Source organism: Erythranthe guttata, chromosome 2 (genome assembly GCF_056151865.1).
Source record: "Erythranthe guttata isolate IM_541 chromosome 2, IM_541, whole genome shotgun sequence".
Lineage (NCBI taxonomy): Eukaryota > Viridiplantae > Streptophyta > Magnoliopsida > Lamiales > Phrymaceae > Erythranthe > Erythranthe guttata.
The window spans coordinates 11,827,613-11,899,701 of record NC_142534.1 but is presented as its reverse complement, the minus strand read 5'-3'; the positions used below and the strand labels follow the sequence as shown (position 1 = coordinate 11,899,701).

Genomic DNA, 72,089 nt, shown 5'->3' with positions numbered 1-72,089 from the left:
ATTACTGCATTAGATATAACATACAAGTCATGATAAAGTTCTTGTTTTTTCCTCTTTTTTTAACTTTTCATTTTAAAATGTTTTGATTTTTTGTTTACTTTGTGTCTTCTGATCTTCTTTCCCAAAAACCAAAAAAAATAAAAACGAAAAATGAAATAATAGTTAAAAGGAGGAAGTTGTCAAGATCACAAGCATCTGTTTGGCCAAGCTGGTTTTGCTCTTTTCTGTTAAACCGTTTTCAGAATAGCCCGACGCAAAGAGGACGACGACAAGTCCAGCTGCAGACACTATAGCAGGTTTCGTTCAACTTTAACAAAGGAAACTGCACAACCATCTTCTCAAGTAATAATTTATTTTTTGGCCAAATGGTTCATAATTTTATAATTTTTAATTTTTTTCTATATATTTCAAATTTGGTTTCTTGGTTAATTTTTTGAGCTCATAAGTTTTTTCACAATGATCTTAGTTTCTAGTTTAGTTTACTTCTTCGGTTACACCATAAGGGAATCCCTTTGTACACCTACTTTGCACATGTTTAGTTAATTTATTAGTGACATTCATAATTTGTTACCGAATTAACTATTTTATGGAAATTTGAGTTATAAAAACCCCATGTAAAATCGAAGCCTTCCGTCTTGCTTTGGAATTTTGCAATTTATCCGATTTAGGTTATGAGGGCCATCCGTTCACTTGGTCCAACAACCGAATATCTCCTTACACGGTTCGTTGTCGTTTGGATAGAGTATGTGCTAATGGCGAGTGGCGCAGTCTTTTTCCCCATTCCCGAGTGAATCGTCTTAATCAACAAGGGTCTAACCACGCACCCATTCTCCTCTCGATTAATGAGAACCCTCCACCTGTCAGATACAAGTTGAAGCGTCCCTTTCGCTTTGAAGCTATGTGGTTTCAAAAGACCGAATGTGAGGAGATTATCCGACAAAGATGGGATGATCCTGGTTACTCAAATACGATAGAGGAGTTACTTAGTAAGAATGCCGATTGCCAAGTAGCCTTGAGACGTTGGAGTAAAAAAATCAGTTCAGCTTCCGAGACAGCGAATCAAATACGTTCAACAAAAACTCCATGATCCCCGTAATTAGTCCAAACCGAGGCTGTAATGGGTGAGATTAAAAATTTGAAAGTTGAACTTGAAAGATTGTACGCGGATAACGATGTCTATTGGCGTCAACGCAGTAGAGTGCAGTGGATTCGAGAGGGAGACAAGAATACCAAATTCTTCCATGCCAAAGCTACTAACCGTAATAAACGCAATTATGTCCATCGTATTAGAGACAATAAGGGGTGTGGAAAGACAAAATGGAGGATATTGAGATGGTCGTGTCAGAATATTTCGAGCGGATTTTTGCAACCACAAATCCAAGAGCCGAAGAGATTAATTGGAGCACTTAGGAGGGAGAGTTTCCGCGGAGGCCTACCATACCCTTTCCAACCCTTTCACTTCGGAGGAGGTAACTCGAGCCATCTCCCAGATGGCTCCCCTTAAATCTCCGGGTCCCGATGGTTTGCCTGTTTTATTCTACACCAAATATTGGCACATTTTAGGTTATAATATTATTTCTTGTGTGCTCGATTTCCTCAATAATAAGAATCTCCCACCTACTCTTAATTCCACATATATCGTGCTTATTCCTAAAGTAAAAAAACCCTGAGAAAATGACTGAATTTCGCCCTATTAGCTTGTGTAATGTCATATACAAATTTGGCTCTAAAACTATTGCTAATCGGCTTTAACCCTTCTTAGACGATCTGATTTCCCCTACTCAATCCGCTTTCGTCCTGAAACGGCTTATTACTGATAATGTCCTAGTTGCATATGAGATTAATCACTACATTAAATCTAGGACTAGAGGCAAAACTCACTATATAGCTATCAAACTTGACATTAGTAAAGCTTACGATCGGATTGAATGACATTTTTTGAAGAAAGTTTTACGTCGTTTAGGGTTACCCATTTCTCTGGTAGAACTAATTATGGTGTGTGTTTCCACTGTCTCATATGAGTTTTTGTTCAATGGTTGGCAGTTTGGGGCTTTACAACCTCAGAGAGGCCTTAGGCAAGGCGACCCTCTATCACCTTATCTCTAGATTTGCTCTCCGGAGGCGCTAATTGCAATGTTACAAAGGGCGAGTAGTGGTGGTGGTATAGGTGGTATTCAAATAGCGCCATCGGCCCCAATGGTATCTAATTTATGCTTCGCCGACGATATTCTTATATTTTGTAGAGCTGCCGAGACTCAACTCTTCTGAGGGAGATCTTAAACAAATATGCGCATATATCGGGACAAGAGATTAATCATGAGAAGTCTAAAATATCATTTAGCCCATCAACACCACCGGCTACACGGGAAGCAATTCAGAGAACTTTAGGATTTGAGGTGGTCGATAAGCATGAGAAGTACTTGGGCATGCCGGCAGCGTTGGGCAAGACGAGGTGGGAAATCTTTAGCTTTCTTCGAGAACATTTTTGGGAAAGGATTAATGGGTGGGGTGAAAAATACCTCTCGAAAGCGGGGAAAGAGGTTCTCATTAAGGCGGTTCTCCAGGCCATCCCTGCTTATATGATGGGTTGTTTTTTGCTCCCATCAGGTCTTCTCCGGGAGATTGAGTCGGCAATCCAAGCATACTGGTGGGCAAATGGATCGAAGCGTCAAATGTCATGGATTGCATGGAAAAAGTTGTGCAAGTCGAAGGATCTTGGCGGTCTAGGGTTTAGAGATATGAGGTGCTTTAACTTGGCCATGCTTGCTAAACAAGCTTGGAGAATCATGACGGAACCCGAGCTTCTTCTATCTCGAATATTACAAGCAAGATACTTCCCGCGTGGCTCTTTATTCTCGGCAGATTTGGGTTATCGACCCTCGGCAACATGGAGGAGCATATGGTCCCGATTAATAAAATTAAAAAATTTTTTTTTTTACAAAGTAATCCAGTATAATTGATTGAACGTATAACAGAAATACACAATTTCAAATTATAACAAAATTATTGTATATTTATTAAATAGTACAATATAAAAAATAAAATATATTTTTTTTAATTTTTTTTATTGAATGGATATTCGAATATTTCAAAATATTGAAAATTAAAAAAAAAACAATTATATTCCTTTATTTTGATATTTGAATATTAAAAAAATATTTTAATCTGAAAATTATTTAAATATTCGTATAAAAAATTGAGTATACTGATTTTTTTTAAAAAGACTACCAATAAATATATTTTGATATATGAAACTATAAATAAGATAATTTTTCGAATTTATATTATATTAAATTTGTAAATAATATATAAACATGTGGTAAATGTTTAAACGAGTGTACAAATGTTAAATAGGAAATAATTTAAATACATACCAAATTAAAAATGACAACTAATCAATTGAGAAATCCACCTCATCAATTAAACTCCAACTAAGCAATTTTGATGAATGGCATAGACATTTGCCACATGTCATTCATATAGGGCATAAATCCTCTTTTTATATTATATATAGATGATATTAATAATCCATTTAACATTATTTATTATAATCATTTTACACTGTTTGTTTATGTTATATTTATTTCTTGCAAGTAAGTTCACAAATATTTGTCTTGTTTCACTGGTTTGGATTGACATTCATGTGTAAGAGAACCTGAGTCCGAATCCCATTCAAAGCACACGACTCGCCCCATGGCCATGTCTAGCATACGCTTGGCATAGGTAAGTTGATGAGTATATTCCTCACCTAGTTCATTCAAACTTTGTTCTTTTTTTTTTTTTTTTTTTTAACTTTTAATTTTGGAATAAAATTTGTGTATTCCTCACCTAGTTCATTCTGTAGATTTATATGCCTATAAATTCAATAAGTCCTAGTTGTAACAGTTTGATTAGTCGAAACAATGTTTTAGTTACAACTGTAATTCTTGTGTTAACACATATATATTCTACTAAAGCAAATAAACAGAACACCAGAATTAATGTGGTTCAGACACAATTATGCCCTACATCCACGTGGACCTGCAAACACGATTTCAGTGGTTCAGATTTATAGTGTACATTAATAGGACTTAATAAAAACACTAAAGATTCCCTATTTATGTAATATGCCCTTCTTGTACACAACTCGAACTCAGTGTATCTTCCAACAGCAGCTCCACACCGCGTGCCTAGAACTCCCTTCAGGCCTGAATTCCCTTCAGTAACGCGGTTGATCTCCCTTGAGATCTATACAACAGATCTGTATATGTTGATACATGCAACGATGGCACAGTTCTGTTCAGCAGAACGTTTCAGCGATTCTTCAAAGCTATGGAGTAATTCTTCTCCCAAAAAAGTGTCACGGTCTTTGTGAGGGGATGAGCCTTATATAGACGTGAAGCCGGCCTCCAAAGACCTACCTTACAAAGGAATCGAATAGCTAGGAAACAGAATTCTAATCAATATCTAATTCTGATCTAGATAACTATAAAAGATTCCTAACTAGAGTAGAGTACAATGAAATAAATCTAAGTCCTAAAGTATTACAAATGTAGGACTCTAAATTTCCAAAATAAACATGGTAACAAATCTTTGCCAATCTTTACTTCCCAAGTGTGACGGATTTCTTTATCGGTAAAAATCTGGCGCCAACAATCTCCCCTTTTGGCATAGATTTGGTCATAATCCATGTTTAACAAGAACTCCCCCTGCAGGCAAGACTAAACTATCTGAAGAAAAAAATTGACTCCCCCTGCATCACATACTGTTAGCACAATAGAAGTTGCTACACAGAATTGTAGAAACATAAAAATTTCCTGCAGTAAGAAGTGTTAGCATCACATCAGTGAAACAAATAAGCGAGTGATAGTACATCACTGCAACACAAAAATTTAACTCAAAAATAGTTATCAATGCATATAAGGATATAACCAATCAAAAAGTCTAAGATGCAAAAAGGAAAAATACTATATATTACAGACCAAAAGTAATAGCAGATAGTTCAAGATGAAAGACTAATAGAATGCAAATTAAAAATAAATCTCTGCTTTAATAGCTAAAGCCAGAGAACAGATATTGAATTTATGGTCATGAGTGATGCACCATAAAAATTAAGCTTGGGTGGGATTGAGAGTGGCATTGTGGGTAGTAGGAAACCAATTGGAAGTGCCTATTTTAAACAGGACCGAATACAACTGAGTCAGCTTAGAAACATGGAAAGCAGATTTCGGACCAGGCCATTTTTTCAACACTTTGGTTGTGAGTGTCTTTTGAAACAGAGGGTTTGGAAGACACATCATTTGGACATTTATAAAAGTCATTTATCAAGGAAGGAGTTACAGAATAGAAAGAACCCCTCACAAACACCTTTCCATACCCACGAGACCCCACAACAGAAAAAATGATCAGAGAGATTGACATAAAATTTTAACAATAACAGATCGTTCATAGGGTTGTGCACTCACAATAGTACCTAACAAACCTTGGGATTTTAGAAGACGGAAAATCCCAGACAGAGGTAAAACAACCCTAGATAGAACACGCTCAGGAGAACACACACGCTTACTCATACCACCCCAATTTTCTTTAGCAAGGGCAGAATAAAAGAGGGAGGAGAAACAGTTACCGGCGGAGGGTTGAGAGCCCACAGACGAATCAGAAGATTCAGAACGAAGAGGGTCATCTTCAGGAATGGGTTCAGAAGAAGAGGAGTGATGACCCTCAGACTCGGAGTAGGGAATTGAGACAGATGGACCTTCGAGTTTTCGATTAGAGCGACGAAGTTGAGCAGGGAACACAACGTCGCGGGTGGCAGTCTCCGGATCTGAGGGCAGATCCAAATCATCTTGTGGAGTTTCAGAAGGGCTATCACCTTCAAGATCAGCCACACATGCATCATAATGATTAGGCACATCACTTGTCTTGAGGCTAGGCGATGGTGACGCCACGGGAGTACAGCTGGGATCCAAATCTGTAGCTACTGGAACAGGAGGAACCTCCGCAACAATGGAGCGTACTTTCTTAGTGGATTTTCTGGACTTCTTCACAGCAGGCGACGCAGAGGGGGTGTGGCGTCGTTTCTTGGAACCCTCAGCAGAACGATTCTTGCCCATAGTGAACAGTGAACACATAGAGAAAAGAGAAGGAGAACGGCGGTAGAAAAGAGAAGACGAAAGAGAGGAGTTGATAACGAAGTGAGAGGAAGAAACCCTAGAAAGGGCAGATATTTAAAGCACAAGAACCGAGAAAAGAGGCAAAAAAGAGAGGACTCTTCAAATATCCGATAATTTCAAATCAAAAGAAGATCCCACAAAATCCATGACCAATAACAAAAGAGATATTCTCCACACAGAACATCAGAAAATTGAGGAGGCAGCTGACATGGCCATAGCCACGTGGCCAGAGACAACTAGGTAACCAAAAATATTCACAATGGCCATATTTGAAAAAAAAAAATTAAAAAAAAATCAAAAACAACCTTTTAAAAGAAAAAAAAGTCACATCTTTTAAGGAAAAGAAATTCAAGAAGATGACAAGATCAAAAGTCGAGGGCTTGGTTTTCATGGATTAATTTGATGATCTTAAAGAAAATTACAATAGAAGGCCACCGAGCAAGCTCTTGGATGCACGATATAACTATAACCCCATAACCATACTCAAGAAACCATAAATTAGGTATTTTTAATAGGGTTATGAATGCGTATGCGATTAGCACAACAATTCGGTCGTGGACTTCAAGGAGAATTTCGCTAATATATGCTTGAATATCATCCCAACTAATTTTTTTTTTTGATATGATGTTCAAGAAAAAATTAGGAGGGCAATCTTATTAAGAATCCACATAAATTTTAAATAGAAGTCAGGAATGTATATGCGGTAACATAATTCTTCCAATCGAGGTATGATCTTTGAGATGAATGGGGTCATAGACATTGATCACTCCCGATAGAGGGGCAGCACACTTCTATCATGGCTTAATGTGGAAACAATAAATTAATTCATAAAAACTAAAACACAACAATTAGTCAAAATGAAACTCCCATCATTACTATTCCAAAAAAAAAATGATGTCACATTTGCAGGTGACACATATAATGTCCGATTAATAATTCAAGTGCAATCCGGACATAAACACTAATTGCACTATCATAGAAAACTTAGTTTTGCACATGGCAAATTCCAAGCGTTTTAGGCAAAGAATCAAACCAAAGGAAATCAAGAGGCTTTGTGAAAATATCAGCTAGTTGATTGTCTGTGGACACATAGTCTATAGTCACACGTTTATGCTCAACTAATTGCCTAATGAAATGGTGTCGAAGATCTATGTGTTTGGTTCGAGAATGCTGGACAGGGTTTTTTGAGATATTTATAGCACTTTCATTATCACAGAAGATATGCATGAGTTTTTCATGAAAACCATAGTCATGTAACATATGTTGCATCCAAAGAAGTTGAGTGCAGCAACTACCTGCATCTATATGTAAGACTCAGCAGTTGAAAAGAGATGTAGTTTTGTTTCTTACTGTACCAAGATACTAAGTTGTTACCCATGTAGAAACATCCTCCTATAGTACTTTTTCTGTCATCCACATCTCCTGCCCAGTCAGCATCACTGTATCCTGCAAGGCAAGTGTTAGTATCTTTTGAGTACCATATCCCTAGTTCTAGTGTTCCATTCACATATCGTATAATGCGCTTGACTGCACTTAAGTGACTTTCTTTGGGATTGGATTGGTACCTAGCACATACTCCTACACTGAAACAAATGTCAGGTCTACTTGCAGTAAGATAAAGTAAACTTCCAATCATACTCATGTATAATGTGGGATCAACGTATGTGCTATCACAGTCTCGTCCCAACTTTTCAGCAGAACTCATTGGAGTTTTTAGAGGCTTCGCATTATCTAACCCAAATTTACTTACCAGATTCTTAGCACATTTGCTTTGTGTGATGAAAATTCCTTCATTCATCTGCTTTACCTACAAACCAAGAAAATATGTTAGCTCTCCAACCATACTCATTTCAAATTCTTTTGACATTTGAGAGATTAATTCATCTTTCTTGTGCTCAGAAGTGGATCCGAAGACAATATCATCCATATAGATTTGGGCCAATAGGATTTCGTTTTTAAAGTTTTTGACAAATAACGTTTTATCTACCCCACCTCTTATGTATCCATTTTCAACTAAAAAGGTCGTAAGTCGCTCATACCAAGCCCGAGGAGCTTGTTTAAGAACGTATAAAGCCTTTTTAAGTTTATAAACATGCTGAGGTTTGAGAGGGTCTTGAAATCCCTTTGGTTGCTCGACATACACTTCTTCATTTAAAAGACCATTTAAAAACGCACTCTTAACATCCATTTGAAAAAGTTTAAACTTTAAAACACAAGCTACTGAGAGTAAAAGTCGTATTGACTCAAGACGAGCTACCGGAACGAATGTTTCATCAAAATCTACTCCTTCAATTTGGGTGTATCATTGAGCAACTAGACGAGCTTTGTTGCGAGTTATATTTGTTGGGGATCGTGCATGTATACGCAGCGGAATTTAAAATTTTTATATCGAACTAGTTTCGATTACATGCAATACTAATCACATAGTCAACGTACCTTAACGCTTCCGCCATACATATGGTAATTTTCGATTTAATTGAAAAATACATAAAACCGAAAAATCACGAAACATGCTTATTCATCATTCAATAAGATCGAAACATGTAATCACGTATTACTCATGCTTGCAAATTAATAATCATACAAACATGTTCGAATCGAATTACGAAAGTTCCGATTTGATTACCTCTTGTAGCGTGAGATTTCGACGAATCGAAATCCTAGAACGAGTCACGTACAAGCTGCTAATTACCAATCCACGGGGCTGCACCTCACGGCTGGACCGAGCTGATCCAGCAAGCAACGAGCGGCGACGAACGGCAGCAGCAGCGGCGGCGCGTGGCAGCGGCAGCGGCGGCGCGTGAGCGGCGGTGCGGCGCGTGAGCGGCGGTGCGGCGCGTGCGGTGGTGCACGGATTCGTCGGGGCAGCAGCTCCTCTCCAATTAGGTTTCACCTCGTATTTTCGACCCACTCGAACTATAGCACTAGATATAAACGAGTTAGATAACAACACGAATAAAACGAAGGAGAAAGAGGAGAAAACCGGCGGTGTTTCCGGCGGTGGTCGGCGGTGGCGCGGCGGAGATGCAACGGCCGAGAGGTGTTGAGCGGCTAGGGTTTTTGTGCTGAAAAATCTGATCTCAAAACTCCTTTTGAGGTCTATTTATACCTAGGGTTTTCAACCCTAGCGGGCTTAAGTCATTGGGCTTGACCCACTGATGCATTAAGCCCATCCCCTTGTCGGCCTCGTTTCTAACAAACGATCGTCCACAAAATTATAACAAAATTATATTTGTGACGAGCTCAAAGTCCTCGTCGATACGAGTGCCTCTTTGAAATTTCCAATTTCCAAAATTGGAAACTTCCACTTCAGTGGACTTGCTAAATCGGGAAGCTTCCCAATTTAGAAAGTTCACTAAATTCCGCATGTCTCTCTTTCTCTACGTTTATTCCAATTCGTAATTCACAATTGCGAATCTTGGATTCAATCATATCGACATCCAATCGTTCAAAGATTAACACATTAATCTATGCTTGTTGTTATCAAGGATCTATATTACACGAGAAGTGTGACCCTCAATGGTTCAGGTGTATGCTAGCCGTGGGCTCACAACTCTTTGTGATTCGAACAACACATTGTTCTTATACGAACTCCTCCCAAGAGTCCCGATTAGAGTAAAACTCATTTTACCTAATCCCGATCAAATCGGTGCCCAACGAATCAAGATTGGCGTCTAGCAACTACGCATCATGATTCCCTAGATACAAATGAAGTGCCTGCAAGAACCTTATGATATAGTTAGCGTACAGTACGATCCCTTCGTAGCACATGTCCCGATTGAACTAGAGGCATTGGTTCACCGAGACCTCTTATAAAGTTCAATAACCGTGCGCACGTTCTAGGTATTATAAATCCGTTCGTGTGCGACTTAGGGAAACACATTTCCCTAATCACCCCACTATCAACTCTGGCCAGAGATTCCATGGATTATAAACCGTCAGAACACACAGGACATCCATGACTACTCAAGCGCTCGAATCCCCTACTACAATGCACAGACTTCACACTAGATTTCGGATTGCACGAACGTTGGCCCTTGGAGCGGTCCGCGGTGGGACTCAGGGACAGGTCACGATACAATCGGTCCTCTAGTGAAGTCACGGTGATGTCTGGGTCTTAAGGACTAATGGTGTACAACTATATCTTAGAAACCTATTACTCGATGAATGAGAACCACTTATAGATTTCTAGGGCGAGGGAGTTCAGTGAACTCATCTAATATGAGCACCCACTCAAGTATGCCGATGTCACAACACCGATGACTGATGAGACGCAGTACACATACACTAAGTGCTAGTCTCAAAAGGGAAAGGCCGGTATCCTCATTATTGGCGTAACCCATCGACTAGGAACAAGGTTTAACAGTTACATTACATTGCTGAGTTATCTCACGATTCTACTAGATCAACTCACAGTAATAGAGTAACTCGTTAGGACTATATCTATGCTGCTTGCATGGGATAACAGATATAGAATGCCAAATAAGATATTTTATTATTACGAACGAAAAACGATTGTTTTATTATAAAGAAAAGAGAAAGACCACAGCCACAAGTTGGCTTGCCGGTCACCTACTCTAACAATCTCCCACTTGACCTAAAGCCAACTACTCATAAATCTAAGTCCCATCGACTCTCGATGTTTCTCGTGGACTGATCCTGACAATGGCTTGGTGAAGGGATCTGCAATATTGTCCTCCGAGGTGACTCTGTCCAGCTTGACTTCACCTCTCTCTATGATCTCTCGGATCACATGGTATTTTCTCAACACGTGCTTCGACTTCTGATGAGCTCTTGGTTCCTTAGCTTGCGCTACGGCTCCGTTGTTATCGCAGTACAGCCGTACTGGATCGCTAGCGTTCGGAAATACACCCAACTCTTGGATGAATTTCCTAATCCATGACCCTTCCTTTGAAGCATCTGATGCTGCAATATATTCAGCCTCGGTGGTGGAATCAGCCGTCGTGCCTTGTTTGGAACTCTTCCAACACACGGCACCCCCGTTGACTTTGAATATATACCCCGAGTTTGACTTCGAGTCATCCACGTCCGATTGAAAACTAGAATCCGTGAAGCCTTCTAATTTCAACTCGGTATCCCCATAGACCAAAAACAAATCTCGAGTTCTTCGCAAGTACTTGAGAATGTCTTTCACAGCCTTCCAATGGGCTGGGCCGGGGTCGGACTGATATCTGCTTGTGACGCTCACAGCATACGCAATATCAGGTCGTGTACATAGCATGCCATACATTATTCTTCCTATAGCGGATGCATAAGGTGTCCTTTTCATCTCCTCGATTTCCATTTGCGTTTGAGGACGCATGGATTTCGAGAGACGAACCCCATGGGACATTGGCAAGAATCCCTTCTTGGATTCTTCCATGCTAAACCGTTTGAGAACGGTGTCTATGTACATGGATTGGGACAAGCCAAGCAATCTCCTCGATCTATCTCTATAGATCCGTATTCCCAATACGTAGGATGCTTCTCCCAAATCCTTCATCGAGAAACGTGTGGATAACCATACTTTAGTTGACTGCAACATCCCTACATCATTCCCAATGAGTAGTATGTCATCAACATAAAGTACAAGGAAAGTCACTGCACTCCCACTAACCTTCTTGTAGACACAAGGTTCCTCCGGGTTTTTCACAAATTCAAACTCTTTGATAGTTGTGTCAAACCTTTTGTTCCAACTACGGGATGCTTGTTTCAATCCATAAATGGATCGCTGGAGTTTGCAAACCTTTTGCTCATCTCCAGAAGATATGAAGCCTTCCGGCTGCGCCATGTAAATTTCTTCCTCAATGTCCCCATTAAGGAAAGCGGTCTTCACATCCATTTGCCATATCTCGTAGTCATACCACGCAGAGATGGCCAGCAAAATCCTAATGGACTTAAGCATAGCAACTGGAGAGAAGGTTTCCTCATAGTCAACTCCTTGCTTTTGAGTATAACCCTTCGCTACCAATCTAGCCTTGTAGGTCGATACCTTTCCATCTACTCCAATTTTCTTCTTATAGATCCACTTGCAGCCTATGGGAACGATTCCCTCGGGTGGATCTACCAAGGTCCATACCTTGTTGGAGTACATAGAGTCCATTTCGGATTTCATGGCATTTAGCCAATGTCCCTTGTCTGTATCCGATACAGCTTCGTTGAAAGTTCTAGGATCACATCCTTGGTCAACTTCATCAACGAGGAATAACCTATCGGGCGCTCTCCGAACTCTTTCGGATCTACGCAGCGACGGTTCAGGAGGTATGTTAGTGGTTTGTTGAATTGGTTCATTATCTGATTGTTGTGCTTGAACTTCAGATTGTGGTTCTCGAACTTCTTCGAGATCAACTACACTGCCCTTTCTATCCGATAGAAATTCCTTCTCAAGGAACACGGCATTTCTCGAGACGAACACCTTTGCCTCGGAAACATAGTAGAATTCGTACCCCATGGAATCCTCGGGATACCCCACAAAATAGCATAGGTCGGATTTTCCATCCAACTTGTCTCCCACTAGCCGCTTCACGTAAGCGGGACAACCCCATATCCTAATATGTTTAAACGTGGGTTTCTTGGAGTGCCAAAGTTCATAAGGTGTGGAGTTAACTGCTTTGGTATTAACCCTATTCAGCAAATACACGGCAGTTAGGAGTGCATGACCCCACAGGTATGCCGGTAGCTCGGTGAACCCCATCATAGATCGAACCATGTCTAACAGTGTTCGATTCCGACGTTCGGAAACTCCATTAAGTTGAGGAGTTCCAGGAGGAGTCCATTGAGACAGAATCCCATTCTCTTTAAGATAGTCTATAAACTCAGTACTTAAGTATTCGCCACCACGATCGGATCGCAGTTTCTTAACACGTCTACCGAGTTGGTTTTCTACTTGGTGTCTAAAATCTTTGAACTTTTCAAAAGTTTCAGACTTATACTTCATTAAGTACACGAAACCATACCTAGAATAATCATCGGTAAAGGTAACGAAGTAGTTAAAACCACCCCTAGCACTAACGCTTAGTGGACCACACACGTCTGAATGGATCAAATCCAAAAGACCCTCGGCCCGTTCCATCTTCCCTTTGAAGGGAGTCTTGGTCATCTTTCCTTTAAGGCAGGATTCACAAGTTTGAAGTGATTTAACGTCCTCCAAGGAGAACATTCCTTCACTAACAAACTTGTTCATCCTTCTCAAGGAAATGTGACCAAGTCGAGCGTGCCAAAGTTGTGCGGGGTTAAGACTTATATCTTTTCGTTTTGCTGATATAATGTTAATAGGTATTTCACTTGGATTCAGTTCATATAAGTTGTTTATAAGTTGTCCCTTACAAATCATATTTTGTTCCTTTTGTATAATGCAAATCGAATTTCCAAAAACAAAAGTAAAACCTTCATTATCCAAAACAGGAATTGAAATAAGGTTTCGAATAAGTGACGGAACAAATAAACAATTGTTTAAAACAATGGAAAAACTAGAATCCAAAACAGAAAGATAAATTGTCCCAATGGCTTCAGCAGCAACCCTTGCTCCGTTGCCCATTCTTAGGTAGGTCTCACCCACATTAAGCTTCCTACTTCTTGTCATGAGCTGCAAATCATTACAAAGATGTGAGCCACAACCAGTATCCAATACCCAAGCAGAAGATTTAATGGACAAGTTAACTTCAATTAAATACGTACCCTTTTCAGAACGTTTCTGATCGAGGTAAGCCTTGCAGTTGCGTCGCCAATGGCCCTTCTTTCCACAATGATGGCAAGCGTCATCAACTTGCTTGGTGACCTTGTCATTCTTCACTCCGCTCGACTCGCCCTTCTCAAGTTTCTTGCTCGGGCCGAAACTCCTTTCTTTCCTTTTCTTCTGGAAAGAACCTTTCTTCACAGAAGGAGCAACTAGGAGAACAGATTTCTCCTTCTTGATTGTGGACTCATAGCTGACCAACATGTTCAACAACTCATCCAATGGTGGATCGAGCTTGTTCATGTTGAAGTTCACTATGAACGATTCATAAGAACTAGGAAGGGACAGTAGGATCAAATCCACCGAGAGCTCGGCCGGGAGGGTGACATCAAGGTTCACCAGCTTCTCAAGGAGAGTGATCATCTTGAGACCGTGCTCGTGGACCGAAGCCCCTTCACGCAGCCTCATGGTGATCAACTCCTTGGTAGCTGAGTACCTCGATGCCCTAGTATTCTCACTGTACATGCTTTCAAGATGATGCTTGATATCATAAGCATGCACGTGAGACTCATACTTCCTCGCGAGCTCTGGCACCATGGATGCTAGCATGTAGCACCTCGCATGGAGGTCGTCCTTCTTCCATGCCTCGAAAGTGGTAGTCTCGTCAGCAGTAGCAGTCGCAGGAAGAGCAGCGGGGGGACGTTCATTGAGCACATAGAGACGCTCCTCGACTTGGAGCACAAGTTTCAGATTGCGAAGCCAATCCAAATAGTTTGGACCGGTGAGTTTGTTTTGGTCGAGGATTGAGGAAAGGGGATGTTTGGACATTGTTGCTGAGAAAATTTTAAGAAGACAATAATTAGAGTTTAGTTCGTAATAATCGTTACAATTAAAATTTTGGACTTGTATGTTTTAATTGTTCTCCCACTAATTTTATCGAATTCCACCACCCTCTAGCAGACAATCGAGAAAACTTGTTTTTCTTTAATGGGCTTTAGGTCCAATAGCGCAAATGTAACCCGTAGTTAATCTATCCCGATTACATAAGCCTAAAGGTAGAGTACTATCAATCACATCACTATGTGACCCTAAAGATCGATTTACCTCACACTTGATAATGACCTAAGTTAATCTAGCGAATATCAAAATCTTCGTGTGTCAAGTCTAGCCTACCAATATGAGATGTCATAGATCCAACTATATCAAACTAATGCAATCCCTAGTTAATCTAGCCGACCACATTAATCCAACATAATTTTATCTATGACCGTATCTCCATCTAATGTCAATTAAATTACAGCTTATCCCACAATAGCACTCCCCGCTAACACGGCTTACTGCACTATCATGAGAGGCTACACATAATTTAATTGTTGGTAGAAGGAAAGAAAAAATTCAACAATTTGGTTTTTCTTTATAGCTTGATAATTATTCTTAATAAAGAATGAGGGATTTTATTTATTAAATCTTATTAGCTCATCGGAAGTTTTAGGTTATGATCGTTTGTGATTCCTACAACTATGTTCTCTAGGTATGTGGAAACGCATATTGATCCTAAGAGAGACATACGATCATCATCGTACTTAATCACAATTATTCATCTCATGAATTAATTAATAAATACGATTAATTGCAAATATAATTAACGGACTTCTTTCATTCATAAATCATTCAAATAAGAATGAAGTCCATTAATTATTTGCCATCTAATTTGTGTTCCATTAATTAAACTAATTTAACGATTAAATTAAATAATTAATCCAACACTATCCTTTGAATTCAAATTAAATTAATGGATCAATTATCTAATTGGGTTTAATTGATAAATAATTTCAAAAATTAAAAATCAATTAATTTTAATATTAATTCTCAGAAAATCAAATAATTTTTTTTTTTTTTTTTTTTTTTTTTTTTTTTTTGTTTGCGCTGACCGGACCGGTCGGACCGGTCCGACCGGACCGGTTCGGTCAGCTGGAAAAACAGCAGAAAAACGAATTTTAAAAATTTTATATTTTCTGAAATATTCAAAATATTAATTAATATTAAACCACCCAATTTGATAACACCAAAAATTCAACAATTCAACAAATTGAAGCATGCTTTCGAAAACGATAAACACGTTGACAAATAAACGATTAACCCGTGGCTCTGATACCACTGTTGGGGATCGTGCATGTATACGCAGCGGAATTTAAAAATTTTATATCGAACTAGTTTCGATTACATGCAATACTAATCACATAGTCAACGTACCTTAACGCTTCCGCCATACATATGGTAATTTTCGATTTAATTGAAAAATACATAAAACCGAAAAATCACGAAACATGCTTATTCATCATTCAATAAGATCGAAACATGTAATCACGTATTACTCATGCTTGCAAATTAATAATCATACAAACATGTTCGAATCGAATTACGAAAGTTCCGATTTGATTACCTCTTGTAGCGTGAGATTTCGACGAATCGAAATCCTAGAACGAGTCACGTACAAGCTGCTAATTACCAATCCACGGGGCTGCACCTCACGGCTGGACCGAGCTGATCCAGCAAGCAACGAGCGGCGACGAACGGCAGCAGCAGCGGCGGCGCGTGGCAGCGGCAGCGGCGGCGCGTGAGCGGCGGTGCGGCGCGTGCGGTGGTGCACGGATTCGTCGGGGCAGCAGCTCCTCTCCAATTAGGTTTCACCTCGTATTTTCGACCCACTCGAACTATAGCACTAGATATAAACGAGTTAGATAACAACACGAATAAAACGAAGGAGAAAGAGGAGAAAACCGGCGGTGTTTCCGGCGGTGGTCGGCGGTGGCGCGGCGGAGATGCAACGGCCGAGAGGTGTTGAGCGGCTAGGGTTTTTGTGCTGAAAAATCTGATCTCAAAACTCCTTTTGAGGTCTATTTATACCTAGGGTTTTCAACCCTAGCGGGCTTAAGTCATTGGGCTTGACCCACTGATGCATTAAGCCCATCCCCTTGTCGGCCTCGTTTCTAACAAACGATCGTCCACAAAATTATAACAAAATTATATTTGTGACGAGCCCAAAGTCCTCGTCGATACGAGTGCCTCTTCGAAATTTCCAATTTCCAAAATTGGAAACTTCCACTTCAGTGGACTTGCTAAATCGGGAAGCTTCCCAATTTAGAAAGTTCACTAAATTCCGCATGTCTCTCTTTCTCTACGTTTATTCCAATTCGTAATTCACAATTGCGAATCTTGGATTCAATCATATCGACATCCAATCGTTCAAAGATTAACACATTAATCTATGCTTGTTGTTATCAAGGATCTATATTACACGAGAAGTGTGACCCTCAATGGTTCAGGTGTATGCTAGCCGTGGGCTCACAACTCTTTGTGATTCGAACAACACATTGTTCTTATACGAACTCCTCCCAAGAGTCCCGATTAGAGTAAAACTCATTTTACCTAATCCCGATCAAATCGGTGCCCAACGAATCAAGATTGGCGTCTAGCAACTACGCATCATGATTCCCTAGATACAAATGAAGTGCCTGCAAGAACCTTATGATATAGTTAGCGTACAGTACGATCCCTTCGTAGCACATGTCCCGATTGAACTAGAGGCATTGGTTCACCGAGACCTCTTATAAAGTTCAATAACCGTGCGCACGTTCTAGGTATTATAAATCCGTTCGTGTGCGACTTAGGGAAACACATTTCCCTAATCACCCCACTATCAACTCTGGCCAGAGATTCCATGGATTATAAACCGTCAGAACACACAGGACATCCATGACTACTCAAGCGCTCGAATCCCCTACTACAATGCACAGACTTCACACTAGATTTCGGATTGCACGAACGTTGGCCCTTGGAGCGGTCCGCGGTGGGACTCAGGGACAGGTCACGATACAATCGGTCCTCTAGTGAAGTCACGGTGATGTCTGGGTCTTAAGGACTAATGGTGTACAACTATATCTTAGAAACCTATTACTCGATGAATGAGAACCACTTATAGATTTCTAGGGCGAGGGAGTTCAGTGAACTCATCTAATATGAGCACCCACTCAAGTATGCCGATGTCACAACACCGATGACTGATGAGACGCAGTACACATACACTAAGTGCTAGTCTCAAAAGGGAAAGGCCGGTATCCTCATTATTGGCGTAACCCATCGACTAGGAACAAGGTTTAACAGTTACATTACATTGCTGAGTTATCTCACGATTCTACTAGATCAACTCACAGTAATAGAGTAACTCGTTAGGACTATATCTATGCTGCTTGCATGGGATAACAGATATAGAATGCCAAATAAGATATTTTATTATTACGAACGAAAAACGATTGTTTTATTATAAAGAAAAGAGAAAGACCACAGCCACAAGTTGGCTTGCCGGTCACCTACTCTAACAATATTACCATGTTCGTCCGTTTTGTTTTTGATCACCCATTTAGTATCTATAACGTTTACCTGGTCGGGTCGTGGAACAAGTTCCCACACTTCATGTCGAGTGAACTGTTCAAGTTCCTCTTGCATAGCCTGTACCCAATACTCATCAAGAATCACTTCTTTGATGTTTTTTGGTTCTATAGTAGAAGTATAGCAACCATACCTGACCATTTCTTGGTAATCAACTTTGGGCTTATTTCGAGTTTTCATACCTTCATCAATTTCTCCTATCACCTGTTCAGAAGGATGATTTTTTACAACTCGTTTTGATGGCATTTTTCCTTCTTATGTGCTTTCCTTTACCGCTGTCACATCTTCTGTGCTGACTTCTGGAGTTTGAACTGGTACAACGGTTTTTCTAGGGCTAGAGTCTTCATCATCCATTCCTGCAGATAAGACTTAATTAAAGCTTACATTTATGGATTCCATGACAGTCATTGTACGATCATTATAAACACGATAAGCCCTGCTGTTCAGAGAGTAACCAAGAAATGTACCTTTATCTCCTCTTGCAGAGAACTTACCGAGTTGTTCTCTATTATTCAAGATGTAGCATTCACACTGGAAGATATGAAAGTAACTTAAGTTGGGTTTCTTACATTTACATACTTCATATGGAGTTTTCTTGGTACCTGGTCTGAGATGTACACGGTTTATGGTGTAACAGGCAGTGCTCATAGCTTCAGCCCAGAACTTTGTGGCCACTCTTGCTGAGATAAGCATTACGCGAGTCATTTCCTGGAGAGTTTTGTTCTTTCTTTCTACCACACCATTCTGCTGTGGTGTCTTTGGTGCTGAGAATTCATGTGAGATACCATGTTTATCACAAAATTTTGTGAATGAAGAGTTTTCAAATTCTCTTCCATGATCGCTTCAAATTCTTCCAATATTGCTGAACTTTTCAATTCGCAATTTTTTTGCACAGAGTTATGAACTCATAAAAGGTCTCTGACTTTTCCCTGATGAAACGTACCCAAGTGAACCTTGAGAAATCATCAACTCAAACTAACACATACCTTTTTTCCACCAATGCTCTCGGTCTGCATTGGCCCCATTGGATCCATGTGAATGAGTTCCAAGGTCCTGCTAGTCCCTGCATGATCTGTGTTCTTGTGAGATGCCCGTACTTGTTTCCCCAATGGACAATCACCACATGACTCTGGTGTGTTAGACTTTAGTTGTGATACTCCTTTCACACAGCCTGCATTAACAAGACGGATTAGATCATGAAAATTTAGGTGACCTAGTTTACGATGCCAGAGATCAGTGAGATCAGAGAAAGTGTGATGACATTGATCGGATTTATCAATCTGATCAATTTTGTAGAAATTATCCGATGGCGTGTATCCAGTTAGAACACAATTTTTGCTTTCATCAAATACTTCACACTTACGCTTTGTGAACAATACTGAGTCGTATAGGTCACACAGTTGACTTACACTCAGAAGATTTGATTTCAATCCTACCACATACAGAACATTGTTCAGGTTTGGTAATCCTCCAACACTCAAGTCCCCTTTTCCTTTTACATAAGCTTTATTTCCATCTCCAAAAGTGACCTGTCCACTAGACATGTTATGCAAATTTGACAAGAAATTCCTTTCACCTGTCATGTGTTTGGAGCATCCACTGTCAAAATACCAAGAGTTAGTAGCACATGCATTTAAAGATAAAATAACTGACCAGCAGTTAGTACTATCTTTTGTCATTCATTTTTTATAAGAGTTTTTTCTTTGGGAGTAAATATCCCACGCAGCGGAATTGGATAGATGTATGCTAACTGTTTATTTATCAGTTTCCATCTTTTAAAGCATTTAGGCCTGACATGCCCCACTTTGTGACAAAAGTGACAGATAGAAATAAACTTAGTTGGATGGGTTTGGGTAGTCACATGCAGAGATATGGGATTGACGAATCTAATTTTCTGGTTTGAACAAGTGTTAGCATTAGATTGTCCACCAGTATACCCTAGACCAATTCTCTTGGGATTAGAAGGATGAGCATTTATGATTTTATCTAATCTATTTGAGGGAAGAAATGCAGTGCGATTTAACTTACTGACAGAAGCCTCAAACAATGTAGCAACAGGTGGTGAAATATCTTGGTGATCATCCTCAGCATGTATTTTTGGAAAAAGATTTTTCCTGATTTTTTTTGCTCTTTCACCATCATAGTCCTGCCAATACTTCAAAAGATCTTTGAGATTGTCAATGTCTCTCTTTGCGAAGTCCTGTTCCGCTTCAAAGACTTCAATCTCCATCTCAAGTTCATCGATTTTGTCATTCAGCTTTGTTATAACGACTTTGTTCTCTTCCTCTCGTTCTTTGATTCTTTCTTTCAAGAGTTTATTTTCATTACTGACTTCATGACATTGCTTCAGGAGATCATCCAATTGTTGTTGTATTTGTTGGATAGAATCTTCACCTTCATCTTCTGATTCGTCATCCCCTGTGGACAAAAAGGATATATTTAATTGTTCGTGATTCTCATTTTTCTGTGTGACATACCTGAGATGTGGTGGTTCTGTGCATATGGTGTCTTTGAGTGTGTCTTCAGTGATTCTCCATGTTCCACAGAAATCATTGTTTGTATCATCGTCACTAGCTTCACTCTCATCATCAGAATCCGAGTTGTCATCACTCCAGGTTGTGGCAAGTGATTTTCCTTGTTTTTTCAGACTGTTAGCACATTCTGCCTGGATATGACCATAACCATGACACTCTCTACATCGAACTCCCTTCTTGACTTCTGGCTTATCTGTAGAAGTCCTGGGTTTTTTCTCAGAGTTTGTAGGATGTCCATTTCTTTTCATGAACTTTCCGAAGTTTTTTGCTATTAAGGACATGGATTTTGTGAGCTTGACTTCAAGTATTGTCATAGGAACAGTAGACACATATGTTGTTGTGTCCGATACAGTTTGCAGAGCAATTTTTCTCTCATTATCCATTCTGCTGATGTTCAACTTGTTTTCAAAAGTTTGTAGATTTCCAATTAGATCTTCAAGTCGCAATGAGTCCACATCACTGGCTTCTTCTATAGCATCGATCTTTTATGCAAATTGATCTGGCATGGATCTGAGTACTTTTCGTACACGTTTAACTTCAGGATAGGTTTCACCGAGGCCATGAGCTTCATTTGATATGTCACATAATTTGGAGTTAAATTCGCTCACGGTCTCATTTCTTCCATTCGTAGATCCTCAAAACGGGTGGCAAGCATTTGAAGTTTGGATAGTCTAACTGAAGCAGTTCCCTCGTAAGTTGTTTGGAGTTTTTCCCATGCTTCTTTAGCACACTCACACGCAGAGATTATCTTGAATTGATTGATATCAATTCCATTGAATATAGGATTCAAGGCTTTGGAATTCATATTTGATGCAATTTGTTCGGCTTTGCTCCAGTCTTTCTCATGCTTCTCAGTTTCAATCCCTTTTTCATCTGTGGCAACAGGTCATTTCCACCCAATCAACACTGTTCGCCAAGCGTCTCCATGCATTGATTTTATGAACATCTTCATCTTAGTCTTCCAATAGGAGAACTCATAGTACCTATGAATGATAAATGGCAAATAAATCAAATTCTCAAAATCACACACTATGTATATCTAGTGAGAGGCTCTTGATGCCAATTGTAGATTTATATGCCTATAAATTCAGTAATTCCTAGTTGTAACAGTTTGATTAGTCGAAACAATGTTTTAGTTACAACTGTAATTCTTGTGTTAACACAGATATATTCTACTAAAGCAAATAAACAGAACACGAGAATTAGTGTGGTTTAGACACAATTGTGCCCTACATCCACGTGGACCTGCAAACACGATTTCACTAGTTCAGATTTATAGTGTACATTAATAGGATTTAATAAAAACACTAAAGACTCCCTATTTATGTAATATGTTGTTCTTGTACACAACTCGAACTCCGTGTATCTTCCAACAGCAGCTCCACACCGCGTGCCTAGAACTCCCTTCAGGCCTGAACTCCCTTCAGTAACGCGGTTGATCTCCCTTGAGATCTATACAGCAGATCTGTATATGTTGACACATGCAACGATGACACACTTCTGTTCAGCAGAAAATTTCAGCGATTCTTCAAAGCTATGGAGTAATTCTTCTCCCAACAAAGTGTCACGGTCTTTGTGAGGGGAGGAGCCTTATATAGACGTGAAGTCGGCCTCCAAAGACCTACCTTACAAATTAATCGAATAGCTAGGAAACAGAATCCTAATCAATATCTAATTCTGATCTAGATAACTATAAAAGATTCCTAACTAGAGTAGAGTACAAGGAAATAAAAGTCCTAAAGTATTACAAAGGTAGGACTCTAAATTTCAAAAATAAACATGGTAACAAATCTTTGCCAATCTTTACTTCCCAAGTGTGGCTGATTTCTTTATCGGTAAAAATCTGGCGCCAACACATTCAAACTATTTTTTTTTTTTTTTACTTTTAATTTTGGAATAAAATATGTGCATTCTATGTAGCGTCACTGTACCATCATTATTTAATTGTTTAAAATTATTAATAACAATTCGACAAAAAAATATAATTGTCAAATTTAAACTAAATCCATTCTGCCATAATGCCACTATACCATCATCACAATCACCCGTTCATTACAATTAACAACAAACCAACAAAAAATACGCTAAGTTCCAAAATTAAATTTCAGTTTACTGTCAACATTATAAAAATAAATCAAAATTAGAAGCTGCAACATAAGAAATTATGCTAAAGCCTTTCTATTTGCCTTAAACTCGTGGTGAGCAAAAAAATCGAGAAATCATAAAACCGAACCGAAGATCAAAAATACCGAGCCGGTAACCAAAAATATCGGTTTGTGTATGGAGAATAAAAAAAATTACCGGACCGATTACCCGAACCGAACCGTTATACAAAACAACGTCATTTTGATATATAGTATAAATACTTACCCTAACGCGCCTCTATCCTTCGAACACCTCCACGTGACATGTTTTTTATTAGTTAATTTTGGGTTGTGACGTATTCTTTATTAGTTATTTTGGGTTGTTATTTGTTAATTTTCTCATACAAATGTAATGAAAGTCCAAATTCACTGTTAATCAAATATCATTTTATGCCGAACCGATATGATAGACGAAACCGAAATCGAAAATAAACCGAATTGATACCGAAACCATTAATCGAAAACCGAAAAAACAATAAACACCAAACCGAAAAAAATCGACATGTTCTATTTTTAAAATGTGAAAAATCAATATTATCGGTACGTGTTTAATTTATTGCAAAAATCGAGCCGTACCGACCCGCGCATGCCCCTACCTCAAACTCCTAAATCTCAAGTTTGACCCACTTACAAACAACCGGGGGCAAAATTTTTTTTATGTTGTGGTTTTTTAATCAAGTAATTAAAATAGTGTCGTTTTGTAGGTGGTAACTAAATTGGAGTTGAGCGCCACCCCCACGGCGGCACCGGCATGAGGCGCCACCTCCAATAGCGCCTTCTGTCTAATTTTTAAATATTTATATTTTAATATTTTAATATTTGAACGGTCTAGATGGCCCAACCGAAAATTTGATCCGACGGCCAGAAGCGGAGCCAACCACCTCGGAGACCGTGCCTTGACCGGAGACGCCACCGACACTGGCGCCTCGTGAAGACGCCACCGACACTGGCGTCTTCTTTCTCTCTCCTCTAACAGGCTTCTTCCCCAGCTCAGCACCTCTCTCCTTTCTTCTCTCTTTGTTAAAAATAAAAAAACAAAAAGAAAAGTTGCTTGTAAAATTCAAAAAAAATATATATATATATAATTACCACACCTCCGGCGACCCCCTCCGTTGGCGCCGCCGCCGACTCGTCTCCCCATTCTCCCCGCCGCCGCCTCCCCCGCTGCTGCCTCCCCCGTCGCCGCCTCCTCCGCCGCCGGTGCTCTTCACCCAAAATATTTTTTTATTATTGTAAATAATTGAAAAAAAATTATTATTATAATTTTTTATTATGTCCAATTTTTTTAATTAATTATTATAAATATATGTGGTTAGTGTTTTTTTATGAAGCATGTGGGTAGTTAGTTAGTTAGTTAGTAGTTTATTTATTTTATACAAGGTATTAGTACTATTTATATTTTATAAGCAAGGGCAAATTTGTTTTTTGGTGTTGTTTTGTAAAACAGTAACTAAAATGGTGTTGTAAAACATAAGGGGAAGTGTGCTTAATTACATTATTATTTTTTAACTAATGTGCCTCATTATTAATTAATCTTGATTGATGAGTTAATTATCTCCTTAATCTTTTGAAGATTGATGGCGCCTAAAAATAATGTTAAAGTGTACGTGTACTTTGGAGGTCACATAATTCCTGATGATTGGGTAGTGCAATATAGTAGTGCCCACAAAACAACATTCTGAATTAAACGTGACTTGTCATTTGCACAGTTTCTGTCAAAGTTGTATCAACGTCTAAATGTCGATGTTAATCAGTTTGGTCTAAAAGTGTGTTGCAAACTTACATTTATAATGGAGAAATAATGAAAGTGATGATTACCGAGATGACAACAGATGAAGATTTACAAATGTATATCGATCCGGACGAAGGGAATGAGGCAATCGAAGTATTTGTTGAGATTGAACCGAAGTACATTGATAGTGCCCCACTAGAAGTGAGCGTAGAGGCATTTGATTTGAATGAACCATACTTCTCACAACCACAGATGACTCCGGATTTTCTGGTGGCGACACAAGGCATCCCTAACTATTGTGAGACTAGTGGAGCGAGAGAGACGCCGACAATGAAGATGGAGACGCCGAACAGTCCTGTATGCACTGGGGCTTTACTTAGGAAATATGTGGAACAAGGCGGCACTGTTGAGTTGGATACGAGGAAAACTAATCTAGGTGGTGCGCTTACTCTGTTACAGGTAATACGATTTTTAATACTTTTAAAATTTAAATTAATAGTTTATTATACTTGCGGTTTTTGATATTTTTTATGTTTAATACTTATTGTTGGGCATGGTCGAGGATACCTTTACTCGCTCCACCAATACTACCAGTAGTAAAAGATGATTCCCGTTGGCTTGCATATCATCACCCTCCTTCTGGTGCACGGTAAACATCTTAGTACTAATAATTTATTTATATGAAGGTTAATATATTGACTTAGGAAATTTTTGTATGATATTATAGTTGGATCAGACCTACTAGCTACACTCGGTCCTCGCGAAACAATATACGTGTTTATCGTACGACGCTCGAACGGATGCTCTGGGATCAGGTTATTATAAGTTAACTGCAATTACGTTAATGTTTGTGGTCTATTTAACAATATATTAAAAAAAAAAAAATTCTAGTTTACATGGATGCCTTATAGTGAACTAGATCATGAGTTTGGCGCTTTACTTGAGCATCCTGAGATAGTGCATCCACAACTTTGGTTGTCGAGTTGTCCCCTTATATTTTACGAGAGAGTTGAGATGCATCGTCCGTATAGGGTGCTACGTCAGTTTGGGAGGGTACAACATATACCACCACATCCTACTGATCACGATATTGAGAATAAGTTGCATTCTTATGATCGTCGAGGTGCAGGGGGTAGAGATTGAGCTCGTTTTCACCGTATCTATGTTGATAGATGGCATGGCTGACTTGATTCTTCTGCTGACTATCCATTTATTGAGTTTAGTGGGCCTCAGACAAATTCAGGATACTACGAGTGGTATGAGAGGCACACACGTCGTTTGATATCACCGATTGACAATCTTGATGATATCGGTTTTCAGGTCGGAGACCCGATTTTACTGGATCTTGTGGTTAGTATTTTTCTCAAAACAACCATTACTTTTGATGTTTTTCAATTTATTTTTTCAGTTTTTTTAAGTTCTTAAACTTGTAATACCTTTTATTTCAGGGTAATCAACTTATATCCATGAGTCTTGCTGCTAGAGCAGTGTCTCGAGATGATGATCGGATATATGATCTGTATCAGGACACCGCTACACGGATGTATGTAGCTGGGACTCAACTTCTACGTAGAGATGGTGCTTCGTCCAGCTTACCTCTGATAACTGCCATACCTCCTATACCTTCTCCGCATCGAGATAGACGTACCAGAAGAAGGTCCAGCGCTGCCGAAAGAGCTACTGAATTGGAGCATGACGTGAGACAGACGAGAGAGGGGAACTATTATGCATCTACATCTCGGGTACCTCCATCTAGAGATGTGCCGGTCCATTTGCTTCTCATACGCCTTTTTATGCAGATGTTTCTGTGCATGGAGGTATGGACGATTTATCTACTACACAGGGATTTATGGATATGTTCAGTCCGTCTACATCTCAGGTACCCACATTTACAGATTTAGTTGGTCCATCTACGAATGATTACGTTCCAGATATGCCATGGTCCGATTCTCTAGCTACCCCATATCCTCCTGCTATTGATACTCGGTTCTCTTCATGGGGTCCACATTTGGAGCTCAACTTGGGATACTCAAGTCCCCAAGAGCGGAGCCGACCACAATATAATGTTTCCCATGTTCCATATCCACCGGATGACACCCAGTTTGTTGATGATGTACCAGCAGAACCTGACATTCGTCGAGATGGTAGGCCGCGCAGGACTAGACGGGCACCTGCATGTGGCACTGGTTCACATAGGCACTGACTTCATAGTGCCAATTTATTTCATTGTACACATTTTGTTTTTGCTATTGGACATATTTATTTTGTATAACTCTTTTATTTTCTAGAAATCCTTTTGTTTTTCTCGACATGCTTTTAAGATAGTACACTATTTTAATGTGTTAATTAGATAAAAATATGCAATGATTAATTTAATACTAATGGAGAAAATATATAAAATATAATAAATTGAATACTAATGAATTTAATTTGAATTTTTTTATTTTGTAAAAAAAATAAAAAATCAGAAGATAAAGTAAAATAATATATATGTTGAAGGCGCCGTTGGTGGTGGCGCCTCCTGGCGGTGCCGCCGTTGGTGGTGGCGCTCAACCCCACTTTGTTTACCACCTACAAAACAACACCATTTTAGAAAAAAAAATTCAAAACTACACTAAAAAAAAATTGCCTCCAAACAACCATACCTTTTATTCAGAAATTACAATTATACTATAATCATATTTTATTAATATAGTCGATCGATCAATAATTATCGGTCAACTAACTTTTGATCATATTAGGAACCATCAACCGACTCATCACAAATGAATTAGTTGAAACTTTTGACCCTATCCAATGGATCGATTATAAATTTATTATCGACCTAAAAACGTGGATTGATAATTTATCAATTGTTGAGTAAAAGTAAAACCAACCCAATGCGAGCCTAGTTGAAAATTGAAATAGTCATTACGATACACACATAATGAAAATGATAAACTAAAGAACTTATAATTAATAAAAATATTTAGCCTTTTTAAAAGCTAATTATAATTTAGAGAACTGAAACGCTATTCATAGAACAACTTTTACCGGCTTGCAGTGCGATTTTATTTCATTTGTAACTTTTCTTCAAAAAATTCAAAATCCTCACAAACCCTATCTAAGGCCCTTCGAATTCCTGCAGATTAAACGAGCAATTCAACAACAATTTAAGGTAAAATTCGAACTCGAAATCGTTAATCCAATGTTTTATAGTAGTATATTAAGAAATTTCGTTGAAAATCTATACGTTTTCAGTATTTCGAAGAAATTCGAAACTTTTCGTAAAACAAATTGCGATTCGTGAAACAAATACGAAATTAAAGGGCTAATTTCGTGATTATTTCCACAAAATTAGCAGGAGTGTTTGTTTCTCTTACGTTTCGTGCAAAATCTTACGAAACAAAAGCTTACATTTCGTGATATTTCTCACGAACTCAAAGCTTTTGTTTCGTAATATTTTGCACGAAAAATATGTGTTTCGGCCGTTTTCCAGTTATTTTGTGGAAAAACACACGAAATTAGTGCTTGTATTTCCTGAACACAAACACGAAATGTAAGCATTAATTTTGTGTATTTTTCCACGAAATTACTGCAAAATTTCAATTTTTTTTTAAGATTTGTTTTATTTATTATTATTATTTAGACTGACGTTAATAGTGTCTTATTTAACAGATGGCAGGCAAAGGCAAATCAAAGGCAATTATGCGAGCATTTCGTGAAGAGGTTGAGCATCAAGAGCGCGAGCGCGAGCACATGTCTATGTCTACACGACGTAGGCGAGAGGCTGAGAGAGCTGGTGAAGCCAGATCATCGGTTGCACATCCCAATATTGGGTCTTTTCGTGTTATGGAGGAGGAGGAGGAGGAGGATGTTGTGGACCCCGTTCACGAGACTGAGTTTGTAGCTCGTGGAGGTCGTGGTGGTCGAGCTCATACTCGAGTCAATCCGGATGTGCTAGATGGTCCATTTCCCGGTGGCCCGTGGGATCCGTCTTTGATTCCGAGTTTCAAGTCGCACGTAGCGGCATATATTTGGAAGGGAGAAGTAAGTTAATTACTTGTTTTAATTTTAATATTATAATTTTTGTATCTTATTTAAAAAAAAAATTATAGTTGATTAATTAATATGTTTTCTAAATAAATGATTGCAGGAACGTCCGGTGGGACGAGTGGAGTCCCGTATCAACTCCCTGAACCATTTCCACTGCGAGAAGATAGCAGCTGCCCTAGAAGACATAGATGTATCCGTAGACAAGCATTTTCTGCGGATGACCGGTTTGTATCCCCTAGCCCGATGTTATTTACCGCGCCTAGATGCTCCGCTGTTGTTTGCATTAATGGAGCGGTGGCAGCCGGAGACGAACAACTTCCATATGCCGTGGGGAGAGATGACTATCACTCTCCACGATGTCCAGATGATTCTAGGTGACAATGTGGAGGGACGGGTGGTCGCGCCTAGGTACGACGAGGTCATCGAGCGGATAAACTGTGTGTATTTGTTGCCCGAGGTATTAAACCTCGATTTTGAGGAGATTGACGAGTCATGGAAGCATGGGGACCCCACATGGAGGATGATACATGAACAGTTGTTGATGCCCGACACGCCCATGAGACGCCGAGTTCAGATATATCTGGTGTTTCTCCTCGGATCGATTTTATTCCCCGACAAGACATGTGATCGGGTGAAGCCGTGGTATATGCACATGCTCGAGGATTCAGTGCTTGATCAGGTCGACACGTATTCGTGGGGTTCGGCCTGTTTGGCCAATCTATACAGGGAGTTGAATATATGCAGCCTAGCACAGTGAGGAGCTTGGCGGGTTGCACCACCCTTCTTCAGGTAAATTGTAATATATTTTTGTACTTATTTTGTTCATAATGTTTTTAAATTTATATATTCTCTATTGTTTATTTTCCTAAATATCTGTAAATAAAATATTGCAGTGTTGGATATACGAGTATTTCTCGAGATTCCAGCCGCTGGAGCAGAGCGAGCGGTACCGCGAGTTTCAGCCTCAATGCAAGAGGTGGAACGCGCCGCCAATAGCGGGCACGCTCGAGCATATTCGATGTTTACTCGACAATATGACAGCGGATGATGTAAGCTTTTTATATTTATGTATTTATATATTTTTTTTCAATATGAATTTTTCGATTTATGTGTTTATATTTTTTTTTAAATATGAAATTTTTCGATTTTATGTAATTGTAGTTTGTTTAAATATGAATTTTTTGATTTATGTAATTATATTTTTTTCTGTTTAGATCGAGTGGCTACCGTATGGTCGGGATATACACGAGAGTATCCCTCGTACGTTGTATCATGGCACGATCCAGTACATGTGGGTCGTAGAGCTGTATATGCCTGATTGTTGCGTCCGAAAGTTCGGGTGGGTTCAGGATATTCCGCGCGACTTGATTCCATCGATGGAGCCATGTTGACGCGGTCCCAAAGGAGACATCGTACAAAGTCAACTACCCATTTCCGGGTGGTATGTGGGACTGCAGTAACAAATTCTTATCTGCGATTTAAACAAACAAGAAAAACTTGCACAAAGATAATTTTATTGAATTAAAATAAAATATTGCGGGTTACAAATTCTAATTTAATCCTCTGATTCTTCTATCAAGAACAATATAGGTTGACTTTGAATTCCGGAGTTGGGTCGTTGACTTGATCTTCTCCGTATTTGATTTTGAACTTGAATAACGTTTTTCCGAGGGCCTTGCGACTTGAATCTCGGATCGAATGCTGAACTTTGACGGGTTTTGACTTAAAGATCTTGGAGTTCTTGATGGATTTGGCCCTTCAATCTTCCTTCGATCTTGATTTGTTGAAGAACACCCTCGATTTGATGAAGAACGCCTTGAATTTGATGAAGAACGACTTGAATATTTGGTGTATATTTATACACTTAATTGTACCTTTTAATTGGAGCTTTTGATGTGTTTTTACGATAATTGGTGCTTAATATGGTTATTATTTGTATTTTAGGTGCAAATTGAAGAATTGACAACTTTTGGGGTGAAAACTGCAAATTCAGAGAAAAAGTGGGCCAAAAGTGAAAAAAGCAGAATTCTGGAGAATTAAAAGACCGCACGGCCGTGCGGATTTTAGTTAAAAATCTCACACGGCCGTCCGGGTGGACGTGAAGGCGCAGTGAAGGAATTTTAATTACACAAGGAAACCCGCCCTATTATAGTTTTGCACCCTATTTAAAGGCCACAAGCACACAATTAGATGGATCTTTTACCTTTTATCGTTATTATTAGTTTTTAATTTTTTATCTTTTCTACACGCAATCAAGGAGCAAGAGAACGAAGACGAAGACTTGACGACTCTTCATCCTAGTTTTCCTTTTTCCTTTTCTTTTCTGATTTTTATGAATTTTCGTATTTTTATTATGCTTTTCGTAACGAACATGAGTAGCTAAGTTTTTATTCTAGGATTTTATTGGAACCCTATGTGGTAACTCGAACCTATTTTTCTACTTTTATGCAAGTTTAATTCTTCGATTATTTCTTCTATCTTGATCTTATTTAGTGCATGAGCGTAGCTAACTTATGTTGCTATTTGTTATTGTTAGAATTGATTGACAGATCGTTTTAATAATTAGAACAGGGATAGAAGAGCCTTCGAGTAGTTTTTCACCGAATGCGTGTGTTGATTGCATGTATTATCGTAGACATACAGATAATACCTTAGGTAGCCGTTTACGAGACTTGTTATTTAATGCTTTATTTATACTAGGTTTGCATAGACATATAGTGAATCTTTTATGAATAATAGGTTTATAGCGCAGCGACAGCTGGTTATGAATAATTTCGTGTCTTGGGTTAATAATCGGGAATCGTAACTTGCATGATAGGAAATTAATTGGGTGAAGAATTATCGCATAGGGGGAAGATAAAATCCTAGATCCGTTTATTATTGATATTTTCTCGTTATTACTTGCTTTCTCAATTAGTTTAATTTATTTAGTTAATTAATTTGACAACCCTGCGTAGGCTGGATAAAAATCACAATTGTTAGGATTTGGTACTTAGGATTAAATAATTTGCGTATTCCCTGTGGGATCGACATCCGACTCTCACGAGTCTACTTTACTACTTGTTTGCGATACGTACACTTGCGTGTTGGTATTTAGCATCCAACAAGTTTTTGGCGCCGTTGCCGGGGAATACGGCTAAATTATTTATTTATCCTAATATTAAATTTGAGCAATTTTTCTTACTTCAGCCAATTTTTTTTATTTTATTTAATTATTTTTTTTTTATTTTGTTTTAGGTACTTTTTATGCGAAGAGGACACGACACGAGCTTGCTACCTCTTGATCCCGAAATTGAGCGAACGTTTAGGCAAGCCAGGAGAAATCAACGGTTAGCCCAAAACACTCCAGCAACGATGGAAGACGAGAATAATCGTGGGGAAGGTGACCAAAGGCAACCACCTAATGTGGCGAGAGAAATCGTCAACGAGCAAAACCAACGCCAGATAATTAATCCACCACCGCGTCAACGAGCCTTGCACGAGTACACCGTTCCGACACTCAATGGGTTCCAATCAAGCATTCAGCAGCCCCCCATTGAAGCCAACAATTTCGAGATTCGAGCGGGACTCCTCACGATGCTCCAAAACAATGGTCTATTCAGCGGACTGGCTCATGAAGATCCACATCTTCACCTGGTCAACTTTCTCGAAACGTGTGACTCGCACAAGATGAACGGAGTAACACCCGAAGCACTGCAACTCCGCCTGTTCAAGCACTCCCTACAAGGAGCAACCTGAGAATGGTTGCAAACTCGTGCACCGCACTCCATCTCGTCGTGGGCCCAGCTAGCGCAACTCTTTATGAACACATACAACTCCCCAACAAAAACTGAGAGAATCCGGCGAGAAATTCAAAACTTCATACAAGAAGCCGGTGAAGCATTATTCGAGACGTGGGAGCGGTTCAAACAGCTAGTAAGGAGGTGCCCGAATCACGGACTACAAGAGTGGCGCCAACTGCAAATATTTTACGATGGACTGCAAGACAACTCGAGGACAGTACTCGACTCTGCAGCTGGAGGTATGTTCATGAGTTTGACCTATGACGAAGCATACGAACTCTTGGAGCGAATCGCTAGAAATAAATACATGCGAGCATCGGACCGGTCGAATAGCGGAGCAATCAAGACAAGAGGAATTTTGGAGTTAGACGGAGTCACTGCAATCACGGCCCAATTGGAGAAGTTATCGAAGCAAGTAGCGGCTTTGCAGACTCAGCAAGTCCACGCAGTCCAAGTTCCCGACCAGCGCGTAGAAAAAACGGAGTCTCTGAATTATGTGCATGACACTAACCGACAACAGAGGAACCCGTACTCCAACACATATAATCCGGGATGGAAGGATCACCCTAACTTTGGGTGGGGAGGAACTCAGCAAGGACAAAGGCAAGCAACACCTCAAGGTCAACCGCCAAATCATTCACGACCAGCTCCCGGATTCCAAAATCCGCCTCAAGCTCAACCTCAAGGTGTAGATCTCGCAAATATTTTGGCGCAATTCATGACAACCACCCAAGCCTCCATCCGAAATTTGGAAACACAAATGGGTCAACTTGCAACCCAACTAACCGCGAGGCCATCGGGAGCACTGCCGTCGAATACGGAAGATCCTCGGAAGAACAACGTCGAGCAGTGCAACGCTGTGAGTTTAAGGAATGGGAGACAATTGGAGGAAGCCCCACGAAAAGAGAAGCAAAACACGGTGATCGAGAAGCCGAGCGTGATTGGGGAAAAAGAAGCGACTCACGAAGAACCACTATCATCTCTAGTGAAATCACGAGCCCCTCCAATTCCATATCCTCAGAAGCTTATGAAGAAGAAGCTCGATACCGAGTATCAAAGATTTTTGGACAAGCTGAAGGAAATCCAAAATATCCCGTTTATTGAAGCCCTTCAAAAGATGCCAAAGTGGGTGAAGTTCCTCAAAGATCTCGTGACAAAGAGGAAGAAATTGCAAGGGAAGGAGATGATCCAACTCACGGAACAATGTAGTGCAATCCTTACACGGCCTCTTCCACAAAAACTCGGCGATCCAGGTAAGTTCACTATCCCTTGTACTATAGGAGGTAAAAATTTTAGGTCGCTCATTGATTTAGGTGCTAGCATTAACCTTATGCCTTATTCGACTTATCAAAATCTTGGGTTAGGGGAAATTGAACCTACGGCTATAACTCTTCAATTAGCCGATAGATCTTTAGTTTACCCAAAAGGTATTTTAGAGAATGTGCTAGTAAAAGTGAACAAATTTATCTTCCCTGTTGATTTCGTTATACTTGACATAGATGAAGATAGGGAGATACCTCTTATTTTAGGGAGACTGTTTTTAGCCACGTCAAAAACTCTAATTGATTGTGCTAGTGGTGATCTTTCAATGACGGTGCATGATCAAACGGTCAAATTTAACGTTCTTAGCACTAATAAAAATCCAAGTGATGATAATGATTGTTATGCTATAGATCTTGTGGATTTTACAAATCATGACGATTTTGACGCTTTGATCTTAGACCCTGGGAAAGGATCTTTGAGTGCAGGAGATGGTGGCGGAAAAGATAGTCGGACGGAGCAAGTTTATTGTGCGAGCTCAATTTCAACTCCGCCGAGAGACAGTCAAAAGAGTCGGGGTGATAATCATGATGAACGTGCAAAGTGGATGTGGCCACCTAAAGAACCGAACGAGCACTATTGGGGAGAGGAATTCAATCGCCAAGTGACTTCGGTCACGATAGCTTGAACAAAGAAGCAGACAAAGTCCGGCTGAAGACTGTAAACTTAGCGCTTCTCGGGAGGCAACCCGAGCTTTCGTTTTTCTTTCTTTTATTTTATTTTTTTATTTTTTATTATTTTTGTTTTTATTTATTTAGCTTGTTAGTGTTCGTTCTTATTTTATTTCAGCTTAAAAAAAAAAAAAAAAAAAAAGTTTCAGGGGCACTAATAAGAAGTTTTTATTTTGCAGGGACCTAAATGCAATTATTCACACGGCCGTGCAAGAAAAAGGGAGGAATTTCACACGGCCGTGTGAAATTTCGGGGATGCTACTGTATAAAATCCGGAAATGGGACGGCCGTGCGGATTTTTCCCTTAAATCTCGCACGGCCGTCCAAAAATTGAAACAGCTACTGCCCAAATATGCAAAATGGCACGGCCGTGCGGATTTTAGGCCAAAATCCCGCACGGCCGTGCGAAAAAAAAAAAAAAAAAAATTAATAATAATAAAAAAAAAAAAAAAATTCGGGCATATTAAATAGGGGTTTTCCAAACCCCAATTTTCACAATTCCAATCCCCACTTCTCCCCTAATTCGAACCCTAACCCCCTCTTTTCAAAATTTTCGACTTTCTTGAACAATTTCACCGAAAATTCACCAACTACACACATATTGTTACTTATCTCGGTTGTTTGTTGCTGATTTGTGCAGGGAGGGTTCAAGAAAGGTACAAATTTCTCCAAAAATCCATTCAACCAAGAACGCCCACAAGGTGTTCGACGAATTGCCCAAGTCAAGTTTGGGGGAAATTTTGCACATCAATCCACTCTTAATCCCTTCTACACACATTCTCAAGTCATGGGGAAACGAGGACGTGACGGGGAGGGCACCTCACAAGGCGAAGGCACTTCAAGGAGCAAAGGGAAGGGCAAGAAAACCGATCAAATTCCAACAACCCGGCGATGGTCCCGACGCTTAAAAACAGGTGTTTTCTATCCTTAAACTCCGGGCGAATCACATTGAGGGCAATGTGAATTTTAAGTTTGGGGGTGGTTAACTACTTGTTTTATTTTATGTGCGCTTTATTTGTGCTTTAATTTTTTTATTATTTTGCATGCTTTAGTTTTTGTTTTAGTTGCCGTTTTTTATTATTTAAAAAAAATATATATATATATATATATATATATATATATATATATATATATATATATATATATATATATATATATATATATATATATATATATAAATAAATAAATAAATAAATAAATTTCGGTACATCGATGAACTACGATGATGGGAGATGGTCAATGTTTGATGATGAAATTGCTTGTTTTATGTTGAAAAGGAGTAGATATTTGTTTAGCTTTCGATTCAACGGAACGTAGAAGTGAATTGTTGCTAGGAATCACACCTTGTGCATTGCTTTGGTTGAATGTTTTGCATTTTAAATTTGGAATGTATTTGTGCTCAATCATGCTTTGTTCGGTTTTAAATCTCACCTTAGGACATTTATGATACGAAGTGTTGATAATAAGTGATTTGGGATATGATTTGGGCCTTCTTTGAACCGTTTGAGCCTTTCAAGCCTACCATTTTTGTCAAATTATCCTTAGAACCTTGATTTGAGCCTCGGAGAAAAGGTGTTCTTTCTTTTAGCCAATATGTAGAAGGTAGAAAAGTGGAGATTTCTGAATAATCATCCCTTGGAGGTCGGTCGAAAAATTCTTGTAAGATCTTTCTTCTTCTTCTTCGAAAAAAAAAAAAAAAATAGATATATATGTGCATCTTCATATATATATATCTAAATTCTTCGATTCGAAAAAAAAAAAGAAAAAAAAAAATAGAAGAAGAAGAATAGATTGTAAGGGAGAAATAAGGACTAGTTGTTGAATTGTGTTGAAAACTCGAGTCATTGCCTCAAGGCAAAAGTGTTGACGTGTGAATTTTGGAGAATCGAGTTTATTAAAGTCCCTAGAGGTGAATTCATTGTTTCAAACGCCTATCTTTCAAATTTTGGCGTAATCACCTCAATTCAAGAAAATTAGCCACACATTCCCATATTACCTACCTCGGACCAAAGAGCCTAACAATTGAAAGCCACAAAGCCCCAATGATCCCAATAGCTTATTGTTCAATATTAGTTGAGTAAAATAATTTGGTGAGTATTTGGAGTCAAATATATGCATGTAAGTATAAATTCTTTCTATCTTTAACTTGCAAATATTGGATACTTGAAGCAATTGTATGATTTGTGGTTTTTGGTAATAGTGAGTGACTAAGTGCCGTTGAATGTTAAGCTTGCGAATACCTATGAATTGTCATCATAATTGCAAATTTTGAAAACGCTAAGTTGACCCATCGATCTATGTAATGAGATGTATGGTTTTGTTTTGTGCTATTAATTTGATGTTACTTGAGGACAAGCAAAAGTTCAAGTTTGGGGGTGTGTTAAGTGTATATTTATACACTTAATTGTACCTTTTAATTGGAGCTTTTGATGTGTTTTTACGATAATTGGTGCTTAATATGGTTATTATTTGTATTTTAGGTGCAAATTGAAGAATTGACAACTTTTGGGGTGAAAACTGCAAATTCAGAGAAAAAGTGGGCCAAAAGTGAAAAAAGCAGAATTCTGGAGAATTAAAAGACCGCACGGCCGTGCGGATTTTAGTTAAAAATCTCACACGGCCGTCCGGGTGGACGTGAAGGCGCAGTGAAGGAATTTTAATTACACAAGGAAACCCGCCCTATTATAGTTTTGCACCCTATTTAAAGGCCACAAGCACACAATTAGATGGATCTTTTACCTTTTATCGTTATTATTAGTTTTTAATTTTTTATCTTTTCTACACGCAATCAAGGAGCAAGAGAACGAAGACGAAGACTTGACGACTCTTCATCCTAGTTTTCCTTTTTCCTTTTCTTTTCTGATTTTTATGAATTTTCGTATTTTTATTATGCTTTTCGTAACGAACATGAGTAGCTAAGTTTTTATTCTAGGATTTTATTGGAACCCTATGTGGTAACTCGAACCTATTTTTCTACTTTTATGCAAGTTTAATTCTTCGATTATTTCTTCTATCTTGATCTTATTTAGTGCATGAGCGTAGCTAACTTATGTTGCTATTTGTTATTGTTAGAATTGATTGACAGATCGTTTTAATAATTAGAACAGGGATAGAAGAGCCTTCGAGTAGTTTTTCACCGAATGCGTGTGTTGATTGCATGTATTATCGTAGACATACAGATAATACCTTAGGTAGCCGTTTACGAGACTTGTTATTTAATGCTTTATTTATACTAGGTTTGCATAGACATATAGTGAATCTTTTATGAATAATAGGTTTATAGCGCAGCGACAGCTGGTTATGAATAATTTCGTGTCTTGGGTTAATAATCGGGAATCGTAACTTGCATGATAGGAAATTAATTGGGTGAAGAATTATCGCATAGGGGGAAGATAAAATCCTAGATCCGTTTATTATTGATATTTTCTCGTTATTACTTGCTTTCTCAATTAGTTTAATTTATTTAGTTAATTAATTTGACAACCCTGCGTAGGCTGGATAAAAATCACAACTGTTAGGATTTGGTACTTAGGATTAAATAATTTGCGTATTCCCTGTGGGATCGACATCCGACTCTCACGAGTCTACTTTACTACTTGTTTGCGATACGTACACTTGCGTGTTGGTATTTAGCATCCAACAATATTGTGGAGAGAATTTTCTCCTACGGTTTTTCTTCTTTTTGAGTTGTCTCCTGAATTGTATATGGAGGGTCCCTATTTATAGTGGTAGAATAAGAGTCCTACATAAAGTCTTCTTGATGACGTGGCGCGATTTGATTGGCATTTATTAATTTGATATTTATCTCTTAACACTTGAAGGAGAAGAAACAATCCTATTGGCCAATAATTAATTGACTAATTTAATTAACCAATTAACTAATTTTATGCGTCTAGAAATGCCCCCTCGGGACTTGTTCACGGACAATGCGTCTTGGAGTGAATGAGTCTCGATAATTGTTTAACTTCAATTGCAGCGCACATATATATTTTGTAATCATGACTGAACTGAGAGAGATTCCAAGTTGCCTACGTACCCTATAAAGGGATCAAGTCATAGCGTAGTTCGAAATATATTCTTTTGAGGGATGTCGTGCATAGTTTATACTCATGTGGACAAGGAGAAATATATGCAGTTTAAGCTCGTGTTGAAGGAGCATTTGACTTGAATTTGTGGATAGTTTACGCTCGTATCAAGGAGCCTTGACTTGATTTGAATATGTTGATAGTTTATGCTCGTATCAAGGAGCCTTGATTTGGATTTAGACATACAGAAGTTTATACTCGTATCGAGGAGCATTGACTTGATTCGGATATGTAGATAGTTTATGCTCGTATCAAGGAGCCTTGACTTGATATGGATATATAGATAGTTTATGCTCGTATCGAGGAGCCTTGACTTGACTTGGATATATAGATAGTTTATGTTCGTATCAAGGAGCCTTGATTTGACTTGGATATATAGATAGTTTATGCTCGTATCAGGGAGCCTTGACTTGACTTGGATATGTAGATAGTTTATGCTCGTATCAAGGAGCCTTGATTTGACCTGGACATGTAGATAGTTTATGCTCGTATCAATGAGCCTTGATTTGATTTGGAGATATAGATAGTTTATGCTCGTATCAAGGAGCTTTGATTGGATTTGAACTTGTAGACATTTTAAACTCGTGTCAAGGAGTATTTCACTTGAATTGGACTTGTAGACCTTTTAAACTCGTGTCAAGGAGTACTGATTTGAACTTGAATTTGTAGACCTTTTAAACTCTTGTCAAGGAGTACTTGATTTGGACATGTAGACCTTTTAAACTCGTGTCAAGGAGTGCTTCATTTGATTTAGACATGTAGACCTTTTAAACTTGTGTCAAGGAGTACTGATTTGAACTTGAATTTGTAGACCTTTTAAACTCTTGCAAGGAGTGCTGATTTGATTTGACTTGTCATATTGTATAGGATATTGTTTCTTATTTGATTTGACTTGTCATATTGTATAGGATATTGTTTCTTCAAAACACTTGCCCCCATCCTCATGATCTTCTTGTTCTTCTTCGACATGTTCTTCTTTGAGCTGGTATGACTTTTGAAATGAAGGTTTGTCGACTCTATTTGCAGCTATGCTCAACTCTATATCATGCGCTCGAGTGGCTAACTCTTCAAAACTTCTAGGTTGAATTCCTTGAAGGATATACTGGAGTCCCCATTGCATTCCCTGGATGCACAGTTCAATAGCCGATGTCTCAGACAGTCGATCGTTGCAATTAAGACTCAAATTTCTCCAACGGTCGATGTAGTCGATGACAGGTTCCTTCTTCCATTTGCGAGAATTCATGAGCTCAATCATGTTGATTGCTCTTCGAGTGCTGTAAAAGCGGAGAAATTCTTCTTCTAAGTGTTTCCAACTATCAGTGGAGTTTGCCCCCAAATCAATGTACCAATCAAACGCGTTGTCTTTGAGTGATCGGACGAATTTCTTGATGAGGTGATCTCCGTACGTCCCGACATCATTGCAATTCTCAACGAAGTGTGCCACATGTTGTTTGGGGTTGCCTTTGCCATCGAATTGTTGAAACTTTGGAGGTATATAACTCATTGGCATTTTTAGATTATCAATCCTTTGTGTGTATGGCTTGACATAGGTTGATGGCGACTTCGAGCTTCCTCCAACTTGTCTTTGATAGCTCCACTGATCAGCGTCATCACTTGATCTACATGAATCAGCCCTTCGTGAGAAACTTGAAGTTCTTGAGCTGGAGCCTTTCCGTTTTCAACTGGTTGTTGCTTTGTTGATGTCTCGACTTCGTCTTGAGCCTCTACCTGATTCTCCACAGCTTGGCTACCATCGGCTTTGTCCAGCTTGCTGATCAACTTGGCAATTTGAGAATCTCGTTGTTGAACATGCTTTGCGAGTCCCTCAATGGCCTTTGTTAAACTTGCAATTTGCTCTTCCATGGTTGTAGCGTTTGCTGTCATGACGGATGCCACCTCTGAGTAGCTTGATGTTGAACGAGGCGTGGGCTGTGATATCTCTCGTTTTGAACCTTCCACGTTTGCGCTTGTGTTGACAAGAGGTGGTAAGCCTTTCTGAATGGTTTGGGGCGTTGAGCTAGTCTCGGAGGATGCTTGAAGCTTCTTAGCCATACTCCTTGTAACTAATCCCACACTTGATGAATCGAAAGTAGCAGTCTTCATTGCGAACGTAGAGCAGTTACTACAACACTTCGAGGATCTAAGAGAGAGAGAAGAGATGAGAGGTAGAGATGTCCCACCGGGCGTGCCAAAATTTGCAGTAACAAATTCTTATCTGCGATTTAAACAAACAAGAAAAACTTGCACAAAGATAATTTTATTGAATTAAAATAAAATATTGCGGGTTACAAATTCTAATTTAATCCTCTGATTCTTCTCTCAAGAACAATATATGTTGACTTTGAATTTCGGAGTTGGGTCGTTGACTTGATCTTCTCCGTATTTGATTTTGAACTTGAATAACGTTTTCCGAGGGTCTTGCGACTTGAATCTCGGATCGAACGCTGAACTTTAACGGGTTTTGACTTGAAGATCTTGGAGTTCTTGATGGATTTGGCCCTTCAATCTTCCTTCGATCTTGATTTGTTGAAGAACGCCCTCGATTTGATGAAGAACGCCTTGAATTTGATGAAGAACGACTTGAATATTGTAGAGAGAATTTTCTCCTACGATTTTTCTTCTTTTTGAGTTGTCTCCTGAATTGTATATGGAGGGTCCCTATTTATAGTGGTAGAATAAGAGTCCTACATAAAGTCTTCTTGATGACGTGGCGCGATTTGATTGACATTTATTAATTTGATATTTATCTCTTAACACTTGAAGGAGAAGAAACAATCCTATTGGCCAATAATTTATTGACTAATTTAATTAACCAATTAATTAATTTTATGCGTCTACAGGGACATGGTCCAGGCTCATGCTATTCGTGCCAACGTATACAAGACGGCACGACAACGGGGGGAAGTCGACGAGCACTACATAGTGTGGTACACCGGTCGGACTCATCTGAAGATCAACAACCCCGACGTAGGCCCGGCTCCACTGCATCGAGAGAATGTGAGGCCACCAGATCAGCCGTCTTATTACCAGATAGTACGTGCATTGTACTCGATCACCAGGAACACTGGACAGGACTGGATGCAGCAGTTTGCCGATCTACCTGCCGACCTTGGAGATATTATGCAGCCCACCGCCCGATATATTGGCATTGACCAGGACAACGACAACGACGACGACGACGACGATCATGAGGTGCAGCCGCCGAGGAGAGCGAGGCGGTAGTTTATCGATTTTTTTTGCCAGTTAAGTATTTTTATGAACTATTTAATTTTAAAGTTTATTTTTATTATTATTAGGACTATGCATTTTTATTATTGTTATGAACTATTTAATTTAATAATTTGTTTTTATTATTATTAGGAACTATTTTTTTACTAATTTTGTTTATTATTATTACGAACTATTTAATTTACTAGTTTGTTATTTTGTATTTTAATTCACTGGTTTTTTTATTTGAATGTAGAAACTACGTACAACTGAAGCAATTAAAGTACACATTTAAACATTCCAAAACAACCTTACAAACAACCTTACAAATTTAATCATTCCAAAAAACATAGGTTAAACATAAAAATGCAAAACACAACGCTACAAATTTAAATATTTCAAAACATAAATTAAACATTAAAATGCAAAATTTAAACAAATACAAATTTAAACTTAAGTTAAATTTTCAAATACACGGCAGATGGTTATGATTACCATTACTCACACTCAATCGCCATAATCCATCCTCCGTTGATTTTTTGCCAATTAACCTGAACAGACAAGAACGTTTCTTCAATAGTACGTGCCGTCCAGATTGATATCTTGCACACGTTAAAACATGATATTTTTCTGATTACATTGATTAATCAGTCGATGATTATGACTAATTGCTGTGTCTTTTGCCCACATAATTAACGCTTCTCTACTATCACACACAATACCACGTTCAAAGAAGTGACTATGATTGAGAGATTGTTCTCTTAGTTCCTGCATAAATATTTGAAAATAAAAGACAATATTTAAGGGATTTCGTATGAAATAACACGAAATGTAAGCTACAATTTCGTGTAAAAACATATGAAATAAGAGCTTCCATTTTGTAGATTTTACACGAAATGTCTAAAAACGTTGGAAATGAACAAAAACGTGTATTTTCACCTCAAAATCGAAGTCGTTGTTATCCATGTCGATAATACTTTTACTCTAACTGATATTGGTCGAAAATTTATTGAAATTGAAAAATTTCAAGAATTAAAGGTTGAGAGTGTTTTAGAGGGGGTTTGGATAAGATTTGGTAAAGAAAAAAAAAAATTATTTTGCACAGAAAGTGGTAAAAACAAACCCCTTTAGAGAATTAAAGATAATTGTGCTATTATATTTTAGTTATTTACAATAAGTTACGTCACACATAAAAAGAAAAAAGTTCAAAGGACCTATAAGCAAAAACATTTCCGTGCCTGGTTAGCGTTTTGTCCTTCTTCAAGGGCCTCCTAGTAAATACAAAAATCCTTATTTCATGTTGCTGGGCTGCAAAGTTTTCTTCCATTTAAAGATAGATTCATATTTTTACGAGTATATATAAAAAATTAAATAAATTATAGAAAAAAACTATTCATAATACATGTTCTGCAGAGCTGGTTCATTCTCCTCTTGAAATTATTAAACCTCCCAAAAAACCTAGGACTAAAATTCGATTTAAAAAAACCCTAACTTTCCTTAAAAAAACAATTGCAGTCTCTCCGTTCGTTATCCATGTAAGTACGCATTTTAATTCGGCGCTAGTGTGTTCGCTTTTTTTGTCCTGACTTCAGTTTCGTGTTTTCGGATTTTGAATTAGTTCATTTTTTTTTGAATTTTCCTGGATTTCTTGTTCTTCTTTAATGGGGTTTCGCCGGGCTGAAATTCAGATTCAATTGATATGGGGTTTTATTCTTTTGAGTAATGGGTTGGCTGTAATGGTGAAGTTCAAAATAAAATGGGAAAAGATAGAATTAGTTGATGTCCTGCTGAAAAATATAGTTCTCTAGCCTTATTTTAATTTGTTCTGTAAGTCATTGCACAAGGCTTAGTCGAACTATTACTCAATAGAGAATAAGAGCTTTGGTTTCGGCTCATCGGGATAGGGATAAGCAAACGTGATTTTCGTCGTTTGTGGATCACTCGGGTAAATGCAGTAATTCGAGTAAGGGGAGTAGTAGTTATAGTAAATTGATACATGATCTATACAAGAGAAAGTTGCTTCTTAATTGTAAAATACTGGCCCACATAGCTATATATCAAATAAAAAATTTCGAAGTGAATGTTTAGAAGTTGTAGCATTGTTATCTTTGCGGTGATGTTTCTATGTGAGAATTGCTGGCGCTGGATCAGCAATGCAAAATATCCATGTCAATAGTGCCTATTTTCCGTCCGCGTGATAGGTTTATATCCGGCAGAGGCCTAAATGATCAGTCTATGATAATTATTAGAGTAAAGGTTATGTTTATTTAACTACCAGTCGGTTAGTTATGATTGGTAGTTCAAGAATTTGAAAGTCATGAAAGGCCACTGTATTCTGTACTTCTGGTTTACTGATGTGGTTGAAGGTTCTTGATAGTCATTATGTGGAGACGGTTTTTGATGATTGCATTTGTAGTTTTTCGATTTTCTCTGAGCTAATTAAATTAAGTATCAAGATTTATGTGGCCCCTGCCTATTCTCAATGGTGGTTTCTGGTTATCAACTTGCATTTAGGGGCAGATTCAGGACAATATTATTTGTGTGAGAAAGTTCAAGTTGTTATACTATTTAATTTAGAATCATGTACAAAAAGAACTTTATATGTACAATAACTGCTCTTTGTATTTCTTTGTATGTTTAATATGTAGTGTAAGCACTTTGCATATAGCAACCTGAGGTGTTTTCATTTCTGTTTGGTTTAGGTGTTGACTTTTAACTTTATCTCCTTTAGCTAATATAAATTTCTGTAGCGATTTTATGTTCGCAATTTGTTTACTTAACTGATTTGGTTATCATCTAGCGTTAACACCAGAAAGCCATTATTTAATTGAAATGTACAATCGTAGTTTCGATGTCTCTATCATATAATCAACTGAGGCGCAGTTTATTTTAAATATGCATCTCGAGTCAGGGTGAACACTGTACCACCTATAGGGAGATACCTCTTTGGCTATTAATCTGTGCTCCTTTCTTTGATAATTTCACCGATAATTGAAGTAATAAATTACATGTTTTGATTGTTCTAGCAATGAAAACTGTTAAGGGATCAAATAGTAATTTGCAGTTTCAGAATTGTTAATATGTGCATACTGCATAGTTGTTCATGCCTTTTCAATTCCATATTTTGCAGTGCAGATCATGGCAGAACTTGATCAGATTTATGAACCTGAACAAGTTCAAGAACTTGAATATCAACCTGAACAAGCTCAAGAACTTGAATATCAACCCGAACAAGCTCAAGAACTTGAATATCAACCCGAACAAGCTCAAGAACTTGAATATCAACCCGAACTTGTGCACGAACATGAATATCAACCTGAACAAGAACTTGAACATGTAGAAGAACTTGAACAAGAACACGAACATGTGCATGAACCTGAAGAACAAAATGAACCAGAAGATGGAATTCAGGAGAATTTACATCCCGATGAAAAACAAGACCATGAAGATGACCCAGTTTCTGGCGGTAGTAAAAAATGGCCTGGTTGGCCTGGAGAAAGTATTTTCAGGATGTTGGTCCCTGCACAGAAGGTTGGTAGTATAATTGGACGTAAAGGAGAATATATAAAGAAGACCTGTGAAGAGACAAAAGCTAGGATTAAGATTCTTGATGGTCCTCCAGGAACGAGAGAGAGAGCTGTAAGTAATTTTGTTTTATGTGTGTGTTTATGTCGAGGCTACTTGTATGGATCCTTATTCGGCAACAACTTTTCAGTATGCTTTTTCTTGGAAGAAATTCACTTTAAAGTCAATTTCGTTAAACTTTAAATGATTAAAGTTTTTAGGATCCGTTTGACGAGCCTCTTGTTCGTTCACTATTTTCTTTAGTCTATACTATTTTTTTTAGATTTTAAATTTCTGGTTACTCTCTCATTTTATGTGTTCTGCAGTCATGCATTGTCTAACATCATTGAAATAACATGACATGCACATGAACTAAGATCACGAAAAACTAGAGAAAATCTTACAAAACTAGGCACTACTATATTATGCATAATATTTGTTCAATAAACTTCTATTCTTGTATTTTTCTTTGTTGCTTTTTTGGGTGGTGGAGCTAGTGTTGGTTTTTGTTGAACGACTTGCTTGTTGCCTTAACAGTTGAAATGTTTTTATTTATGCTGTCCTTCTAATTATGAGGAGACACGTCTCATTGGGGTACAAAGCCTATTTATCCAGCAGCTTAGGTCTTTTTGAATTGCTTGCGCGACAATGCACTTTATTTTTTCAGAAATTAAATAAAAAGTTTATTGTCTAAAACTTTTGAGTTGTTTTGCAATAGGTTATGGTGTCTGCTAAGGAAGAGCCAGATTCTCCTCTTCCACCAGCTGTGGATGGTCTTCTTAGGGTTCACGAACGTGTTGTGGATGGACTTGAGAATGATTCCTCTAATCCTCCATCAGCCGTAGGTGGAAAGGTCTCCACGAGACTGCTCGTACCGGCTGCTCAAGCTGGAAGTTTGATTGGGAAGCAAGGCACCACTGTCAAATCCATTCAAGAAGATTCTAATTGCATTGTTAGAGTTCTTGGATCAGGTTCTTCACTTTTCCTCTCATTCATCTGTATTTATTTACTCGTGGTACCATTTTTGTAATTTACGGAATACAGCTCTACGTGACATGTACTTGACTGCGTATAGTTGAGCGACTAATATTATCTACTGACTGCATGGGATAGAGATTCCATTTTGACTGCACACTTTGATGAATGTCGTATCCATAAAAACTTGGTCTATTTTCCTAACGAGAAAATTGGAAAACATGTTTATGCATCGTTTTGTTGAAACCTAATAGCACACTTTAGTAAAATAAAGGTTTCCAGAACTTAACAACACACCTGGACAAGTTAAGAGTCCATCATTTATTGGCAACTGTGATGTTATTTTCCGATGTTATTTTCCTTATTGTAAATTGTCAGATGTACAGTGTGTGAAATATGTTCGCCATCTATACAAATTCGTAATACTAATTTAGCTGTCTATATATATTTAATCGTTGGTAAAAACCAATGCAGAAGAGCTACCGATTTTTGCCCTTCAAGACGATAGAGTAGTAGAGGTAGTAGGTGAGCCTGCAAACCTTCACAAGGCTGTCGAATTAATCGCTTCCCATCTGAGAAAATTTCTAGTCGATCGGAGCATAGTATCTCTAATCGAAATGCAAGTAAGTTTTTACTTTCCTATTCGGGTTTTTAACTTTTACCATTTAATTAAACACCTTGGTGGAGCTTATGTCTTACTCTGTTATCAGATGCAAACGCCGCCTAACCAAAACCAACATATGGAACACATGCCTCCTCCTAACCAGCACTGGGGCCCACCGCCTCAATCTTTTCCACCACAGCATGGACATGGTCCACATGGACATGGGCATGGTGGTCCTGGATATGGAGCTAGTCCTCGTTTTATGCCGCCTCCTTCTAGGCAGTTTGATGGTTATTATCCTCCTGCTGACATGGCGCCTCCACCTGAAAATCAACCTCCTCATCAAGGTATATCTGCCTATGGAAGAGAAGCACCTATGCCTGTTCATTCATCGTCCAATCAGGCGGCTCCATCTGTAATCACTCAGGTTATCCCTTTTTTCTGACCAAACTCAGTTATCTATCTGTCTTGTGAAAGAAAATTCGGAATTATATAAGTTAATTTCAGTTCGAAAAGTATTTAAGTTATTTAGGCCTCGTTTGATTCCTAAGATTAGCCAAGATAAAATTAAATAATCCAATGAAAACCTAATTGAATTTTTACCATGGGAGGTCCAATAAATAATCTCCTAAAAGGCAAGATATGCTATTATAATAAAATAATATTTCCGGGTCAATCCGGAAAATTATTGGGCTTGCCAAACATCAAACAAAGTCCAATTATTTAGTTAACAGTGGCTAATCTCTCCAACCAAACGAGGCCTTAAAAGTATTATTCTTAAGAACCTCGGTCGTCATTCATTCAGTTAACTTAAGGAAGACACCTTTTCTCTATTTTGATCGAAACTCTTTGTCCCGTATGAAAAGCCTAATATCACAATTTTCTTATTGCATAAAAACTAGATTGATCTACCTTTCTTGTTTTGACAGTAGATCATTTTTTTTTTTATGTTTTAAGGTTAAAAGACGAGAGCTTAAAAGATCAATGTAGCTCTTTTATTCAGTTATGAGTTTTTCGTTGAGGAAACTGACGAGAGAGTGTATTATATGTATTTATTTGAATCTTGATAAACTTTTACAGATGACGCAGCAAATGCAAATTCCACTATCATATGCGGATGCGGTGATTGGTACACAAGGTGCAAGTATAAGTTACATAAGGAGAGTGAGTGGTGCTACAATTACCATACAAGAATCGAGGGGTGCTCCCGGTGAGATGACCGTTGAGATTAGTGGTACGGCTTCGCAAGCCCAAGCTGCTCAACAATTGATTCAGGTAACCTGTTAAACAAACCCTAATATAGGGATTTATTACGTGAAATTTCATGTCATTTTTCCATTTACACATTTATATTGGTTTGAAGAAAAATCAATATATGATATTGTCCAAATTTGTTTAGTTTTTTCACATGTGTAACGTGTCCCGGTGTAAAATCTGGGGTTGTGACTAATTGATATTCTATATGGGTTTCTTTTTCTTTTTTTTTTCCTAATTTGTCTCCACAATGTTTCTTCCTCCGTCTGGTTCCAGAATTGAGTTGGTTTGGACACATTGATTGTTTTATTCTTCTGATGTCCCAAAAAAAAAAAAAACGGAAACCCGAAAATTGCTGAACGAAGTTGGAGTTGCAAATATTCTTTATATATATATATATATATATATATATATATATATATATATATATTACCTAATCCTTGTGAGCAAAAGAGGGATTCATTCTCGTATCGAGGCTAATCTACAAGATTATTTCAAGAAAATCAAAATCAAATTGCCATGATAATTCCACGCATGACTCCTTTTTCTTTGTTTTGTTTTTTTTTTTTGTATTTCTTTTCGGTGTATTTTGAATATTTAAAATTGCTGTGATGTAGACATTGTAATAAAATGGGCGGAACAATCCGAAGAAGTTATTAACATCTGAGTATTTTGGACAGAATTTCATGGCTGAAGCTGCTGCAAACCAAAGCCAATCTCAGACACAGCAGCAGCAGCATGCTCCGTCAGCTGATCAAGGTTACAACAACTCTTACGGTCAGCAATCTCACGGTTCAATGTACACTTCTCCCCCTTCAAACCCTAATCACGGTGGTCAAACTGGCGGCTACGGTTCTGTTTATGGAACCAATTATGGTTATTGAGATAAAAAGGTGCCCTTTTTATTTAATTTTTTTTACTACTGTCTTCTTGCCTAGATAATATAATAACCATCCCTTTGTCAATTGGAAGTATTGCACTTTCATTTCCATATTAGATATTTGAAAAAAACAAACTTCACCGTTCGATCATATATTATTGTTGTTTTCTTGCTCGTGTTATATTTGATTTTTTTACATTCCCAAATTTTCACTCATTTATCATGCTCTATAAATATTGTTTATTTTAGCATGCACACGCACACATATAAATCTATATAGGGCAGTGTGGCTGAACCTTAGTTATTGTGACAATAGAATCTTAGATGTCAGAGATTTTGCTATAAGAAAGCTAGATATTGCTTATCATTCATTTTTTAGGTACATCATTTTAGAAAATAAAATACAGTAAAACATCGATAGATTAATAACTTCGCTTAAATAATAATTTCTCTTTGTCCCGACTCGGTGAAAATGTATGAATTATTGCTTCAATAATTTAATATTTTGCTAAATTAATAGGATTTTGCAATATTTCACTAAATTAATAGGATTTTGCTAGTCCCGACTCTATGAATTTGTAGCCGATTAATTGTTGTATGATATCAAGCCTCGACCATTTTTAGATATGTCTGGCATGTTTTCTTGGTCGAAATAGATGGATTCTGGTTATAAATAAGATCTTTGTCTGTGGTAGCTGCACCTATGAAACTTCAATTCACTTTGAAACTTTAATTACCTATATTTCAAATAAATAAATAAAAAAACAAAAAAAAAAAAAAAAAAAAAAAAACCGTGTTTCAAATACGATTCAGTTCCCTTACTAAAACTGCGAGCACTGCACTCCCTAGTTTTAATTTCACTTCATTTGACTCCCTGCTCACATGAATTGACCACTTTACCCTTCATTAACTGATTATCCTTCTCCGTTTAACTAATATCACTGTCAAACACTCCATAATCCAATTATCAATAAATTATTCTATTATCCAAACACCTCAAATCCTCGAACTTTTTTTTTTTTTCAAATTTCTCAAACCCGCTTCTCTTTTGTTTCTCCTCAATGGGTTTTTCGTGATTGTTTTCGGGAGAATAAGATAAAGTAAATGATTATTTGTGGTGGATTTTGTTAGGAAAATGATGAGACTGTGTAAAAATAGTATAAAACGAATATAGAGGGATCGTGGTGTAAAACAATAAAACTATTTAAGGATAGTTAAGAAATATTTACACTTATTATTTTAAAATTTGAAAAGAAAAAAAAAAAGGTGAAATGAGAGGATTCGAGTGTAGAAATAAATATCACCATTCTTTAAAGCATTTAATCATGTTTTATTAATTTCATTTACAAAGAAATTTGGCTTCATCCTTTATTAATTCGTCAGCCTGTACAACAACAAAATTTAATAAATTATTAGTAGATGCAGGGAAAATGGTGACAACAATAAACATATGGAAGTGCTTACTACAAAAAACATGATAGAATGAACTTCTATGCCCAAAAATACCCTTCAAAATATTACATTGAATTTCGAAAACCCGACAGTTAACTCTAACACTAACATCTTTACGGTTTCGCAGTCTTTGTCTAAATCACGCTTCAAATTTGAAATTTTTTGAAACACATCAATTAAATTCAAAACGTATGCTATCGAAAACATTTTAAATAATTTTACGTTAGAAATGAAACTGGATTGCCTACCTCTTTTAGTTCATATTCTTCAAAATCGTCAACGGAAGGCACATGCACAGATTTCTCGTTTGCAGCACGCTTGCCTTTCTTGATGGCTTTTTCATCGAGCAAAGACCGAAGCTCCTTCCTTATCAATTCATCGGCCAGCTCAACTGGCGTAGGATGAACAAAGGAGCTCTTGTCTTTGTCGGATCTCACCAAAGAATTTCTAACAAGGTCCGATGAAGCCCTTTTCTTTTTCTCGAGTAATGCTTCTTCCTCAGCCCTCTCTCTATCGATTCTGTCCGAGATATCTTCCTCCAATTTCTCACCCGGTTCTTCTTCATCGTCATCGTCACGAAATCGTTCCGTAACAACCCGGTACTCATTCTTGGGTTGCGGAACATTTTTAAATCCAGAAAGCACTTCTTTTCTCAACTCAGATCGCCTTAATTTGCCACAGCCACGCATACCAATGTCGTCATTTCCAACGAGATCACTAGCAATACCTATCTTAGCCATGGCTTCCAAATCACGGTCTCGAATTTGTGGAGCAGGTAGATTTAGTCTAGACCTTTTCCGAACCGCTTCAAGATCATTAAGCTTGCTACCTTGCAAAATAGCCGACGGAGCACAATGCCTCTGCGCTATTTTATTTCTCGCAACGTCCTTCTTCCGTAGAAGCGCTTCTTTATCAACTCTTTGTTCACCTTCGATCTCTTCAATACTAGTAGGGAACTTGAATAATTCCACAGGCCGATCTTCATCCCCGATATCGTAAAAACCTGGAGGCGGCTTCTTCTCAAAGGGTATTTCGGCATTATAATCGATCCCACTTGTCTTTCTCTTCCTTTGACGCACGTCAGCACCAGCTGCTTTTAGTTCTCTTGTTTTCTGCAAAGAAGCGAGCTTCCGAGCCTCTTCAAGCTGCTTCTCTCTGGCTTTCCGCTTCGCCTTCTTGCCTCTTGTGTTGGCTAACCTAGCTCTTGCTTCGGAAAGCATCTCCTTTTCATCCTCGTCCATATCCACAGGATCGGGACGAGCTGGTTTGGATTCAGGATTGGGGTCAATCTCTCCAGGACGCAACTTTCGAGGGTCGTAATCGTCAATATTATTACCACAGGCTGCATCGAGGAGCTTCTCGTACCTTTCTAGGCACTGAGATGAAGTACGCCCGAAAATCGACATAGTTCTCCATAGTGTGGGCATACTCTTTGCAAGATGCAACAATTTCTCGTCTTCCTCTCGAGTCCACTCAGTCTGCAAATCGAAAAGGTTCGCTAGTTATCGAAAACTTAATTCGAGGTTAACCAAAAATCCAACCAATTAAAAAATCGTGAGGGCAAATCGACAAACGATCGAACATGTACACGATCTCCCAACTCCAAATTCAACATCATAGGAAGTTACGAAGTCAATTCCATAATTTCAAATAAACAACCAAACAACTCCTTAAAATAAAACTAATTTACACAAAATCAAACTTTCGATTATATGGATAAACTTCCATCAATCTCCCAATAATTTTTTCGCGGAGTAATTTTCCAAATTTTCAAATGGAGTAGTTCAATTAGTTAAATTCACACGAGCAGAATCAAAAATTTAATAAATATCAGCAACATTAGTTAGAATCATATACATAAACAAAAAAAAAAAAAAGAAAAAAAAATTCAGAAACCCTAGAAAGGGAAGAAAAACACCTTTTTGATGGAGGGATCGAGCCACTGGTACCAACGCGCCTTGCATTGATTGGCTGATTTTCGAAGTAAAAGAGAAGAAATTCTGGGCCATTGATTCTTGCCATATTTCATCACCGCCGCTTTCAATATTTCGTCCTCCGTATTCTTCCATACCCCACCACCCTTCACCATCGTCCTCATTTTATTTGATTCTGTGATCGGACTTTACGGAATTGAGAGATATTCAAACGAGTTATGAAAAAATACTTCTCTGAGTCGGTTGCTTGAGGATCAAGTAACCTCAAATCTTAACCTAATTATTTCTCATTTGGATCTTTCTATATAGAGGTCCCCACAATTTATGTTTACTAATTAATCTAGGTTCGACTATTTTTTTCTCGCAAATAATATATTATTAGCAAAGACGAATGTAATGTAATAAATATTATGATAAAAATTACCTCCAACCTTTTAAATGTACTCAACTTATGATTTTTTTCTAACTCGATTTGACTCTGTCGCCGTTTATCTTTTTGATTTTTTATATATTTTTTTTTTTATTGTTGTGTGTCAACACGGTAATATTATTGTGTTTGATAGTAATATTAATATATTTTGTTTGAAATTTTTTAATGTATTGACATGCCCAATTTTTTATGTATTGAGAGGCCCAAAGACAGTAACATTAAAACATTATTAATTTATGTTCTAAGTTCTCTTTTTCTTTGAACAAGAACAAACGATATATTATATTAAGAACTTAAGATCATAGTACGATTACAAGGATTATATTGGATGTACTACGAGAGTACACCGAGAAAAGGTCCTGATACATATAATTTTCTAGGAAACTGGGGCAGTTATCGTACAACAAAATTTCATCCGTATCTAAGGATGTCCCTATTTTAGCTAATACATCCGCTACGTAGTTTAGTTCCCGATAGCAAAAGTTAACCACCACCTCCGAGAATTTAGATAGTGTTCTGCGAAGGTCCTCCAGAAGAGTTTGCATGCAGCTGGGAGGAGCTTCCTTCCTGTCAAGGCAAGAGAAAAGAAAAGATGAGTCGGTGTCAATAACAAGTCGATGCATATCAAGTTCTTTTGCCTTTTTTAATCCAATGTATAGTGCCCACATTTCTGCTGCATTATTAGTAGTATACCCAATATTCTTTGCAAATGCCATTATAGACATATAGAGAGAGAGTTTACAAAAAAAACTTGGATTGGGATTATCACATGATTAATGTATTACACAAATATATTTAAAAGAGAACTTACTATTTGAAATTCTCTCTCTAGCATGAACTCTCTCTCGGAAATCTCGATTGCGATTGCGGCAAACCCACCGCCTGAACCCCCACCACCACCAAACCCGCCAAAAACCAGCACACCTCAGATACAACAAACACTTTCTTCCCCTTCCCCAACGAACCATCAGGCCTGCACCACCGGAAATCACCAAATACCAAAGAACCCAACCTCATCAAATCCTAGTTCTTTATTGTCTGGTGAGAAGAATCGACTGCACGGTGTAAACTTGGAGAACACGTCGTTCAGTGAATTAAACCCACCTTCGGAAGGAAAAACTCTTGAACGACTCGAAGCACGTTTATTTCTCGACATGGTTTGAACATGTTGAGACAGACCAGGAGATGGAGGAGGATGTTACAGCCAGGGATGCTTCGGATGACTCCGTTCCTCATATCTCTTTTACTGAATTAGAACTAGATAGTTTTCAAAAACCTTGGAAAAAAAGTCTTATTCTACAAACAGTCGGCCTACGGAAAACAATCCTTGATATATATTAGTTTTAGACTTCAACGTATCTGGCGGCTTACCGATAAAATTGAAATCACTGACCTTGGCCAAGGATTCTATATTGTGAAATTTAACAAACCGGAAGAATATTTTCTTGCGTTAGCCGGAGGGCCTTGGAAGCAATGGAAGCCTAACTTTAAGAAAACTTCGTTTAAATTAGCCCGATCTACCTATTGAGTATTTCCAAACCGAGGCGCTATTTAAATTAGCCAGAGCTATTGGACGACCCATTAAAATGGATATTCACACAAATGAAATGTCTACCTCCAAAACTTTAAACAAGCCGTCTCTTACGAGATTACTTCTCCTTTTTGCACACTGTGCGGGCTTATTGGCCATCGTCTTACCCAATGTCCTCAAGAGACTAAAAGTGACTGCAACACATCTGATAAAACTTTCTCCCTCTACGCCTCAGCATTCCATCCCAAAAGACGAACCTACATGGCATATCATCGATAAACGAAAAATAAGGAAAAAACCTGCAAACCATAAAGTAGCCACAAAAACCGATAGGGACGACTCTCTATCTACTTCTCATCGGTCCAATAACGAAGAAAGAAAAATACAGCAATACCAAAACACCAACCATGGCAGAAACCCTTCAGTTACTTGGAAACCGAAAGTTACAAAAACGGGAGAACGAGCTTCCACCTGTTCATGGAAATAGATTTGATGTGCTGAACGACGATGGAGATGAATACCGTCGTGAAATCATGGAGACACAGAAAAGGACAAAACTCACCGACCGGAAGAAGTGCAGGCATGCAAGAAAAATATATTTTTTACAAATAGTTTCGACACGTGTCAAGATATAGAGAACAGTGGACACATGGCGAACAATATTACATTTAATAAAAAATTAAATCCCATTTTACCGACTAACGAGAGTACATTATCAGATAGGACAAGTGGGAATATTCTACAAGAATTTATTGCGTACAAGGATCAAACTCGGTCTGTTGTTTCCCAAGACCTAGCTGACGCAAGCAATCATGAGGAAACACTAACCCCCACTATAACGAGTTCCCATGTTAAATACACCATGCACAACGACTCTTCGTATCACCAAACTCTCCCTCCAGATTTTTCAAACACTGTCTGTGTAAAACAAGAGAAAGATGAAAATATTCGGCTTACCGAGTTGTATTTCATTCATATGGTTTTATACAGAAGAGTTACAATTTGAATAGAGTTTGACATACGTGAAACTCTCACATTTACACAGAGAAATAGGAGGAACGTTATAACTGAATAAGCTAAACTCGTTAAGACGGGGACAAGATTTAGATACGCTTAACACCCTCCCGCAAATTGATGGGGGAAGCGTAACCAGCAATTTGGAACGCAAATAATTAAAACGCACACTAGTCTGTCCTTTGGTGAAAACGTCAGCCACTTGGTCGTGAGTAGAAATATACTTGACTTGTATGTCTTTGTTCACCACTTTTTCTCTGATAAAATGATAGTCGATCTCCACATGTTTAGTGCGAGCATGGAACACAGGATTTGAAGCAAGAGCAATGGCACCAATGTTATCACACCAGATGATCGGCGGAGAAGAAAGTGAAACATCCAACTCGCGCAATAACATTCGAATCCAATATAATTCAGCAGTAGCCAATGCCATAGACCTATACTCGGCTTCTGTGCTTGATCTAGAGACAACACGTTGTTTCTTGGCGCTCCACGATATAAGGTTTTGTCCAAGAAACACACCAAAACTGCTGGTCGATCTTCTATCGTCTGGACATCCTGCCCAATCAGAATCACAAAAGGAAGACAAAGAAATAGATGAAGGAGTATAGGACAATCCATAATCAATGCTTCCTTTTAAATATCTAAGTACTCTCTTCACTGCACACCAATGGGGCTCCCGAGGTTTATGCATAAACTGACACAATTGATTTACAGCATAACTTATATCAGGACGTGAGATGGTGCAATATTGAAGAGCGCCCACAACTTGTCGATATTCAGTAGCATCTTCCAAGAGTTCGCCTTCTTCAGCGGAGAGTTTGGAACCCGATGTGGTTGGCGAAGAAAGAGGTTTGGCGCCAATCATTTTTGTTCGATGCAATAAGTCAGAGATATATGCAGACTGAGGTAAATGAAGTCCTAAATTATCCCGTGATGCTTGTATACCCAAAAAGTAGCTAATGGGCCCAAGATCCTTGACTTGAAATCTAGATTGTAATTGTTGAATAATATTAGTAATAGCCAAAGTATTTGAGCCAGTTACTAATATGTCATCAACGTAGACAAGGACAAAAATTTTATGGCCATTCATGTGCAAAGTAAAGAGAGAATAGTCAACTTTAGACTCAGAAAACCCAAATTCAATGAGCTGTTGAGAAAGCCGTCTAAACCACGCCCGTGGAGCTTGTTTGAGGCCATACAATGACTTGTGTAGTCTGCAAACAAAACTTGGTTTGGATTCGTCAATAAACCCCTATGGTTGCTCCATGTATACTTCTTCGTCTAGAATACCATGAAGGAAAGCATTTGAGACGTCCAACTGCCGAATAGGCCAATTAAATGTAACTGCCAGTGATAAAACCAATCGTATAGTAGTCGGTTTTATTACCGGTGAAAACGTATCATGATAGTCTACTCCACTTCGTTGATCGAATCCTTTCGCCACAAGTCTTGCTTTGAATCTCTCCACACTGCCATCTTGTTTTCTCTTAACTTTGTAGACCCATCTATTACGAACCACATGCTTATTACGAGGTCGAGGACACAAAGTCCATGTACCATTTTCCATTAAAGCATCAAATTCATGTCCCATAGCCGCCCTCCACGTGGGATTAGACACTGCTTGTGTAAAGCAAGTTGGTTCCTGTTCATTAAAAACACTGGACAACACATACAAAGGGTGTCTAGTCGAATAATAAGCCTTATAATCGGGAAAGTGTTTGGGTTTATTGCGGCCTGTTTTGGATCGAGTCACAATTGAAGAAGTAACGGGTTGATTTATAGGTTCGGGATGATCGTGACTCGGTGCGGGGGGCAAGACGGATATTATTGGATCAATGGTAATTGGGTGTGTTTGGGACGAACTTGCTGGCTGAGAGGGAGCAGAATGCGTTTGTAACTCAATATTAGAATTATGAGAGATCGAATCTAAAGTTTGAGTTACTGGACAATTTTGTAAAGTATTACTAGTAGTATTGGTAGTATTAAGAGCAGGCTCAATATTTAAGGTATTTAATGCAGGTGAAACTAGGTGATCGTGTGTGGGTAAGTGAGAAATGGAATCATCAGATAACAAGATATTTGGCAAAACTGGAAAAGAACTTACCGGCAAAGGAGAGTTGAGCAATGCATTCTTTGAGGAGGTTGAATTTTTAGTCACATGCTTAGCTGGAAAATGATCTTCATAAAAAATGACGTGTCTAGAAATATATACTCGACCGGTGTCTAAATCTAAGCAACGATATCCTTTCTGATTACTAGAGTATATATGAAAACACATTTTTTGCTGCGAAAAGTAAGCTTATGTGGCTGATATGGTCTTAAGAGTGGAAACGAAGAACAACCAAAGACACGTAACTCTGAATAATTTGGTGCTTTGTTAAACAACACATGAAACGGAGACATTTGTCCTAAGACTTTCGTTGGTAATCTATTGATTAAATAAACTGCGGATTGGAAGGCATCAACCCAATATCGTGTCTCTAATCCTGATTGGGCCAATAATGTTATGCTTGTTTCTTGTATGTGACGATGTTTCCTTTGGCAATTCCATTTTGTTGAGAAGTGTGAGGACATGTAAGCCTATGAAAAATGCCATGTTTCGATAAAAAATCTTTGAATTGATTGGATAAATATTCTCCACCATTGTCAGATTGTAATTGTTTAATGGAACAAGAAAAATAATTCTCAACAAGAGATTTAAATTTTATGAATGTAGCAAAAACATCTGATTTATGATAAAGAGGATATATCCAACTGAATCTTGAAAAATCGTCAACAAAGAGAACATAATAACGACAACCACTAACGGATGAAATTGGTGAAGTCCACACATCCGAGTGAACTAAGGACAAAGGTGCAACAGATTGACGAGATGACTCATGAAAAGGTAATTGTTTTGCCTTTCCCAATTGACACGAAGAACAAAATCCTAACTTACGAGAAGAACTAGATAAAGATAAAGAGTTTGAACGAATTAAAGAATCTAAAATAAATTTAGATGGGTGGCCTAGCCTAGAGTGCCAATGATCCATCGAGGTAGAAACTCCTATGGTAGCCGTTAGACACTGCAATTTATTCTGAAGACACATATTTCCAGCAATAGGATATAAACCATTTTCAACCTGCCCGTGGAGCAGCGTTTGCCCGGTCTGATTCTCCTTCACAGTGAAGACAACACCAGTTAGTACAAAATAACAATTGTTATCCAAGCAAAATTTATTTATGGATAATAAATTGGTTGAAGCATGAGGACAATGGAGAATATTTTTGAGGTTGAATTTGGTTTGTCCAATTTGTAAAGATGTTGAACCAATGCTTTTAATTAATAAACCAGAACCATTACCTACAGTCACAGTGTCTTGTCCGGTGAAAGGTTGCTGATCGGAGAGATTGTCCGCTTCGGATGTTATATGAGCATTTGCACCGCTGTCAGCAAACCATACTTGGTGCTCATATGCAGCATTTGATTCAGCCACCATTGCTGCAAGTTCTGTCGGAGGATGTCGACCTTGGTATGAAAAATCAAACCTGTGGTAGCAATCAAGAGCTGAATGGCCAACCTTGGAACATATTTGACAAGTTGGCCGATTACCAAAGGTAGATTGACCCTGATTTGTCTTTGTTGCTTGTGTGGTCTGAACATGATTGAAGGTACTGGCACTCCGTGAATTTGAAGGAGGTCGAGTTGGCTGAATGGAAGGTTTCTTCCTGTGCGTGAAGTTCGGCCTTGGTTTAGTGGCTGTAAGAGCAAAGTGATTAGAGTTTGAGGCCAAATGCACACGCTGAGAATCAATCAATCCTTCATAACTAAGGAGCTCAGAGTTGAATTCTTCAATAGTGAGATCTTTATCTCGCGACGCAAAATTATACGAGGTAATGAATGGATTAAACTCTGGTTGCAAACCACCAATAATATAAGAGATCAAATCTTGATCGTCTACCGATTTACCCGCTGCGGCTAATTGATCGGCAAGAGCCTTAGCGGATTGAAGATAGTCATGTATGTTGCGACTACCTTGTGAAATTGTCTGTAGTTGACGCTTTATATGAGTGATTCTAGAGCGTGATTGACTGGAGAATCGAGTGAGCAAAGCATTCCACACTTTATAGGAACTGTCCAAGCCATACACGCTAGAGACCAAGGTTTCGGAAATAGAGGAAAGAATACAACCAAGAAGAGCTTAGTCTTTCTTGAACCAAATTCCATAGGCTGGATTTGGAGTATTATCAGCTAAATTCTTATCAGGAGCGGGTTTCGAACCATCCACAAATTCCATCAAAGAATTGCTTCTTAAGAATGGCAAAAATAGAGATTGCCATCCTAGGTAATTGGGTCCTTCAAGTTTGAAGGAGACAGGGGAAGGGAAATGAGGGTTTGACATATTTTGAGTGAGGGAAGCCATATGCGGAAGCGTTGAACCAGGAGAAGAAGCGTGAGCTTATTTCCCAACTGATACCATGTAAAACAAGAGAAAGATGAAAATATTCGGCTTACCGAGTTGTATTTCATTCATATGGTTTTATACAGAAGAGTTACAATTTGAATAGAGTTTGACATACGTGAAACTCTCACATTTACACAGAGAAATAGGAGGAACGTTATAACTGAATAAGCTAAACTCCTAAAGACGGGGACAAGATTTAGATACGCTTAACAGTCTGTTCTTCCCCGCAGAACGCTTCACACCATGGCAACACCACCGGAAAACCCAACAATACCAGAAAACCAAACAACCACGGAACAACTCCTCAACCAGACAACACCTCCGATAACCCTCCCGCTCTTCCCTACCACCCCAACACCCCTGATGCCCCACAGGCACACTCCTCCAATCGACCGGAATGGCCACCCAAACCCCCAGCTATTTCCGTCGACCAACGTGAACCAAGTTCCCCCCACACCCACTGCTCCTATCCCCCAAAATGGACACCTGAGTCCACAGCCTCGCAGCTCTCCTTCTTTCATACCAGCCCTCCCAAATGGCCACTTGAATCCCCGCCCCATACACCCGACACCTCCGACGACCCCCCTACCCACCGGGGTTTGGCCCGGTTTTTGAATTCACTTCCACCACCACGGACACCTCGCCGCCCAAATCCCCTTTCACCAAGGACCATAGGAAACATACCGTCACCGTACATGGACCATCACAATCGTCTGATCATCCTCAGCCCAACCGAATACATGTTTCCGACTTTGCACACTACGCCCCACTTTTTCACAAGCGCCCCTTTCAGCAATCGCCTTCTCTTAGAGATTGCTCAAGAGAGAGAAGTCATGCATCCGGGGAGAGTATTCCACTTCAGAATGACCCTTCGCCCTCTCAACCAATCAAACGAGCACCCCTCACCCCGGACTACATCAGTGTACCAAAACGACGGTGTGAATCAGCACCTACACACCCAGAATGGCATTGGGCCCTCCACCTTCCAACCACATCAAAATCAAATGAAGATTCTTGCGTGGAACTGTAGGGGGCTCATCGCCCTGATTTTTATCTAGCTGCCCGTGACTTAATCGCTCGTCATAATCCACACGTGTTCCTTGTGATGGACACTAGGATGACCCCCGAACGTTCTGCTACGATTATACAACGTTTTAATTTCACTGATAATACTATAGTTTCTGCTGTTGGCTATGCAGGCGGTATCTGGATGCTTTGGAATGCTGCCCAAATTACCCTTACACAAACACGAGTATCGAATCGTATGATACATGCAGTTGCTACTCTCAACCCGGGAACTCCTCCTTTCCTGCTGACGGCTATGTATAATTACCCGCAGACTCACTTGCAACCTCAGGTTTGGCACGAACTCATACAGACTGCTAATTCTATTAATCTTAATTGGGTAGTAATTGGAGACTTTAATAACATTTTGCATGCAAACGAAAAAAAGGGAGGAAATAAACCGTTAATTTCAAAAATATCCCAATTTCGCAATTGCATGGCGCAATGTGAACTGTTTGATTTGGGTTTTTCTAGACATCCATACACATGGAATAACCGAAGATTTGGAACATCTTTCATTTGCGAAAGGCTAGACCGGGCCTTCGCTAATCATTCCTGTCATAATCTGTTTCCCTTCACTAAAGTTTATCATCTTACATCTAGTTCATCTAACCACTCTCCAATTCTTTTAGATACGCATAGCAATCATTCGAAATTCAAAAAACCCTTTAGATATGAGATTGCATGGTCTACTCATGAGTCTTTTAAAAACATTGTTCAAAATGCTTGGTCTAATTATCAATATGGTGTCTACCCTCATGATTTCCTTAAACACTATCAATCTTTTAAATCTAAAGCTCTATGGTGGAAAAAACATATCTATGGCAACATAGATAGGAAAATAGATACCACTACAGAACTTATAGAACAAGCTACTTCTGAGTTTGATAACTGTTATTCTGACTCGATTCACAATAAACTTAATATTCTTAAAACTGAACACAAAAAGCTGTTCGCCCAAAAAGAATTATATTGGCGTCAACGATCAAGGGTTGCGTGGCTACATGATGGTGATAATAATACAAAAAAATTTCATGCTTTTGCAACAGATAGGAAACAACGAAATATGGTCCAAAGTCTAAAAACTGAATCTGGAAATTGGATTTATGACCTAAAAGAAATTCAAACCTACTTTGTTACTTTCTTTTCCAATCTCTACACTTCAAATAATCCTCGCACACATACCTTTTGTGACCTTGACTGTCCAAGAATTCCCACTACCGCCCGCAATTCTTTGATAAATAATGTGTCCGATAGTGAAATTTGGCTCGCCTTAAATAGAATTGGATCGGACAAAGCGCCTGGTCCCGATGACTAAATGGCCTTTTCTTCAAAACATACTGGGATATTCTAAAGGTATCTGTTACAGATACTATCCAGCATTTCTTTCTAACTAATAACATGCCACATTATCTTAACAACACCCGGATCATCCTTATTCCTAAAAATAACAACCCACATCTCATCAACCATTTCCGGCCTATAAGCCTCTGTAATGTACGTACTGTATAAGATTATTTCAAATATTTTGGTTAATCGCCTCCGCCTGATTTTGAACACTCTAATATCCCCTTTCCGAAATGCTTTTATTCCCAAACGGTTTATTGGTGATAATATTATTATGGCTCACGAACTACTCCACACTATGAAATCCAAAAAATCTAAAACTTCTTACATGGCCCTAAAAATTGATCTTGAAAAGGCATATGATAAACTGGAATGGAGTTTTATCAGTACTGTCCTGAACAAATACAATTTTCCATCCCCAATGATCGACTGGATTATGGGTTGTATACGATCTGTATCTTTCACCCTTTCTACGAATGGATTCATTTCACAACCTTGGAAACCCCAACGTGGGCTTAGGCAAGGTGACCCCCTATCCCCATACATATTTATTTTATCTTTGAATTTTCTTGTTCAAAAATTTGTTGAAGGACAGACTAACAATCAATTTGATGCTCTTAAATCTAGTAAAAATGGCCCTTTTATTCCCATTTTGTGTTTTGCCGATGACTGTATTATATTTTCTAAAACAAATCAAAAATCTGTTGATTTTATTCAAAACACTCTCTCTCGTTTCGCAGAAGAATCTGGTCTCAATATTTGTTGGCATAAGTCCAAAGTTTTTTTCTCCAAAAATACTAATAGTACAATTCAAATATCCATTTGTGATCAGCTTAATATAAAAGCTGGTAATACAGGTGAAAAATACCTTGGTCTCCCATTAATTATTAACCGACTCTCAAAGACAACCTTCTGATACAATTCTCAAAACTCAATCTCGAATTTCTAATTGGTACACTAAATACTTGTCATACGCTGGAAGATGTACGCTTATTAAGCATGTGTTAAATACTCTTCCTAATTATACCATGAACACTTTTCAACTTCCAGCAGCTACCATAAACACACTCTCTTCCCTTAACAAAAAATTCCTTTGGAACTCTACATCTCAATCCCACAGAAAAAGTCTTGTAAACTGGCATTCTGTTTGCTTGCCCAAAACCAAAGGAGGACTCGGTATTCGCGACCTACACGTTCTAAACAATGCTTTTATCCTCAAGATAGCTTGGCGACTTCTCACCGATCCATCATCTCTTTTGACCAGACTTATGAAATACAAATACTACCCAACAAATACCATTTCCAACGTAGCTAAACCAAAACCACACCATAGCAGTATTTGGAAATCAATATATAAATGTATTCATAAACTGAGAGAATGTCGGTTTTGGCTGGTTGGCAATGGCGAAAAAATCAATTTCTGGACAGATAAATGGATTGATAATATCATAATAGCCGATTATGTTTCTTGCATCCCTGATCATCTAGTAAATCTTAGAGTTTCTAATCTTATCAACCCGATTCATCAATCATGGGATCTTACTTGTGTTTCAAGTTTTATACCCCAATATATTGTTGACAAGATTTTGGCTATTCATATACCCGAACATCGTTGTAAAGATACGTTTAAATGGGCATTTACAAAAGATGGCATATTCATCCTCAAAAGTGCCTACCTTTGGTTATTTAATGACCAACATTCAAGCTTTACTCCTTCTCTCCCATGGTAAACCATTTGGAAGTCCACGGTAAGTCCGCGTATTAAATTTTTTCTCTGGAAACTCTCGAATAATTGTCTGCCTACATCCGACTTCCTTTATAGAAGAAAAGTGTTAAGAATAAATACATGCCCGTTGTGTGGAACCTACCCCGAAATCATCACGCACCTTTTCTTCCAATGCCATAAACTTCAACCTCTAATCCGCAAACTCCCACACGTTCCCTCTGAAACTACTTCTCATTTTTGTAGTCTCGCATATGCCCTTTCGAAAAAATACAAGACCTATCCGAACCAACTTTACACCCTCCTTTGGTTTATCTGGAAAGCTCGTAACAACTTTATTTTTCATAATATTCCAATAAATATAAACCAAATCTGGCTTCTTGTGAAAAATAGTTTCATCCCTAATATACCACCTAAACCTAACAAAATTACAATTAGCCTTCGATGGCAGCCTCCACCGGTTAATTGGTACAAACTAAACATCGACGGATCAGCCCTCATGAACCCCGGAAAAGCGGGCATAGGCGGTATCTCTATATGTCGATGAATGCAACTATTCATGTAATGAATGATAGTACTCAATCTAAACTATTTGTGTAAGGTCTCTATGTGTTGTAAAACTAGGCGTTAGTTGTTGATATGCATGTTCATTGGTTGCTAGCCAGGTCTCTAGCCTAGCTCTCTATGTACTACAGAACGCTTTTATTTGTGTTGTCGAGCGCATACTTTTATGTATTGTTGAGTACGTGAAGGGCAAAATTGTTCGTTCGGTCCCAAAATAACCCAACTAGGGGGCTTCAAGAACTTTAAACGCTACAAATTAGTGTAATTTAAACAAAATGAGAAATATTTCTACCATTTAAGTGGTACCAAATTGTTTTTAGGCTTTTAGCTGATAATCTTTTTTTTTTTTTTTTTTTTAATACGAGTAGATCCACCCATATTTTTATTATTAGGGTACCCCTAATGTTTCATAACCCAGTAATGCCCCTGTAATAGCAAATTACTCATTACACACAATTTTTTTGTTTATTTCCACCGGGTTTAATTGTATTCATCTAACCAACTAGAAAATTTGTGTACTAGACTACTCAAATTGCAATTGATTTGTGTATTACACTATAAAAATCATAGTTGAGTTGTGTAATATCAACTATTAAAATAGTAGTTGAGTTGCGTGATATAGACCACTAAATTCGCATATAACTTGCATGTTTTTAACATAAAAAAAGAAGAGAAAAAAAACAGTCAACTATTTTCTGTAACGCAATTTTGTTAATAAATTCAAGATTACAATTTTCACTAACATCACAAATTAAAATACACACACACAAATTTATTGTACATTTCTTCCGCAAGTCCACCACCAACAAAAGTTGCCACACATCTAGCAATGATTGGTAAAAGTCCACCACTTGCAAATAAATAATCAACCAATAAATCACCATGTATTTGTAATACTACTACTTATTTTCATATACATCTCAGCATGATTGTATGCATACCAAATATTAAATATTAGTTTTATTAACCAATTTCAAATTTTTTTTTTTTTTTTTTTTCTATTTTGGGGGTGTTTGCAAGAAAGAACTTATGAACTTCTTTCGACTCATAGTTGGTTCATTTGTGCACTAATTTTGTGATAGCAAATTAATTGGTCTATAAATATATGTTTCTTATAACTAAAACATTACATTAATATATGTTCATAGTAATATCTCTTTCTGGACACACACCAATTTCTGAGAAGTGAGTATAAACAGCATTATTATGATTGTGAATCTTGAACAACAGTTACAAAGATCGAATTCGAAATGAACACAAATATATATCTGCAAAAATCGTATGACAACAACTATCGAAGATTGAGAATTACACGGCACGGAAAATCAAACAACCGAATCACAGTACTCATACGAAACTAAAAAAAAATATCTGAATTATCTGACAATCAATCACAACGATGATTTGCAACCTCAACTAATTAATCTTTAGCTACTAAGTCGTAAACATCTCTGCACAGGTAAAAAAAAAAAAAGGTTCTTTTTGTAGCATCATAACTTCATTACATCACCAAACAACAACTACCCACAACAAGAGAGAGAGAGAGAGAGAGAGAGAGAGAGAGAGAGAGAGAGAGTACTCATATCGGTGCTGCACATGTTGTCCTGAAATGACCCGTCTGATTGCACCGGCTACAATGCACAACCCTCTTGGTCCGCCCACGATCCTCTGCTCTAACACGCTTCTTCCTCGGCCTGCCAGGTGGACGCAGCGACTTCGGCGGATGAATAACCATTTCCGACACCTTATCCACATCTCCCTCCGACAACTCAGTCCACAGAGTCTTGTCCGGAATAGGATGTATAGTCTGCGAATACGTCTTCCTATAAGTCGCCACAGTGAAGCAGCTCTCAGTGAACCGATGCACATTCTGCCTGCACGAGAGCAGAGCCGCCACAGCATGCGCACACGGCAAACCGTAAAGCTGCCACCCCCGACAGAGACAGCACCTGTTCTTGATATCAACAATGTTCGTCCCCTCGTGCGATATAACCTCGAACTCAGCCTCGTTCGCGCGAAGAACCTGGTACGTGCGGGCCCGCTCGAGCGCCTCGGCGACCCGCCTCTCTGCGGTGGGGACCAGTATCGAGGTCCACTGCATGCTCGTCTCTCTCCGCTCGTTGAACCATGTCATGAGCTGCCTTCTTATGCACTCCATCATCTGAATTATTGGAAGTCCAGAATCTTCCAAGATCCAACTGTTTTGCGACTCCACTATATTAGCCGTCAAATGTCCGAACCTCGTCCCTTCGAAGTACGCCGTTGCCCATAAACGGGCCGGGAGTCGTCTGATCCAGTACGCTGCATCTTGAGAAACCTCTTCGATTTCTAATATTTTGTTGTCGAATTCAATAACCGTAAGTGCGTGCGCGGCTTCCCATAATAGGTTAACGAGCATTGTGTTGTTGAACTCTTTGCGGAAGCTCTCGCTCAAATGACGCATGCAGAAGCCGTGAAAGGCAGTGGGGAAATTGGCTTCAACACCGTTGACAATGCCTTTTGCCCTGTCTGACAATATCGTAAGCCTCGGCATGTTTTCGGTATTGACCTCGAGAAGGTTATGCAGCTCCGAAAGAAACCACATCCAGTTTTCGTCACTCTCTTCATCGACAACACCAAACGCCAAAGGGAAAAGTGCACCATCCCCATCGAAACCAGTAGCAAGAAGCAACGTGCCCAAGTACTTACTCTTTAAAAATGTTCGGTCGAGCCCAAGAAGTGGACGACACGCATTTAGGAAACCGTACATCGAAGCCTGGAATGAAATAAATAAACGCTTAAAGCAGTTATCTGCAGGGTTTCCATAAACAGACGCAATACTCCCTGGATTGGTTCGTTTGATTTGCTCGCAGTACTGTGGGAGGAGACGGTAGCCTTCTTCAAAGGAGCCACGCATGGCGGACATAATCCTCTCCTTCCCACGCCATGCTTGTTTGTAAGATAAAGTGATACCGTGCACTCTGTGAATCTCTTCCAAGATTTCTTTCGGCTTGCAATTAGGGTTCTCTCTGAGACGTTGCTCCACAGAATTGGCCACCCACTGAACGGAGGCCTGTTGGTGGCCGAGATGCCCGATTCCACCACACGTATGGCTGTCGTTTATGGTCCTGATTGTGAAGGTCGGCACACCGGGCAGCTTTGCAGCATGGATTCGCCACGGGCAAGATTCGTTTGCGCACTTGGCGGTGAATCGGGTTTTGTCGGATTTTATCGTCTGCATCTCAAAGTGGAGGGCGATGGCTGTGTCTCGCAAAGCCCTACGGCAAGCTCTGACGTCGGGGAATTCTTGGCCCACGTGGATTTCGAAGTTGGGTGTTAAAGCGAGTGTTCTCTGTTGGATAACGTGCGAGGGAGTGAGCACAAGAGCATGGTGGAGGCCCATTTCATCGTCGTCATGCATGGAGTCCATGGTCATGTCTTCGTGGTGGATTGCTAATTCCATGTTTTCGTCGAGTTCTTGGGTTTCGGAAATGGCTAATTCATCTTGGTCGGAGATATCCAACTCTTCTTGATCGGGTTTCTCCTCAATTGATAACCCGTTCTGCTGTTCGAATTCGTCACCATTGTCCACCTGCTGGTCATGTGTCTGAACCAATTCGGTTTCTTGTTCGTGCGTCTGTCCGATTTCCAAGACATGGTTTTGGGCGATAACCATGTTGTGGTTACGGTTCAGCACTACATGCTGGATGCGGTTAAGAGGTATGGCATTGTTTTGTCCGAGCAGCACGTTGTTGTGATTTGACATTTTTTTACACCTGTATTCACGGCACAACGATCTTACGAAATAACTGGAAATAATATACACCAAGCAATTACTAACACAATTCTAATCTAACAAATTAAGGCATGTTCGAGTTTGCAGAGATTCTGTTTTCAATCAATTGATGTATCAAGAGTAAATAAATCACACAGTATCTCAACTACTGAAATCACGAGAATACCAAACACCCCAAAACCCTAAAAATCAGTTCACTACTGAAATCACCAAACAGCAAAATCAAGGATATCTCGCAACAGAATACGAAATCCATTAACGGAAACACCCACAAACAATCGGATTTTCATTCACAAAGCACAAAATTAAGATAACAAAAGGGATAAATAAGAACTCACGAGAAATCAGAATTTAAAAATTAAAAAAAAAAAAAAAAGGAAAAAATACCTGAAAGCAGAAAAAACTGAAATCTTTCTCACATCAAGTTGCAGAGTTGGTGGCGTTGACAGAGCTAGCGAGCAGTTCCAAAAACAAAAAAAAAAAAAAAATCGAGCTAGCTGCAAACGAAGAAAGTCGGGAGTAGAAGAATCTGGTGAAAATTGAATCAGAAGATAGGATGCAAAAACACAGAAAAAATTCAAAAAAGATTGGAGAGAGAGAGTAACGGGAAATTGGAAGTGGCGGGTAAAAAGGGAAGAGGAAGGAGAGAAATGGGAAATTGGGGAAAAGAGAGAAGGCAAGGGCAGAAGAGCAAGGGTTGCGAGCTGTGCGGAGATGGGTATTTAGGTCAAACTTCTTCTCCTTTTCTCTCTCCTATTTTGTACTTTACCCTATTACCCCTTTTTATTACTCCCTTTCTTATTTTTTATATTTTATTATTTATTTTTTGTCTTCTCCCCCACTTGATGTTTTATTTTGTGGGATTTTACTAAAATCATTTTAGTGCTTTACAAAATAAACCAACTCTAATATTTTAGTGCTTTACAAAATAGGAGAGAGAAAAGGAGAAGAAGTTTGACCTAAAATCATTTTAGTGCTTTACAAAATAAACCAACTCTAATATTTAATTCTAGAATTCAATTCTTCAAAATCCAAACATTCTCATTTTTCATTTTTTTTTTCTTCGAAATTTCTTTGGATAGGAATTGGAATATTATGAGATTGTGTTTCATATCCGATTTTAATTTCCACAATATTTTGAAAAAAAATGATTATTTTTTTCGAAAACAGCACAAGATTAATAATATTGTTGTATTTTATATTATAGGTGAAATATAAAGAAAAAAAAAAATTAAAATCGTGCATATCTAGATCCGAAAATTCCCAATAATGAAACTAGTTATTTAATTTCAGTTTCGGAAATTTCGATCTTTTTGGAACAAAATTGAAATTATTTTACCTTTTAAAACAATTTGATTTTTTTTTTTTTTTGAAATTGTTAATTTCGATTCGATTCATCTGATTTTTCACCCTTTCTACTATTAGGGATGAGTAGGGGTGTAAACGAGCCGAGCTCGCCTTATTTCATGAGCCCGAGTTCGAGCTCGCCAAGGCTCGAGCTCGAGAAGCCTATAAATTTTAGCTCGAGCTCGAGCTCCTTGTGTTTCTAAGGAGCTCGAGCTCGTATACGAAACGAGCGCGAGCTCGAGCTCGAGCTCAAGCTCGGTACAACCAAAAATCCATCCATCAAATTTATTTTTTCAATTAAAAAGGTAATATTATTCTTTATTTATTTATTATTATTAATATCCATTATTATATATTATTAATATGTATTAAAAAATATAGAGAAAAGGTAAAGCTCGCGAGCCTGCTCGCGAGCTGTCGAACAACTGAAATGAAGCTCGAGCTCGACTCGTCGAAAAGCTCGGGCTCGTGAGCTCGAGTACGAGCCTTTTTCGAGCAAGCTTCGAAAGCTCATGAGCCGGCTCGTCTCATTTACACCCCTAGGGATGACAATGGTACAGTTTAACGGGTTTCAGACCCAGAACACACCCGTTTAAAGCGTGTCTACATAATGTGTGTGTGTGTAAAAATGTTGTTTTTAAGATAAGTGAAGTAATGATTTTCACTCAAAGTTGCCCTCTTCTCTTTTAAGCCTATTTTCAATGTTTGTACCATTCGTCGACCACCACTTGGGTTCCTGCCATTTGAAATTTATAATTGTTGCACTTAAATATAATTAATGATTTATTTGTAATATTCCTTTCACATAATATATAATTTGTATAATGTGTACTTCAATTTTGAGATTTTTATGTTGTAAATATACTAGTATATTATAATAAAAATTAAATAATATTAAATGTTAAAGGGTCCGACGATTCAAATCGATTACATTCAGATGTGGGTCGAACCCAGTCCAAATACAGTCTTATTATGTGTGTGGGGGCGAGTATGAATTTTACATATTTTAGAGAACTAAATTCCAAAATTCATCATATGAATCATTCACTTGCATCCAAACATTTTCATTTCATAACATTGTTGCAATTTGTCTCCATATCATAGTAAAAGGTTTGAAACACCCATTTTCGTGGTAATTCAAAATTAGTTGTTCCATCTTTTTTTATTTTTTTCTTTTCTTCCTTGAGATGGTCATTGTATCTTAACAATTACCAAAAATCAAAAGCACTTAATTATATGGTAATTGCTAAGATACAATGACTCAATGCTCATTGTATCTTAATTAATAAAATGGCGAATGGCAAAAATGCTCATCACATGGGACTTAAATTCATTTTGGTCCACAAAAAAAAAAGTCTCTTAATTAAACTCATCCCTATGTCTTTAGTCTAAAATACCCTCCATAATATAATTCTTATCAATTTCATCCATTATGCTCTAACCTCCTTAAAATTACACATTGACCCCGGATTTAAACAAATATATCACATTTACCCTCAAATATTTTTTTTTAGAAAATAATTTTTTTTCTGAATTTTTTTTTCCGGCCAGATTCCGGCGTTGACTTTTTTTTTTTTTTTGAATTTTTTTTTCCTGAATTTTTTTTCCGGCCAGTCAACCACCGTTGACCGGTGGTTGACCGCCGGTCTCCGGCGTTGACTTTTTTTTTTTTTTTTTTTGAATTTTTTTTTTAGAAAAAAATATTTTAATTAATATTACTGTCTTGACTTCTAAATTACTGTCTCAGACAGTATATTACTGTTTGGGACAGTAATATTACTGTTTGGGACAGTAATATTACTGTTTGGGACAGTAATATTACGAATATTATTTTCCCGAACAGTAATATTATTAATATTATTGTCTAAGACAGTTAAATTACTGTTGGAGACAGTAATTTAGCAGCGAAGACAGTAATATTAATTAAAATAATTTTTTTTAAGAAAAAAAATTTCAAAAAAAAAATGTCAATTAACAGTTAAATTACTGTCTCCGACAATTAAATAACTGCTGGAGACAGTCATTTAGCAACGAATACAGTAATACTAATTAAAAATATTTTTTTAAGAATAAAAAAGTCAATTAACAGTTAAATTACTTCTCCGACAGTAAAATAACTGCTGGAGACAGTAATTTAGCAACAAATACAATAATATTAATTAAAATATTTAAAAAAAAGTCAATTAACAGTTAAATTACTCTCTACGACAGTTAAATAACTGTTGGAGACAGTAATTTAGTAGCAAAGACAGTAATATTAATTAAAATATTTTTGAAGAAAAAAAAAAGTCAATTAATTGTTAAATTACTGTCTCCGACAGTTAAATAACTGCCGGAGACAGTAATTTAGCAGCCAAGACTAGGGGTGGAAATCGGAATGAAATTTCCGATTTCCG

General features: G+C 38.3%; 5 protein-coding genes across 8 annotated transcripts in view; 2 read left to right on the top strand and 3 right to left on the bottom strand.

Moving 5' to 3' along the window:
- The window catches only part of LOC105969744 (uncharacterized), a 5,165-nt gene extending 4,557 nt beyond the window's left edge, over window positions 1–608 (top strand). The window contains exon 11 of the mRNA XM_012994517.2: window positions 163–608. Coding sequence (XP_012849971.1) covers window positions 163–293 — 131 coding nt within the window. The 3' untranslated portion in view covers window positions 294–608. The remainder of the gene's footprint in view (window positions 1–162) is intronic.
- A 42,476-nt stretch (window positions 609–43,084) lies between these two features.
- LOC105969750 (flowering locus K homology domain) lies at window positions 43,085–49,244 on the top strand. Of its 3 annotated transcripts, XM_088827454.1 has the most exons (8): window positions 43,188–43,321; window positions 44,922–44,982; window positions 45,013–45,425; window positions 46,069–46,321; window positions 46,800–46,948; window positions 47,036–47,356; window positions 48,010–48,204; window positions 48,864–49,244. In XM_088827454.1, the coding sequence occupies exons 2-8, from the start codon at window positions 44,925–44,927 to the stop codon at window positions 49,065–49,067; spliced, it is 1,593 nt and encodes a 530-aa protein (XP_088683580.1). In that variant the 5' UTR covers window positions 43,188–43,321; window positions 44,922–44,924; the 3' UTR covers window positions 49,068–49,244. The 3 variants fall into 3 exon arrangements, with proteins under 3 accessions (XP_012849982.1, XP_088683575.1, XP_088683580.1); XM_012994528.2 differs by having other exon boundaries at window positions 43,085–43,321; window positions 44,922–45,425; XM_088827449.1 differs by having other exon boundaries at window positions 43,112–43,321; window positions 44,917–45,425.
- A 1,001-nt stretch (window positions 49,245–50,245) lies between these two features.
- Window positions 50,246–52,908, bottom strand: LOC105969766 (cell division cycle 5-like protein). Of its 2 annotated transcripts, none has more exons than XM_012994546.2 (3): window positions 52,434–52,908; window positions 50,764–51,993; window positions 50,246–50,447 (listed from the first exon to the last, which is right to left on the bottom strand). In XM_012994546.2, exons 1-3 carry the CDS (start codon window positions 52,611–52,613, stop codon window positions 50,403–50,405), a joined length of 1,455 nt encoding a protein of 484 aa, XP_012850000.1. In that variant the 5' UTR covers window positions 52,614–52,908; the 3' UTR covers window positions 50,246–50,402. The 2 variants fall into 2 exon arrangements, with proteins under 2 accessions (XP_012850000.1, XP_088683583.1); XM_088827457.1 differs by lacking the exon at window positions 52,434–52,908 and adding an exon at window positions 52,318–52,392 and having other exon boundaries at window positions 50,764–52,236.
- Window positions 52,909–56,679: 3,771 nt separating this feature from the next.
- Window positions 56,680–60,432, bottom strand: LOC148772335 (uncharacterized). The gene is made up of 6 exons (XM_088814992.1): window positions 60,115–60,432; window positions 59,988–60,049; window positions 58,775–59,558; window positions 58,366–58,585; window positions 57,532–57,593; window positions 56,680–57,297 (listed from the first exon to the last, which is right to left on the bottom strand). Exons 1-6 carry the CDS (start codon window positions 60,430–60,432, stop codon window positions 56,680–56,682), a joined length of 2,064 nt encoding a protein of 687 aa, XP_088671118.1.
- Window positions 60,433–65,815: 5,383 nt separating this feature from the next.
- MUG3 (MuDR family transposase) lies at window positions 65,816–69,167 on the bottom strand. Its single transcript, XM_012994516.2, has 2 exons — window positions 68,734–69,167; window positions 65,816–68,326 (listed from the first exon to the last, which is right to left on the bottom strand). Exon 2 carries the CDS (start codon window positions 68,314–68,316, stop codon window positions 66,151–66,153), a length of 2,166 nt encoding a protein of 721 aa, XP_012849970.1. The 5' UTR covers window positions 68,317–68,326; window positions 68,734–69,167; the 3' UTR covers window positions 65,816–66,150.
- Between the last annotated feature and the right edge of the window lie 2,922 nt (window positions 69,168–72,089).

Bases quoted from the DNA above. Each gene is read 5' to 3' on its own strand.
- MUG3 (XM_012994516.2), bottom strand. From the start codon at position 68,316: ATGTCAAATCACAACAACGTGCTGCTCGGACAAAACAATGCCATACCT.
- LOC105969766 (XM_012994546.2), bottom strand. From the start codon at position 52,613: ATGAGGACGATGGTGAAGGGTGGTGGGGTATGGAAGAATACGGAGGAC. The intron at 51,994-52,433 runs GTGTTTTTCTTC...TTCGATTTGCAG, and splicing joins TCGATCCCTCCATCAAAAAG to ACTGAGTGGACTCGAGAGGA. The intron at 50,448-50,763 runs GTAGGCAATCCA...GTTGTTGTACAG, and splicing joins AAGAATATGAACTAAAAGAG to GCTGACGAATTAATAAAGGA.
- LOC105969750 (XM_012994528.2), top strand. From the start codon at position 44,925: ATGGCAGAACTTGATCAGATTTATGAACCTGAACAAGTTCAAGAACTT. The intron at 45,426-46,068 runs GTAAGTAATTTT...GTTTTGCAATAG, and splicing joins CAGGAACGAGAGAGAGAGCT to GTTATGGTGTCTGCTAAGGA. The intron at 48,205-48,863 runs GTAACCTGTTAA...TATTTTGGACAG, and splicing joins CTGCTCAACAATTGATTCAG to AATTTCATGGCTGAAGCTGC.
- LOC148772335 (XM_088814992.1), bottom strand. From the start codon at position 60,432: ATGGGGCGGGGATTCAAGTGGCCATTTGGGAGGGCTGGTATGAAAGAA. The intron at 60,050-60,114 runs GTGTGAAGCGTT...CCCCGTCTTTAG, and splicing joins TTTCCGGTGGTGTTGCCATG to GAGTTTAGCTTATTCAGTTA. The intron at 57,594-58,365 runs GTAAGTTAGGAT...ATCATTTTCCAG, and splicing joins ATCTTTATCTAGTTCTTCTC to CTAAGCATGTGACTAAAAAT.